Raw genomic sequence first — 72,089 nt, forward strand, 5'->3', positions numbered from 1 at the left:
TCTTAAAGGTTTTATCATAAACTTCTTTCATGTGTTTGGTTAATGTTATACCAAATCATTTTCTATTATCTGATTTGAGGCTATTGTAAAAAAAATGCTCTTTTCTTTAATTTCCTCCCCATTCCTGTTGTCTTTTGTATTTGGGCAGGCTCCATAAGTTGTAGTTATTGTTCCAGCTATTTTGCTGAAAGTTTCCATCAGGAACAGGAGTTTCCCAGTGGGATTTTTAGAGGCTCTTATGGATAGTATGATATCATATGTAAATCAAGATACTTCGACAGCTTCCTTTTCAATTTGTAGCCCTTTCACCCTTTAATTGTCTTACTGCTGTAGCTAAGACTGTGAGTACTGCATTGAAAAGGTAGAGCAGAAAAAGTAAAATTTATTCTCCATTTAAGTTGATATTGACTGTGGACATGCTATAAACTGCCTTTATATAGAGGCTTGCCCCTTGTATCCCTAATCTTTCCAGAACTTTGATCATTGAGGGTTATTGAATTTTACCAAAGGCCTTTCAGCATATGATGAGGCAAGCATGTGGGTTTTTCTGGTCTGCTTGTCTATATGTTTATATAGTGTTATGCATAAATAAAGTAATACATTTATTTTAGAGTTTGAAATTTAGCACAGTGCGGGTCTTCTAAGTGTGCCTTTATTATTCTCTGAAATTCCTCAGTTTCTCTTTCCTATGCCTCTCTTCTTTATTTTCAGTTTTGTTAGTGAGGATATTCCCTCTCTATCTTTTAGTTAATATGGACAACATTTTGTGAACTTTAATGGGTATGTCAAAGAACCAAGTTTTGTTTCTTTGGTTATTTGTTTTGTACTGGTTTTTGTTTGTTTATATTTTATTGATTTCTGCCCTGGTTTGATGATTTCTTGCCATCTATATCTTTTTTGTGTACTTTTTTTTATTCTAGATTTTTCAGGGTTGCTGTTAAGTTACTAATATGAGGTCTCTTCATTTTTTTAATGTAGGCATTTAGTTTTATTACATTGCCTCTTAGATCAACTTTCATAGTGTCCCATCGTTTGAGATGTATTGTATATTCATTTTTTTCAATTCCAGAAAGACTTTAATTTCTGTCCTGACCCATTTTTCATTCAATAAGGAGTTGTCCAGTGTCCATGAATGTGTAAGCTTTCTATTATTGATACACAGCTGTAATCCTTGATGGTCAGATGGGATGCAGGGAGTTATCTCAATTCTGTTTTGTTTGTTGAAATTTGCTTTGTGTCTGAGTATATACATAGTCAATTTTGGAGAAAGCTGTGTGAGGTGGTAAGAAAGATTTATATTCTTTTGGGTTTGGGTGAAATGCTCTATAAATATATCTCTGTTTAGTTTGTTTGAATGGCCTGTCTGTCAGTGAAAACAGTATACTGATGTCCTCCAGTAATACTGTATAAGTGTCGGTATGTGATTTAAACTGTAGTAGTGTTTCTTTTACAAACTTGAGTGCCTTTGTGTTTGGTTCATAGATGTTAATAATTGCAATGCTATTATAAAAATTTTTGCTATGATGAGTATGTAATGTCCTTCCCTATCTTTCCTGGTTAGCTTTGATTGAAGTCTAATTTTCTAGTTATTAAAATGGCTTCTTGGGTCCATTTGCTTGGAACTGGAACATCTTTTTACCCTCAGGCTATGTGTATCCTTGATTTTCAGGTGTGTTTCTTGGATGCCAAGAAAAACGGCTCCCATTTCTGCATCGTTTTGTTAGTCTGTGTCTTTTTATTGGGGAATGGAGACCATGGAAAGATATCTGTAACTTTAATTTTTTTCAAAGCTTATTTTTAATGATAGTTCTTAAATGCTTTAATCTCCCTTACAGCTCACGGTCCACCAGAGATAGTGGGAAAAAAAAAAGAATACAGGGAAAGTGGAACTGTTTGGACATGGTTCTTTGGAGCAAATCCCATGTGCGTTGTTAGGAGATCGGCAGCTCAGGTCACAGTCAACGGCAGCAGTTTCATCCAGTCACAAAACACTTCACAGATATACCATCAGTACCGTTCTGTAGTCTTGGGTTAGTAGCAGCACTGCCATGACCTAGCAGAAACAGCCAAGCCTGAGCTTAATTGGTACATGTCAGCGGGAGGGACCAGAGGAACACCAAGACCAGGTTTTGGCTGTGCCTCTCTTAGCAAAGAAAAAATTAGCAAAGGCATGAGACCAGCAAGCATTACACAGCTACTAGCAAGCCAAGCTCAGCCTCTGCCTTTGCAATTTGCGTCCTATTTATATCCCCCTCAAGGTCTTGTCTCAACACGTGAGTCTTAGCAAACTCCAGGTGAGCCTGTCTCAGAGGACATCATTCTGACACTGGAAGTGACAAGAAGCAGCAGCAAACCATCAGAAGGTTTTGGGTATGTTTCTCCCTATGGAGTCCCAATAAATGGTGTTCAACTATGCGGTGTGAGGCAGACCAGGACATTTGTGTCATTAGCAAAGAATCCTTAATCACGTGTCTTTTTATGTGCTTGTTTCAGAAGAACCCCCCCCCCTTCACCTATGTCTGCTTCAGGGAAATGTTCCTTCACGTGTTTGCCCCAGCAAAACACTATCCAACACAAGTGACTTTCCAAATAACCTTTAAGTTTCCACGTCAGTTATCAACAAGTAACGTTTTATTTAATCTTTTTTGCCATTCATTCAATGCTCAAAGTGTCCTGAATTTAAGAGGTGATATCCTCATTGTTTGACAGTAACACTGGAGAAATACAGTGCAGTAAGAAACAAAGTACAGTCGATAATTAGCTTGTTTATAATTAATTTATTTCTGAATCCCACAGATGTGTAATTCTATCATTAAAGTTTCACAGGCATGTACTTTATCTACTTCTTATTAACAGAAGACAGCATCCCAGAATTTTGGGCTATAGGCCCACCTTTGATAGAGAAATGATGTTTTATCATTCCTACAAGTCAGACAAATCTGTTAGATGATAGAAAAGCATCTGACTTTAGAATTCTGGAACAAATTGCTCAGCTCAGTTCATATCCAGTGATTTTAGCAAAGTACACAGGAACTCGGGTTTTTCCTTTCCTTTTTTAATTTAGTAAGTGAAAAGTCCTAAAGTTATAAGCTACCACCATGTTGCTATATTGAGGATCGCAAGTCTAAAGATGTAGTCTAAATGCTGTGGAAAGCCTAAGAATGTAGTCACATTAGAGAAAGTTTCCTTTGACCCGTGATAGCACACAGGCTAGTATTATGGTACCTACATAGTTTGTTATCTCCCATAAGTGACTGCTGTGAACCAGAGAGCTGAGTAATTTCATTGATCATTCCTTAGAAGACAAAAGACCACGCCCAAAGGATCAAAAGCACAAGGTAGGGCTGTCTCTGTTTTTCTAATCTCGATTTTGAAATTTATAAAGGTTTATTAAAGAGCCAGTATTACTGTTTGAAAAAGGAAACTAAAATGTTTGGTTAGGACAGTGTAGGCTGAATGATAATAATCTTTCTGTTGTGGATAATTTCATACTAGATCAATCACCCTCCTATAGTGGTATCTTTGTAAAGAAGTACATAGGTATACCTTGCAAATACTATCTTTTTTCAGGTCCTAAAAATTAATATTTATTTCAGCATAAAAAGCTCTTAATAAGACAAATGGCAGTCAATGCAACTATTGTAAAATTCTAAACATTAGTTCTTTGCAAGTTTCTTAGAGTATTCCTACACTGAACGTGGGGTAAAGTACTTACTTTTATTGGAGAAAATGCCTTAAGAAAGTTGATTTAAGTGTTTCCTGCTATAAACTACTTCTCTCATTTAAAAAAAAACAATAAATTATCTTTAATGCCTCTAAGAAGTAGCCATATATGTACTTTTAAAATTTATAGCTGTGACAGAGAAAATGGGCTTAATGGTACCCAAATGAATAATGCATCTAAGCGCTAAGCTCCTATGAATCTTTGGCTAAGTCTACCTTATATTCCCACCCCACTCCAACATCAAATCAAGAGAGCATTTCTCCAAAGTAGAGAGGCTGCAACATTCCCTTAAATAGATACTATTACTCTCTTACATTCAGTCCTTATGCACCAAGTAATGTGTATTTTCTTTTCTGTTGAATTTAATGTTTCTTTTCTGACTTATATAATTTTTTTTAAATGGAGTTTTAGTCTTTTGCCTCACTGAATATTTAAAAACAAAAATTTAAAGCTAGAACATATTTCATGGCAGTTATTCAGTTGCTTACACAAAGATAAAAGTAGCAATACCCTATTATCCAATGGATTTTTATAATAAGCCACATATAAATTTAACATCCTTACGGTTCTGGGAAAAGTTGGACAAAATAACTCTAAAAAGAATACAACAAACTATATGGACAAATAACATACCAAATGTACTTTTAAAACTATATTGATTTATTTTATGTATGTGAGTACACTGCTGTTGTCTTCAGACACACCAGAAGAGGGCATCAGATCCCATTACAGATGGTTTTGAACACCATGTGGTTGCTTGGAATATAACTCAGGATCTCAGGAAGCACAGCCAGTGCTCTTAACTACTGAGCCATCTCTTTAAATACCTCTGCTCCAATGGAATTTTAAGTATATTACAGAAATAAAAATTTCCAAAAACCAGCAAGTAAGTCTTTCTAATGGAAAAAAATCAAGCAAGCAAGCAAACAAACAATTAAATTATGTAAAAAGAAAATATAATTTTACTAATACCAAATTATATATATTATGGTAAGTGTACAAAATAATTGTACCACTTAAATTATATATAAAATAAGTATATTCAAAATAAAAGTATAAAAATTGTTATAGTGTAAACTAAACCAAATTTAAGATAATTTTCTCTAAATGGCAATTTAAAAACTATGACATTAAAGAGAAGCAAAAGATTACAATTCAATCCCAAGATGTTTATTCATTAAAATTTCTATAAAACAGATAAATTAGCTACCAGCAAAATCGAACAGCTTCATATCCTATTGGCAAAAGACTTAACTGTAATATTTTAAGGGAGATATTTGAAGGTGTGTTAGTCAGGGTTCCCTAGAGTCACAGAGCTTATGGAATAAATCTCTCTCCAATTAATCCAACAGTGGTCATTTATGGATGGAAGGTTCAAGAATCTAGTAGTTGTTCAATTCCACAAGGCTTGGTATCTCAGCTGACCTTCTGCACACGCTGGAATGGCAAAGAAATAAGCTCCTATACCAATAAAGTATTGGATGTGCTAGCAAAATGACTGAAACGGGCAAAGATCAAGACTTGTCTTCTTCCGTGTCCTTCTATAGGTTTCCAGCAGAAGGTGTGGCCCAGGTTAAGGATGTGTCTTCCTGCCTCAAGATCTGGATCAGAGATGTCTATGCCTACCTCAAATGTCTAGACTGGAAGTATATTAATCCAATTCAACCAAGCAGAAAACACTCTTAGATGTGTGCCTTCCCAATCCGGGTTGTAGTTCATTCCAGATATAGTCAAGTTGACAGCCAAGAATAGCTATCACAGATGATATTAATCAAAATTTAAAACTCACACATATTATTCAATAAGTATATTTCTCAGATTTACCCTGCAAATGTTTATAATGAGAAAATTTGAAATAATGTAGAAAGGACTAAATTATAAAAGACCCTTATAATGACGAATCTATAACCATTGAATAAATAAGCTAGCTTTACAAGGTCCTCATTAAAACCTGAGTGGACAAATTGGGGCAGAGGATGGAGCTATGCTGTTGTGGTTTTGCTGGTATAAGAAGCATACATACTTAACATATTTGTGTGAGCATCTGAACAAAAATACTTAGAACTTGTATTCTGCATCCTTCTTTCACTATGAAAGACAGCTTGAGATAAGCAAGGTATTATCTGAAAAAGCTTACTTTGGTTAATAGATCTATAGGTTCAGTCCATGATTGTTTGGCCCATTGCTTTGTAAACATGGCAACAGAAGATATATGGAAAGCATTAGTGGTCGAGGAGGTCTGCTCACTTCACAGCAGCCAGAAAACCAAGATAAAAGATGGATAAAAATAGGACCGCTAGGAAATACATGTAAATATTCAGCCAGAAAACAAGATAAAAGATGGATACAAAGAGGACCGCTAGGAAATACATGTAAATATTCAGCCAGAAAACAAGATAAAAGATGGATACAAAGAGGACCGCTAGGAAATACATGTAAATATTCAGAGTCCTAGTCCATTAAAGAAATACAACTTAAAACTTAATTGAGATTCCATTTCATCCCTGTCATCATGTCTATCATTTATAAAACAAGGAAGAACACATGATGCTGAGGATATGGGAAAAGGGACATCTTATGTACTACTAGAGAAAGTTCGTGTAGTTTAACTATGAAGAGTTTTCAACAAAATCAAAAGGTGTGTACATTCTTCTATAGGAAAAGGCATAACTGTCTGTCCCCACTACAAAACCAACCTCCAAGCAATAGCAACAAAATCAACAAAATTACCTGATAAGGTCCCTCAAGGTCTCTGATAAGCTCTCTGACAAGGACTTCAGCTCCCTGTCAAGGTCCCCAGCTCCCCGACAAAGACCCCAGTTTCCTGACAAGGACTGCAGTTCCCTAGCAAAACCCCCAGCTCCCTGACAAGGACCCCAGCTCCCTGGTAAGGTCCTCAGCAACCAAAGCCTGGAGTCAAACCCTCAACATGTGAACCTGTAAACCTTTGGCATTCCTGGGAGATTAAAGTACAATTAGATTTAGTTTTTATTGCATATATTTTGTATAATCAAAATTAGATGTTATAAATACATCCTGTTTAATCCGTTTATACTTTGACCTACAAGAATGATCTTACGTGGTTCACTCATCTAATATGCATGAGAAAAAAAACTCTGCTTCGAAAGCTTTCACTTCAACATTTAGAACTTATTGACATCAAGACCCTATAATGGGTCTGACAGCCCTTTGATTGATCCAAGTGGAACTCCCTAAACTGCTTAAATCATGTAGAGCAAGGGTCACTCAGTCCCTTGGGGCTAGAGATCTGGGTTGAAAAGCCAAGTGTACCAGGGAAGTAATGCTGGGTCACAGGGCCTGCACTGTTCTGTGACAGTATCTTAGGAGATGAGCTGCCAATAGCCATCCTGAGTGTGGTTTTGACAGAATGCTTCTGCTGGCAGGAGTGTGAGACGCAGCAAATTTTTGTGGCTTTTTCTTGCTCTGCCTGCAACATTAGCTTATCTTCATCTTTCTTTGGCCAAGTGCCTGAAGATGTCCTTAGAAAAGATGCAATTACCTCCTTTGCCCTTTCTCAAGATTCTCTCATGTCATTTTGCAGTCTGACTGCGGCAATGTCATAAGCCGAGACCGGTGTCTGATGTGAGCTCTAGCCAAGGATGTCATCACTTGCAGAGAGTACAGTGATGTAATCTTACACCATGATCTATAGTAGACTATCCTGTGAACACCACAACTCCAAAAGCTTTTACTGACTCTATGTGAAGTCAGACTGCTGGGGGAAGGGGAAGGGGATAGGGAAAAAAGGAGACTGTTTTCTTCAGGATTAGTTATTGGAGGCTGACTATTTCCATCAAAGGGGCCTGGTGTTCTCACACTACGTCTCTGAATACTGAGGTTTCTCCAGAAGTAATCCATCTGACCAGTATCTTTGCTTTCCTATGAGCTATTCTTCTTCACTTCTTTAGTTTCCTTCTAGAGTGATATTTGTCTATAGGTTAGATTTTAATATTTTCATTTTGTTGAAATCTTGTATTCTCTTCCTTTCTAAGATAACATGGATGAATTCTTTCACATTATTTAGGATTTTAAGACTGTCTAGTATTCTTCAACTCAGTAAGCATATGCAGAGTGGTTGACAAATATTATACCCCAAGGATGAAAGGGCTAATGACACAATTATTGGGGATTTGGTTTATGAATTAAAATTCTGGGAATTTGTCCTGGATTCACATCTTAGTTGACCTTACAATTTCATTTCTTGTCTTTCTGTACCCAAGATTTTGCTTCCATTCATGTAAAACCTACTTTGTAGAGTTGTTATAGAGTTGGAGAAAATCCTTATAAAGAAGATCTACACAGAGGCTGGACCATAGTAGGATTCTAATACATGTATATCTTATTAATAGAAATTTATGAAAAGCATTTATCTGGTCCTTTTGAACAACAGGTATAGATATACATTTGCGTGGAGGGGAAACCTTAAAAAAAGGCACTGTAATTTTAGCTTTTCTGGTAAAAATTTAGTTTTCTTTCCTATTTAACATCATGTAAGGCCATTTATAACACCAACAAAACCACCAAATATCAGGCATTTGTGAAGCACGTTTTCAGGTTTTACCACAAATATGCTGCCTTGTCTCTCTTGAAGAAAAATTGCTGTCAGGTATCCCACAAACAGATCTAGTCAAGTGCTTAGGGTGCTTCTGCAAAGCGTTTGACAGAAAGAGCCTCTTCAAGTCTTCATGTTGCAAAATTCCTTCTCCATTTCTAAGCAGGTCGGAATTAAAACCCACAGAGCCTGGAAGTCGTTCCCTGGTGTTCCACTCTCTCTAGTATTAGCACCAGAGGCCAATGTTGATAAAATGAGCATTATCTTCCTTAGCCATCAGGGATTACCTATGCTTCATGAAGGAAAACCTTACTGCAGTCTTTCTGTAGCATCCTTACTCTCCACGAACGCCCTTCCCTTGAACCCTCTTACATCTCTTCCTCTTCTTCCCTTTTTGCGTTTACCATCAACTGTAAGGAATTTTTAGGTGATTATTTTGTTCATACCTGCTTACCCACTTCATTAAAAATCCTGGAGTATCCTAAGCATTTGAGTTTGTCTTACTTTAATACTCTCCCAGGTTGAGAAATAATTAGATTATAAGTAAATCAATCAGTGTAAAGGCTGTATGAATATGTTTCTTATAAGCTGGGCCTTTGTTTTACACCATCATCTTTATATTTTATGTTTGCATTAGTTATGTTTATGTTATGATAGTCGAATGTCTGACACAACAAATTTACAAGAGAAAGCTCTAGGTGCTCCTCTAGTCTAAGATTAAGGAGGGTAGTTTTGAGTTCTGGTCCATATGATGGGTAGCAGTACTGCATAATTCCTCAGGGCCAAGAGACAGAGAAGAGCTTTGGGTATAGTTTGGGGGCAGAAAATTTGATAAAGTGTATAAATCCCTGAATTTGAGCCAAGAACCTCTCCCTGCCTCTTTTTCTGTGTGTGTGTATCTGCCTCTGTTTCTCTCACATACACACAAATAAATAATAAATGAATAATAATAAAATGAAGAAATGAAAAGAAATATAAAGACTGAGATGGCAAAATCTCCTTCCATTGCATGCCTCTCTTGTCCTAATTGTCACACTACATGCATCTTGGAAAAATTTCAGCACCTCCCTGTGTTCTCAGGATCCTTGGAAGTCTTTGATCATTTAAACTACAGCACTCAGCATTAGTTTACCCATAATTCTATGACACGAATTGTCCTAGGTACCTAGCATGATGCCAATAAAACCCTTCTTTTCTTGTTGACCACTCTAGGAAATAAATTTGTCTCTTCACTAGAAGTGCAAAGTACTTCCCTGAAACAGGTCTAATTACTTGCCAGCTTCTCTATTTCAATTAATAATGCCTGAACAAGCCTTTCTAAGCTGAAAAATAATAATGATCTCCAGGGTCATTCTTTGGGTAGGGAAAAGTCTACTGACCATTTTTCTAGCCTCAGAACAAATATTCTTGCTATAAAAATTCTGGACCCAGATTATTTACTTATCCTTTTATGTATACAGTTTAACATGTAAAAAAGTTTAAGCAAAGAATATTGGGGCAGAGAAACAACTGGTAAGACACAGATTTTTACTTGCTTTTTTTTTCCTTTTGCATTATCTTTGGAAGATGGAATCATCAAACTCCAGAAACTGCCTTTTCTTACACAAAGAAAGAGGGCAGCATTTCAGAGGGTATACATTTTCTCCCTCATCTCCTCTACACAACTAAGGAGACACAATGTCAAAATGAAGGTCAAGACTGAGTGACATAACACAGTCTGCTAATGGCCATACTTGGAAAACAAACGGTAATGTAACAGTGCAGGTGACATTTGTGAGCCTTAAAAATCCACCTTCAGAAATTTCAGTAGGCTTGACTTTTTTTTAAACAACAGATACTACTCTAGAGAAACAAGAGACTATACAAAAACCTGAGATACTTGGGTGTTAATAAAAATACCACTCCCCTCATAGACGAATAATCGGAAGGGAAAGGGTTAAAAGAAGGGCATAAAATACTGGACTGATTATGTTTCATACGTAGTAGAATGAGCAATGCATAAAACCTGGAAGGCCTAGATCCCATATGCATCCTTACCAAAACAGGGTCACTTTCAGAAGAGGACACTTTTTCATACTTTCCAAATTCATGACCATGCTCGTTTGAAGGGAAGACGCCATGATTCCTTGACATTATATTAAGTTCCACGCAGGACATTTCTTTATTAGATACTGCGTTAATTACAGCTGATAGAGGTCAAGTATTAATACCAAATAGAGGAAATATGAACTTGAACAAGTATTCAAATATTATCCTGTTGTTCAGGCAGGTCATTGCACTCCATCTCTGCTCCCAACACGATCCCTACTGAAGAAAAGACTGTCTAGTTTTTAAGTCATTATTCACTGTGCCAGGCACCTTTAAGAGTGAGATTCATTCTTGTTTGCAGTGATGAACTCCTGCTCTCTCGTGTTCTCCAGCTGCAGAAAATCTATAAAAAACACAATGAGGCTAAGTTTATCAGTCTCTGTTCATCTGCTGTATCATATTTTTAGGGCACCATGTCTAGGATTTCCAGCCTCTTCTACTTTGGTTTTCATCACAGCAAATCAATAAGATTACTATTTTGAATCAGGCAATCTCAACACATTCTGTGGTCCTTGATTTGCCTGTGTTAATGCTTAACTACAAGAGTTGAAGATGACATATCTTGGTTTGTGGTCCAAGGGCAGTCAATGGCCTTTACAGGCAACTCCACATCTGATCTGGTGATAGCTAATCCTGGGAATAAAGCTTCAGGACAGACAAGTCTGCTTTAGTTAGAGTCTTCCTCTTCAGATGTCAAGAATCCTGCAATTCTTAGTCAAGCTTTTCAGCAGCCTCAACTATAAACGGCTTCAAACAGCACTTCCAAATTTGCCAAGTGATAGGCGATTCAATATATATAAGGTCTTGAGAGTTTAGACTTATTATTATTGCTGCTATTGAAGACGACAACATGAAATAGAAACAGGAAACAGAGATAAAAGGGACTCAAAAGGGAAGGAATGGACCAACTTTTGGAAGCCAATTTCAACATATCTAAGATGTTAGAGTTCTTTTTTAGCCAGTTATACAATGAACATGTAAGATAAACATATAAACAGGCAAGACATACAATTTAATCTCATAATGAAGTTTGAATTTTAATTTGATATAGTATGTTCATAAATATGTTTAAAGTTCTAGATTAAATTTCACATTGATAATCTTACAAACACAAATATAGAATCTGTACAAGATTGCATGCATTAACTTGACAGCTCCGAGTACCATGCACAGCTACCTATGATATATGCCAGACAGGATTGTAGGTCCTCAGTTAACTGTGGTCTAATAGAAAATATCATTTATGAAAAATTGAAATAAAGGAGGATTTTTGTAAGCTAATTTTCATTAAGAATCATTAGTGTCAAAATAGAAAATATCTTATTAAATTCTCTTGCTATTGTAAGTCATAATATTTAGGGTCTAATAATACAGCCTCAGATCTGTTGCATATTTAACAATTCTTAGAGGGCAAGAGAGACTCTAAGTATATTTAACTTCCATGCTTGTATCCTATATTCCTGAAATTTATACATAATAATTATAAAGCAGTGTCACCACCTAAAACTTCATCTGAAGAATTCTGTTCAAAAGCTTTTAGGGTTGCTTTCTCTTTAAATACAGTAAAGGTTACGAGGATCAGCCTTTGTGTTCCACATCAGAGCATTAGGAAAAGCAGGAAGTAAAAGAGTGATCATTTTCAATAGCATTACCATCATTTAATTAACACTGAAAATACTTGCCTTTACTGGTATCCTCTAACTTCTAAATAGACAGCAATAGATGACCTCATCCAGCAAGATTCTAGAACACCAATTATTTGAAGGAACACAGTAAAAGAGGCAGTGCAAAATGATTTTAATATTATTTTATCATTTACTGGGCTATCCCATTTGTATTTTATATATCAATTACAATGTACTTTTTGTAAACATTAAAGAGTTTATTTTCTTTGGGCTAGAGGAGTAATTTACCAATATAAACCTTTAAGAATTTCAATTAATATATTATATTCCTTACTTTCATGGTTTGAAAATTCTCTAAGTGATTGAACATTGTCAAGGTTATTTTCCAATTCAGACACTTTAAAGTTTCTGGTGCTCCTATTCATGGAAATATACAAAGAGCTTCCATGTTGCCCCTCAAGAACCCTAACATTTTCAAAATGATACTTCTTGACATTTCCCCTGAAGCCTGGCAATAAAGAATTTAGGATTTCTTTCATTTACAAACAGTACATCAACATTCAAGGCATTCAGCAGTGAACTTGACCACAAAAGAGACACAGCAATCTTGCCATAGGTTGCTTGAAACATCTAAATATTAGAGAGTCAGGGATACATGTTAATAATAAGCTACAGTATATAGATGGTGTGTTCTCTTGCCACCAGCATTCATGGAGATTCTCATTTCTTACTGAAGGAGTGTTGCCTGGTAGAACTGGCTGGAAGATAGTCATGTGATAGAGGACTGATTAATCGATTGATTGATTGATTTAAAGTGCCTCCATGACTTATGCTTTAAAGAAGTGTTCTCACGTTGTGAACTGGTTTAGTTGACCTTACAGACTAAAGAGCAAGGATCAGGAATTTCCCTAATTTCCAGAATGAATAGCTAAATAAACTTCCTCCTTATGAAATTATTACTATGTCCCCACACAGCTTTTGTGTCATGTGTCAGACCAATCTCATTCCAGGATTCCATTCATTTCCACTGAAGGCTAAATATCCTCACTCAAAAGTCTTAAACAGCTGACTCTCCCACCAAAAGCAGGGTCTTTAGTAAGATTTTCCACCTCTAGTTAGTGACATGTTTCCTCAGCAACTGCTCTTATCAATCACCATTATTTGTTTGGTGTGATTGTGTACCTACTTCACTCTCATTTTCTTGGACTCCTATTTCATCTTAACTTCCACTATCTACCTTTGCAGCTGATTGCTTTGTACAACTTAATCCTAGCTTGAGCCATACTGATACAGATGAGGATGCTTGCAGCTAACCATTGGACTGAGCACGGAGACCCCAGTGAGTGAGCTAGAGAAAGGACTGAAGAAGCTGATATTGTTCTTCCATTGTAAGAACATCAATATCAACCAAGCAAACCCTCCAGAGCTCCCAGGGACTAAAACACTAACCAATGAGCACATATAGAGAGACCCATGGCCCCAGGTGCATATGTAGCAGAGGATGGCATTGTCTGGCATCAATGGGAGAAGAGGCCTTTGGTCCAGTGAAGGTTCATTTTTCCAGTGTAGGAGAATGCCAAGGTGCTGAGGTGGGACTAGGTAGTTGGGAGAGGGAGCACCTTCATGGAAGCATGGGGGAGGAGGGGGATGGGAGCAGAAAAAAAGGAATAACATTTGAAATGTAAATGCAGAGAATATCAAATACAATTGGAAAAAAATGAAGTTTCAATAGCTTTTGTGTCACCTAGAAAAAATGTCATTGATATCCCATTAACTTTCTGCTATGTCTTGATCTGTAAAGGAACAATGCTAAGTGGCCTGTCATCTTCATTCTCCTTCATTAACTTCTGCATAGTTCACTTGCTATGAGGCTATAAATGGCATGGCTAAGTTACACGAAAACGTTAAAGACATTACGGCGAATGTACATGGCAGTTTAGAAGAGGGATATTGTAATACGAAATGTGCGGCATCCTTGGTCTTCAAGTTCCTACAGTTGACTCTTTGACCGCAACATTTTATCTCTCCTTATTCTCTAGACACATCTTTTTTCTTATATGTGGGTTCTTTTCTGTCTTTGTTCTTCTGTTTTCTCCCAAGCTATTTGGTTTCACACCCCAGATTCCTGATTAGCATGGTTTTCCTTCTTGCTCACTGTCCCTCACCACAAACGAGGCTTTAGGTTTGTCATTATCTTTATTTTCAGCTAAGCAGAAGAACCATGTGCTCAAGAAGAGCATCCTTGTAGACTGTGTTCCTAGCCCATGCTTCTAATACCATTTTCCATTAATTGTATATTAAAAGCAAACACATACTTTCCTCATCTTTGGAGAACAAGTATATAGTCTAAGGACAACTGACTTGAAAGGTCTGGAGCAATTCTGACAGTTGTTAGACTTGACTATTACAAAAAGATAAGTAATGGCTACTGTTGACAAGCACATACACACACACACACACACACACACACACACACACACACACACATATATATTCACTCAGTGATGAAGTAGTAATATAAAGATAGCACACAGACATAGTGCAATATCACTCAGTACAGAAAAGGAAATCTTATAATTTACAAAGTCACAAATGAAGCTGTGTTAAATGAAATAAGCCGAGTATCCAATATGTAGCATCTGAAAATAGTTAAAATTTTCTTACTAAATGGCCAAGTTTGAAAGTAAAAGAGCAAATCATGGAGGTTACGGAGTAATAAAGAAGTAGATTAAAAACAAAATTATATTTCAATAAAAACTAAATTTAAGCAAATTGTAAAAGTAGTGACTATGGCTACTTACTTTTTTTAAATTGTTGAAAATATTTTTAATATCCTTATAAAAAGTTGATTGCTGTATTAAGGACTTCAATGAATTACCTGAGCTTAATGCTTTTTCCAAAATATGTGTTTCTAACTTTCATGATATTTATTTATAATTTTATAAACCAAAAGATTTGTCCAAACTCCATTTTAAGTTTTACAAATTTCCTTTCTTGTTCAACACAAGAGCAATGTGACTCAGCTTTGCAAGTAGCACTGTCTGTGTTAACTTTGACTTCTTTCCAGTGTCCTTTCTTAGCTTGGCACCACAGCTTCCCACAAATATGGCTCATGGAACCTTGCCACATCACGTTTTCGTTCTTTCACAGTCTGTAAGGTCAACATTTCACGTACAGCATTCTTCCGACTTGACTTATATTTTTATATATGCTCTGCCAGATATATTTCTATCTATCAAAAGGATCACAGGCAAATTTGGTGTATTTCCCAGATTATAGAGAGTAGGGAGAAAATGGTCATTCTGTGAAGAAAATCTTCAGTGGCCGACTATCACAAAATGGGAAAAGCCTTAATGCACAGTGAGGAGAAAAATTAAATTTTTCTGCCAGTTTTACTGCTGTAGCTGGGTAAAGGCCAACAATATTATTAATTTCTCAAGATAATTATATGCCTCTTGTCAGACTAGAGCTTTCCCATTCTTAAACAGCTGGCTCTTCTTGTTTTGATATATATTATGACACAAAACCCGAGGTTGTAAAAGCCCCAGGAAAGACAGGAAAAGTAAAATACCATTTAGAGTAGATAATGCCATCAGGTTCCAGCTAAATTATTCATGGCGGCTATTTATATGGTGTAATTCCTATACTTACCTGACAATGTGCTGACGTGCAGTTCTTCTTACATTTTACTCAGTTGTATTATTCAAGTCTGTGGAGGAAAGTAAGAGACGAATGGAGTCTTCTCACAGATTCTGTGTTTTCATTATTCTCAGTGGCAGCCAAAGCTAAGTATCAGGTTTATAGAAAGCAGTCTCTTCTATATGACTCCTTAAAGAATGAGCGTATAAATGTAATTAGAGGTCAGATTAGGTCCTCTAACTTCATGATTTTATGCTTTCATGAATCACTGACTTATAGGACTAGCAGAGAGATAGAGGAGAGAGAGAGAGAGAGAGAGAGAGAGAGAGAGAGAGAGAGAGAGAGAGAGAGAGAGACCGAGACCCTGGGAGTCCCATTCTCCTTCTGCATGAAGCCCAACTATGCAGCAAAGAGACAAGACCACAGTCAAATTCCTGTATCTGTCCTTAACTCCAACAATGGTACCATTCCTGGATGTCAGAATAGTGTTCTGATGGATAACTGATTCTCCATTAAAAAAAATTCCTTTTCATAAGCAACAGAAATCAAAATGATTGGGTTATTATTCATCATTTTTTTCATGACATTATTTTCCTTCCTAATTTCAAACACGTTTTCTAAGCATACTCTAGTGTAGTCAATGCATAAACTCATGCTTTTATGGATTACTCGCTATAGAGTCTTGGGGAAATATTTTAATCTTGCTGTGTATTCATTTTCATAATCAATACAATTGAGGTAACATTACGACTTATCTCACAGACTTCTCTTTTTATTGGATATTGTCTGTATTTGCATTTCAGATATTTTCCCCTTCCCCAATCCCATCCCATTGCCTCCATGAAGGTGCTCCCTCTCCTAACCACCCCACCTCAGCACCTTGGCATTTGCCTACACTGGGAAAATAAGCCTTTGCTTGACCAAGGGCCTCTCCTTCCATTGATGCCAGACAATGCTATCCTTTGCTACATGTGCACCTGGAGCCATGGGTCTCTCCATGTGTGCTCAGTGGTTGGTGTTTTAGTCCCTGGGAGCTGTGATGGGTTAGGTTGGTTGATAATGTTGTTCTTTCCATGGGGTTGCAGACCCTTCCAGCTCCTTTAGTCCTTTCTCTTCTCACAGACTTCTTAGAAGAATTCAATAAAACATGTCATCATATTTGTAAACTTTTTAAATTTATTTTGATATGTGTTAGGTGTAGCATGAATGTGTATTAAAAATTAAAGTACATTTAGAACAAAAAGAAATTGAAATACAAAACAAAAGAAGAATCAAAGTTTACTCTAAATTCAGAACTATTTCCATTTTATTGTCTATCTTTCAGTCTCATGCATACATCAATCATATATAGATTGTAATTAGAAGGATGCTGTCACCGATTTTGTCAAGTTACTTTATGAATGTTTCTTCATAACACTAAAAATCTTTAAAATTGTTTGAGAACTGTGTCACCTTAACAGTGTCCTTATTGTTCAATAATGAGTGTTTTCTGTTTTACTTTTTTTTAAACAGCTAATACATGAACAATTATCTTCATAAATAAAGCTTCATTCTTTTTTATTTTATTTTATTTGTAAAGGTCTTTGAATGAGGATGCTTGGGAAAATGGTTACTTTGTAGGTTTCAGCCATGTACTGCAGGAGAGCTGGCTATACTTTGCACTGGGTGATTAGCCTGAACAGTTGGAGAGCTCGTCTTGATGATATGAGTGTAAGAGAGCTTTCAGGCTGAACCAGACCTAAATCCAAGGCGTTCAGTTTTCCCACCCCAAGACCCACCCCATCTATGAACTTCTAGAACACATGAAGGATCTGGTCCTATAGAATCAAATCTGCAGGATCGATCTCCATGATACAGGGCATCCACAGGACTTCCAAGAATTGTGGAAGTGAAGGATCGTGTATTGGCTGTGTAGCAGAGGCCAGAGGCCTCACGACAGTCCAGTCACTCATTGCAATGAACGTTTTCAATTAAAGATGTCTGGAGAAGGTTTGTACTGTGCAACACTCGGTGACACACTACAGCTCATGTTCTTGACTGTTTGTTTGTTTTTTCCACTCTTATTTTCTTTTGTCAGGCGAAGTTGCAAGGACAGAAGACATTCGTGACGGACTTGGGAGATGAGTGAGATTGAGGTGCATGATGTGAAAATCAAAAAGAATCAATAAAAAGCGAAAACAAAGAACCAAAGAACAACTGGATCACTCGCATCATGACATAACCTTATATTTTGAAGTAAAGTGATCAGCTCTTCATTTGGGGCAGCTAATCAATTTTATTCTAGTCCATACCCCTAACTTCTGATTCCCTCTGCTTCAACGTGACAGCCTGGCTTTGTCTGAAAGCTCCACACTCAGTCCTGACTTTTTCTGTAAGATCAAATGTCATATACTCTTACTATATACCAAATACATATAATTATCTTTTCTAAAAACAGGAATTAAAGTAGAAATACTGAAGAAATAGTTAAGTAAAATGAAATACACTAACACTATGAGATGGATAAAAGTGTTCAGAAACAAGCAGAAACCGAGTGTAAAATTTTTAATATATTGTAGTGGATATTCCTGGTTGACAACTTGACTATATCTGGAATGAACCGCAACCCAGAATGTGAAGGTTCACCTGTGATCCTGATATTGAGGTTGGAAGACACAAGTTTCTAACCTGGATCTCGGCATTGGAGATCTTGAGGCATAGTGACTATGAATCCCAGGAGAGGAAGACAAAGAGATCTCTGAGTTAAAGGTCATCTAGGACAAAGCAATTCCCAGATCCAGGCCTTTAATTTGGGCCACACCTTCTGCTGAATAACTACATAAGGGCATTGGAAGAAGGAAGACCCTCTATTGTAGGCTGCTCAACTTGTGGGATTGAACAACTGCTAGATCCTTGGACTTCCATTCACAGCTGCTACTGACCATTGTTGGGGAGTTAGACTACGGACTATAAACCACCAACAAATTCCTTTACTATATAGAGACTACCCGTGAGTTTTGTGACTCTAGAGAACCCTGACTAATACAGAAGTTTGTACACAGTACTGGGTTATTGCTGTGACAGGCCTGACCATGCTTGTTTGGAAGAATGTGGATTTGGGGACTTTAGATTTGGAAAGCACTGGAGTGATTTAAATGGGTTATCCTAGTAGGAACATGGACGACTTTGTGGCTGGGAGTAAGTTGAACTGTGCTGACCTGGCGCAAGAGGTTGCAGAGGAGAATTTCAGAATATGGCATAAAGATTGTTTTGGCAGTATTTTGGTGAAAACTGTAGCTGCTTTTTGCTCTTATCTGAAGAGTCTACCTGAGGCAAAGGTAGAGGATTTTTATTAATTGCCTTGATAAAGTAAGTCTCAGAAGAGCCCAGCAGAGACTTCATTCTCTGGTTAAACCTCATGATGAGCATTTTGAACCATCACAGCAAGCTTAGGAAAGAAACCAGTAAAGTACCTGGTTTGAGTGTTAAAGGGACACCAAGAAGTGAAATGGAGCTGAACCCCATGTCCTAGAATATGTAGATCCCACCCAGCTAAATTCAGGTCCAGGCATGGTGGTACACGCTTTAATCCCAGGAGGCAAAGATAAACAGATCTCTGGGTTCAAGGCCAACCTAGAACTGAGCAAGTTCTAAGTGAAGAAAAACTTAAATCCAGGCCTGCTGGACCACACCTTTAATCCCAGTGCTTAGGAAACGGGCATGGAGATGTCTGAGTTCAAAGTCAGTCTATGGAGCAAGAACCAGGGCAGCGTAGCTTAAGCAGTGAAGGAGCTGGAAGAAGGAAACCAGTGGTAATATAGTGGAACAATGGGGCCAATGTTGCAGCCCCTGAAAACAGCAGAAATGGGCAGCTTCTGCCTTATGGCTCTAGCTTTATATTCAGGAAGAGGAGACTACTGGGACAATTGATGCTGGTCAGCTGGAACTAAGACATTAGCAGTGATTAAGAAGAAATTAGCACCACTGAGGTGAAATCTTCGATTAACTGAGAGCACAATAAAGCTGTGTTCTATAGGTAACCAAGGTTGTACCTCATCCTGAATCCATACGTGGTAATGTGTAAGAATCACCTAGGTGGTACTGGATTTAAAGGCATAAAGGCACCATGAAGAAAACAGCTGAGGCTTAGCACTGTGAGAGGCCATGAAAGGCCATGGGAGAAAGTGCAGCCTTGGTTGTAGTGGACAGCCTAGGGCTGGTGGGATCATGCAAAGGATTTGAGGCTCGGCACCATAAAGGGAGCCCATGAGTCTGTTGGTGAAGCCTAGTTGCATCAGAAGACCCCAGCATGTTGGAGATGCCAGTACCACAGGCTCATCACCAAGAATAGCAGTGGCAATGGAGTGGGTCAACCTGTGCTTAGGATGCTACAGAGGCAGAGCTGGAGAAGTGATGCCAGTTCCTTGGAGGAGCCCAGAAGATCATATGTGGATCCCAGACATTGAAACAAAAAATTATAATATTGAAGTTGCCTTGGAGGCCCCAAGATGTTTGAGATGCCAGAGCTGTGAGCTATCTGCTGAAGAAAGTTGCTAACAGGGAGTGGAACAAGTCCGGGAGAAAGAAGTTTGTTGCCATCCACACAGATGAAAAAGGAGGGAGATCTGAAGACCACTTTGACATCAGACATGGATATGCAGAGTTTGAAGTTTGCCCAGCAGGTTTCCTGTCTTGCCTTGGGGATTATAGTTAAGTGACAGGATGGTTCTCAGAAGAGACTTTGAACTTTAGACCTTTAACATTGTAGATAATGTTATAGACTATGGGGACTTTGGAAGTTGTACTAAATGTATTTTGCATTGTTATGTTTAGGTGTGGCATCCATAGACTCATGTTTAGACAAGAGTCTGGGATCCAGGGAGTTGGATGTGATGGTTTGTATATGCTCAGTCCATGGAGTGGAACAATTAGAAGGTATGGCTCTTTGGAGTAGCAGTGTCACTGTAGGCATAGGCTATAAGTCCCTCACCCTAGCTGCTTAGAAGTCAGTCTTCCATTAGCAACCTTCAGCTGAAGATGTAGAACTCTCAGCTTCTCCTACACCATGCCTGCCTGGATACTGCCAAGTCCCTTGCTTGATGATACTGGACTGAACCTCTGAACCTGTAAGCCATCTCCAATTAAATGTCGCCTTTTGTAAGACTTGCATTGGTCATGGTGTCTCTTTGCAGCAGTAAAACCCTAACTAAGACACATATATGTGAATCTTTTATAATATTACTCTTTTTTAACTTTATTTTAAAAAACAAAGATAAAAGAAAAAATTTTAAACATTTTTGCATAAATGTATACAAATACATTTTTGAATATTACTCTTTTTAAAATTTAGTCTCATTCCTATCATTTGAACTTTGCAAAGGATTAAAGCCAACCCCTTTAATAACTGGAACAACATAAAAAGATCAGTTCCTTACTTCTAAAATATGACCGTAAAACAATCTTTATACTTTCTTCCTTTCCAATTGGATTATTGTAGGTAGAGGAACTCAGCAGCCATGCCATAAAATCAATAAATCCAGTAAGAGGAGACATTGTAATGAAGCATGAGATTGAGATCCCAAGCACTGACTTGTCATCCACAAACCTCGAGCTCAGGAGGTGGCTTAATCTGAAATGTGCTTGCCAGCAAGTGTGATAACTCAAGTCCAAAACCCAGAGCACATGTAAAAGTGCTCTTTTTACATGGTGGTGCCAGACTGTACACCTAGTGTGGGTGCAGGTAGCCCAGTGTATGAAGTGACACACAAGTGCACTTGTCATAAATGAGGTGAAAGGCAAGAAGTCACACCCAATGAAATGCACAGGCTCATCATAACACACATGTGCCACATTCACACATACACAAGCAAATATACACATCTGAGTCATAGACACAGATAAAAGGAAACATAAAGTCACAGAACATCATGAGTCAACTTTGAGTCAACTTTGAGCTAGAACCACACAATCTAGTCGGTCACAAATGTATCACCAATAGGAACAGCATATCATGAAAGCTTAGTTATATTTTTAGCTACTAGGTTTTGGAATAACTTGTCACATAGCTACATACAAATTGTACACTGAACATAATATAAATTGAGATTTCAACATGTATGACCTAATGTAATCCACTTAAGATGAAAAAGGTCAAAGGGCTATTTTGGCAAGCAGAGATAAAGAATAATAATTAGGAATGTAGATATTTATCAAAAAAGATCACTGCTAGGAGGCCAAATGTTGTATTACAGACTAGGCGTTATCACAGAGACACACCCATATCTTTTTTTAATGGACATAATGCTGGACAAATATAGCCTCTCGTCTTGACAATATTGACAGCTGAGTAAATGAATGTGGAAATCTCCCACCAGATTCTACAAGCCTTCGTTTTCTGCCTGCTAGCTATTGACAGCTGGGGTGAACATGGGAACCACGAAATGACAGAGTAAACATCTCCTTAGCCGGAGCAAACAACATTTACATCTTTAGTGAAGTCTTGCAAGCCACAGGAAGTTCTTACCCAGTGACTATACTAAGGAGAAATGTGAACGATGACAGGTTTGTTTATAAACACATTAGCAGGGAATTGACACTCACATATCACTGTTAACGGTTAGTCATAGGACCTATTTGAGTGCAAGGAAGGTTGCCAAATATAGTCCTGGTTTATGAAGAAGCTTTCTTGCAACAACTCTACCAGAAGGAAGGGAGAAGTGTGTTTGTTGTGCACCTACTTAGGTCTATCCTTTTCTATATTTTGTGCTGTCTCAGCCCCCAAGTGAAAGTCCTATCTCTCTATCTCTAACAGTTCCTAAATGGATACTTCCAAATAGCACAATGTTCTTCATAGGGTTCAGATGTCCATTCATCCAATCTGTCAATCTGTAAATAAAATGACAGGTCACTGAATATAAAGTATAGGACAATGAAACAGACATAGTAAACGCCAGGAACCCTCTTCTAGTAGTTACAGGTTCACAAAAGTTCTGAGATTTTGCCAGAAAGGAATTCTGCAGCTCTGGCACAGAGGGTGCAGGCAAATCCCTTTGTCTGGCCCCTTTCTGCTTTCTCAATGTGCCTGGTTGTCTTCTGTTCTCCTAGATGCCTCGATTAAACCTGTAGAAGTTTCTTATTCTTAATACTCTAGGACAACATCTGAATGAGGTGTTTGGGAGCAGCTTTGTTTGAAGGCTGCATGTTTTTTTTCCAGCCTTCTTCCTACTAGAATAATATTGGTGACCAGTCGTTTCTCTGACAGTCAAGTGGATCAAGACCCACAGCTTTACAAGGAAGTTTCTTCAGAAGCATTTGTGTTGTACTACTTCTTTTCCATCATAATCAAATCTTTTCTCCAGGCCTGCATTACCTTTCCGACTGGAGACCTTCCCTTCCCCAGCTTAATGAGGCTCTTGTGAAATTGTCCTAAGCTGCTCTATCTCTAGAATGATTGCCAACGTAAGCTTTCAGGATCCATCGAGTTTTGAGCCTCAGTTTCTCAGCCTCATCTCTTAGGGTTTAGAATCTAGCCTCAGCCCTTCTCATTCTGTCTACTACCTGGAAATTGTCCTTTGAAATCCTCATTTGGAGAAGGTATTGTTGAAGGCCAGTGAGCACTGGCTTCTTTTTCTTTCTGCGCCGCTGCTCTGGTTTTCTTGCCGTAAATTCACTTAGCAGTGATGGCGCTGTAGAATATTTTATTTAATTATCCTGGAGAAAATGAGATCAACTTGTGGTAATTTTTTTTTTCGCTTCCTCTTTTTTTTTTTTTTTTTTTTTCCTTTTCTTCTTTGTCTGTGTTTATTTGCTTTGGAGCTAGGGTTTCTCTGTGCATCCCTGGCTGTCCTGGAGCTGCACATTTTCTTAATATCATTTGTATTCCAGAGTAGTTTTTGATAGTTTGACAAGGTTAAGTAAAAGTCAAAGACAAATTGAAGCACATGAACTCTGCCGTCTGAGTAAATGAAGAAAAGCCGTTGGCCAGAGTGATCACTCCACATAATCTTTTAGGTTTCAGCGGGGCAAATAAAAAGATGGAGAAGAAAGAAGGAGGATGGGAGTGGTATTTAAATTAAACAAAAGAATTTTGTTCCTTTTATGTATAGCAAAATTCTTCTATTCAAAAGACAACTGAATTTTCTGCCACTGAACATACAGACGGAGCTCTAACTATTCAAGGTCTGGGGAAATTGAGCATAAAGTATTCTATAATTATATTCTGCAAATAAGCAAAAGATGGTTTTCTTTATTAGGTTTTTTGAGGGATGGATCTGTTCTTATTGATAAGGATTGATAAATATTGATAAGGATGATGACCAGGGTCATTAGGGAGAAGTGGGAGAAAAGAAGAGAAGAGGGCAGTATAAGAGAATTGTGGAGAGAAGAGGAAGGTAGACATGAGAGACAGGAAGAACAGTCTATCATGGAAATAAAATTAAGTTTCATAAATGTCCCACAAAGCAAGTTTCATCATATTATAAACAAAACTTTGGCTCCAACCACTGGACAAGAAAGAGGAAAGGAACAGTCATTCAAACATCAAGATGTGTCTTCTTGATTCTAACATATGATCCTAATTATGCAACACACACAATATAAATACCAAACCACTCAGTGGACAGAAATCCTTCAAATATCTCTTTCTATCTCTTCCTGGAATTCACACTGCAAGACTATGATTAGCATAGTCTTAGGAAAAATGACTATATTTTAATTCTAGCAGTAAAGAAAAATTGCTTGTGTAGGTTTCCACAAACCATTTTAAAAATTATCATATAAAGCATAATTTTTTTTTTTTGCTAGGTGAGTTCTTGTAACTTTGAAAAAATGAATTTTCCAATAAAAAATTTCAAATTTTCATTTTCTACTGCCTAGTATTATACTTTGGGGCAATAGCTTAACATTTTTCAGCTTTTTCCTCAGAAAATTGGACATAGTCCAACCTGAAGACCCAGTTATTCCACTTCTGGGCATATACCCCAGAGATGCTCCAACATATAATAAGGACACATGCTCCACCATGTTCATAGCAGCCTTATTTATAATAGCCAGAAGCTGGAAAGAACCCAGATGTCCTTCAGTAGATGAATGGATACAAAAATTGTGGTACATTTACACAATGGAGTACAACTCAGCTATCAGAAACAATGACTTAACCAAATTCTTAAGAAAATGGTTGCATCTAGAGAATATCATCCTGAGTGAGATAACCCAGTCACAAAAGAACAGACATAATATGCAGTCACTGACAGTGGGATGCTAACTCCAGAGGCTCGGACTGCCCCAGAAACAACTCACAGACTGTGTGAAGTTCAAGAAAAAAAGAAAAAAAAACAAAACAAACAAACAAAAAAACATTATGCTCAATCCTTACACACCAAGAAAATGTAGACTAATTCCGGGTTACATCCTGTTTTACATGTACTTTTTGCTCATTGTAACTAGTAAGACCTTAATGCCGAGAATCAAACCTTAAAAAAAAAAAAAAAAAAAGAAAAAAAGCCAAGCACTGACAAAAATGTATTTGTATACATTTATGCAAAAATGTTTAAAAAATTTTTCTTTTATCTTTGTTTTTTAAAATAAAGTTTAAAAAAAAGACACTACCGTAAAAATTATTGCTTAATATCTAGACTGCTTTATAATAAAAAATCATACAGATAATCGGGTCAACTATGATAGCTTATATTTTTAAATATCTTAAGTAAAAACTACTGAATTGTGTCTTTTGTGGAGTCTTTAGAAAATTAATTGTGACTTCACTATCGAAATATCCAATGGAAGTTGCTATCACTTGAGAGCATACATACCTTTGTTTATTGATGTAATGTACTTGACAAAAACAGATGTTAGAAATGACAGCAGTCATCAGTGACTTTTGTTATACTCCTGTCTCACCAACTTTGAAGAGTATAATGAACCCATGATTATTGGCCTGCATGGGGCCGTACAACCAGCTAAGACTGTTAAGTTGTCCAATAATGTTGTGTCTGCTTCCTTTCAAAGTCCTCTTGACTCTCCAGTTTTGTAAACAGCAACATCCATGAAGGGTAACATCATGGTATGTTCCTAAAACTATCCTTCCTGTGATGTGCAAGGACCTTGTAAAGGAAGACTGTAGAATTTAATCTTTCTTTACTCCTTCTGGATGACCAGAGTTAGTTAACAAAACAAATGGTATAGTAGAAAGATATCTGTGGAAATAACCATAGATTTGTCTTCTTAATAAGATACATATGAATCCTCCCTTCTAATTCTCTTTTTAGATGTAATTGACCGTGACAACTCTTAGATATAATAAAGATACAATTCTATTTAATATTACAAAAGAAAATGGGCATCAAAATTTAGTTGAAAAGGTTGAGAGAGAAATATAACTCAATATTTCCTCCCAGAGGATGAACAAACTATAATTCAATATTTCCTCCCGCGAGAAGCTGAGGAGTCTTAATCGAACACAGAAGGAATGAATCAAGTCCTAAATGAATCTGTGTACTGACAGGGGCACAAATGTCACAGACCGAGGGCTTGGACCTATGGACTGGTAGACCTTTCCCCTGGTCAGGATCAGAAAGACAAAGCCTTGCTTTGGTCCAACTCATGGTGTTTACAAATGATAAATCCATGTGTGCATAAAACAGCAACTGTAGCTTCCACCTCCTGGATATTAACGGCCTTAGACTGCTCAACCATAGGTATCTTCTATACAAAATAGCTAATTCCTTTTCTTGTTCTGGACATAATAAACATGCTGAGGTTGTGGGTTGTTTGGTACTTGGTGCAACCGTGTCAAAGCCCACCTGACCCCAGCTTTTATGTATGTGTGTCCGTCTGTCCATCCCTTCTTCATTCCCTTGCCACCCCCACATAGATTTCCCTGGTAAAGGCATTAAGTCATGCTGGTCAAAGTATAAAACCTTAGATTTTCAGCTAATGTTCTTAAAATGCCTATTCACATCATGAAATTCAGACTTTAAGTTCAATGCCAAGTAATTCAGAGATATGTAAATACCTTTCAGTGTTTCCTATATTCAAAGCAAAATTAGTAAGACTGTTTAATAGGGTAACAAGAAGAATGTTACACTTGACTTGGGGGTAAATATTACTTTTATTTCTTTCTTGTACATGAATAATTTTAAGAGACAATTTAAAAGAGACCAAATATGCATTATATTAGACTTCGATAAAAGTTAGGCACACTGAAAACTTCCTCAAGAAACATTGATGTTTTAAAATGGCAGAATACACTATCAGCACACATGACATCCGTGCCTCAAGGGAAAAGCCCATCATGTTTTGAAACTGCCCTTTATCATGTCAGAAAATGCAAGTCAACATTTGATTTGGCAAGAAGAGTGGAATGAAAGACCAGAAGAGAATCACAGAGAGATTCACAGCAGAGGGGGAATCCATCTTTGCCTTCATACTCAAACTTGCTTGCATTCTGCATAGGAAGCAATTGGACAGAGATGAGAAATAGCACGAGCTGTTTCTGACCCACAGAGGAGTCAGTCAATGGTGGAGACAAGGACAGTGCTGTCCACATTTCTCAGTAAGAAAACTGTGACTTAAGGTAAAATCATTAATCAAATATTCTGCGTACTCATGAGCTTATAATTGCAAGGTTACAAGGAAATAAAAAAGCATTTGTGAGACTTATAGTATTCCATTCCGAGGCTGATTCCAAACTCTTTATAGTTCACAAAATCATCATTAAGGCATGGCAAATTCCAATAAGACATTAATCTAAAAGAAGCGTAGAAATATTAAAATTATATACTTACAAAACACACCATAACATATATGCAGGCTTGTGCACATCAATCTGCACACTTTCCAAAAGCAATGTGTCTGATTTTAAGTTAACTCATGGATGTTTCAAAAAGCAATTCTGTGTTTGCAGCAATATCTTGCAATTGTCCATGTTGATATCACTCAGGCAAATTAATTCCAAAGTTGTATGTCCATAAAAACCAAAAGAAAGATTTTATAGATTACGGTGTGGACTGTAAAGAGATACAGCTCAAAAGAGACCTTCAAAACTGTTAATTATCTGTCTTGTGAGTTCCCAGGTGCCAGGAGAAGCCTACTGGGACTTCCTTTTAATCTCCTCATCACGATCATTGTTTCTGTCTTATACATGCTAAAGCCATTCCAGAAAGCTGTAAGGGTGGGACTTATTCTTCGGTGCAGCCAGATCCAGCAGATGACATTATATCTAGCTGCCACCAGGAACCCATTAACAAGCACTGGAATCCCTTTTGAAGGGCCACATTTCTCTGGTAGTATGAGTTGCTGCCATAGAATTAAATGTTCAGACTGAGAAACTTCTAGTAGATACATAGATGCTTTCTCTTTTGCTCTGACCATTAATCATACATGTGCTCATCTGAGAGATGAGATCCAGCTGTTCAGATGGAACTGCTTAAGATGCTTTCTTATTGTAAAGAAATATAAAGGAAACCAGAAATATATACATGCTCATATCCTTCATTCTTGATATCCAATATCATGGTGCATTTTTAATAACTCGACTTCACTCTAGAGGCAAAGAAAAGGGAGGCACAAAAAAAATTGATGTGGCAGTTTGTATATTTCCATTTGTATCTAAAAGATATTTGCTATCCCTGGTCTAATGGGGCTTCAACCTGGATTTTTTTGAAAAGGAGAGGGGATGGGCTCAGATATTTAAATTTTTTGATCACGAGGTAAGTATCTGGGTTTTACTGAGGTAAGGGACTCAGCAGTCATAAGGGTGAAAATACCCCAGGTCAATGAGAATGTGGTGGTTCTTCACTTCTTCCAAGTCACCAATTAGATACCTAGCAAGATGCCCAAGAGGGATTCACACGAAAGGCCAGCACATCACATTTCATGGTTACATCAGGAATTCCAAATGGCGTCCCAGGAAATGATACTGCAAAGGGAACTGAGCAAACTCTGCAGCAGTTTCCAGTGTTCATGAAGGGGGCAGTTTATTAGGAATGTTAGACACTCACACTACTGGAGACAGTAGCGGGCATCTTACAGAAGACATATCCAGGAAGCTGCTGAAAGACCCAAGGTCAAAGCATAGCCTGAGTCTGTCCAGTGTCTGGTTTCTCACATGGTCAGGCCAAAGTAATTCTAGTATCCAAACCACTCCGCATTGTACTGAAATCAATGCAATGCAGAAAGTGAAGAAAGCTCAGAATTTTTCTTTGTTTTGCAGTGCTGAGGGCTCCGCTCAGGGCCTCCCCTACGCAAGGCAAGCGCTGTACCCGAGTCAGGCCCATATTACTTACCTTTACTTTAAATTCAAGCAACCATCTCAAAGTCAGGCACTAACAGAGTGGAAGAGGGCAATTCAAATAGAATACCTGGAGGAAAATCAACTAGGGCAATTACGAAAATTACATCAGCACAGCCTAAAGAAAGCATCTGAGTGATTTTTCTGAATTGATCCCCTTGGGGGTAAGCATCTTCTCTCGGATCAGCAGAACTTAAATGCCATTCTCTCTGGGTTTGAGCAGCTTTAGAGAAGGCAGAAATGAGCATTTACTAATGTTTCATTTAAAATATTCCTTTCTGAAGTGGGTTTTTTCTTTTAAGTGATACTTTCATTTTGGGCATATCTATACGATGGAGCAACATGGTGAGTTCATTAACGTTTCCTTTATGTTGAACTCTGACTTTTTTTTTCCTTTACCATCGGTTTTATAGGATTGAAATTACAGCCTACATGTTTGATGTTCAAAGTCACGAAGAACTGGAAATTGGGCCACAAATTGGTCCAGTCCTATCTGCTATGCTACCAACTAAATATGGTTTAAAAATAAATAAAAACAAAATTCAGAGATCTCATATAAATAATCATGAATATTTTATTATGATGCGTTGAAACATTTGTACTCTGTTCTGGAACTCCCTATGTAGTCCAAGTTGGCCTTTGCATATCATAGATCTTGATTCAGCCTCCCAAGTGTTGGGATCCAGGCATGGTCCACCAGGCCTGGATTTAAGTTGGTTTAAATTCTATTTTACATTTTTTGTTGCTGCAGTTTGAACCCAGCTCATATCTACACACCCATGGAAGCAGATTACTCCAGTGTTATGTCAATATCTCCAAAGTAATTCTTCAAGCAGACTCGTGATCAAACCTGAATACACCTCTAGAAGTTAAAGTTTAACCTTCTGGGAATGTGCCTTTAGCACAGATGGCAGGATAATCACACACACACACACACACACACACACACACACACACACACACACATGTTTCCAAACTTCTTTTTACTTAAGAATTCCGTGTCATGTTGTCCATCCTACCTCTCCCTTCCTAGCTCCATTTCCATTTAGCTCTTAATAATGGTAAGTCAACAAATGGCTCTGATGTTTACAAAACCCCATACATATACATATACATCATATACATATACACATATACATACACACACATACATATAAAAAATCATAGAGTTCACCCTTGCTCCTCAGTGACAACACAGATGACTACATTAAACTTCTTTTATTCTGAAAATTTTTATTAGATATTTTATGTATTGACATTTCAAATGTAATCCCCTTTCACATTTTCCTTCTGGAACCTTCTTATTCCATCCCCCTCCCCTTGCTTCTATGAAGATGTTTCTCCTCTCACTCACCCACTCCCACCTCACCTCCCTGGCATTCCCCTACACAGAACCAAGGGCCTTTCCTCTTATTGATGTCAGACAATGCCATTCTCTGCTACATATTCAAATGGAGCCATGGGTGGCTCCATGTATACACTTTGGTTGGTGGTTTAGTTCCTGGGAGCTCTGGAGTGCCTAGTTGGTTGATATTGTTGTTCTTCCTGTGAGGTTGCAAACCCTTCAGCTCCTTCAGTCCTTTCTCTCACTCCTCCATTGGGGTCCCCATGCTCAGTCCAATGATTGGTTGTCAGCATCCTCATCTGCATTGGTCAGGCTCTGGCAGAGACTCTCAGTAGACAGTTATATCTGGCTCCGGTCAGCAAACACCTCCTGCCATCCCCAATAGTGTCTGAATTTGGTGTTTATACACAGAATGGATCCCCAGGTAGGGCAGTCTCTGAATGGCCTTTCCTTCAGACTCTGCTCCACATTTTGTCCCCATATTTCCTTTAAATAGGAGCCATTCTGGGTTAAAAATCTGGAGATGAGTGTGTGGTCCCATCCCTCAACTGGGGGCCCTGACTAATCTCTGAATTTGGTCTCTACTGGTTCACCCTCCCCTTTCTTGGACATTTCAGCTAATCTCATTCCTGTTGTGTCCTGGGAGCCTCTTGCTTTCCTGTCATCTGGGCGTTGATAATGGCTACCTTCTGTTCCCCTTCCCCCATTGCTATACACCTCTGTTCAAATACCTGACTCTCTGTATATTCCCTCCTCCTGTACCTGACCCTGCTCCCTTTTTCTCTTCCCCCTTCTCTCTTCCTCCTAAGTCCCTCCCTCGCTCTATCTCCCATGAGTATTTTGTTTTCCTATCTAAGAAGGACTGAGACATCCCCATCTGATCTTCCTTCTTCTTGAGCTTCATATAGTCTGTGGATTGTATCTTGAGTGTTCTTAGCTTTGGGGCTAATATCTACTTATCAGTGAGTGCATAGCATGTGTGTTCTTTAGTGACTGGGTTGCCTCAGTCAGGATGATATTTTCTAGTTCCATCCATCTGGAATTTCATGAAGTCATTGCTTTAATAGCTGAGTAGTAAAGATACCAAATTATCTGTATTCATTCCTCCGTTGAAGGACATCTGAGTTCTTTCTAGCTTCTTGGATACATGGGCACAGGGAAAAATTTTCTCAACAGAACACCAATGGCTTATTCTCTAAGATTAACAATCAACAAATGGACCTTATATAATTGAAAAGCTCCTATAATGCAAACGACACTGTCAATAGAACAAAATGGCAACCAACAGATTGGGGAAAGATCTTTATCAATTCTACATATGATAGAGGAATAATATCCAATATATACAAAGAACTGAATAAGTTAAGACTCCAGAGAACCAAATAACCCTATCAAATAAAGAATTCTCAACTGAGGAATATTGAATTCTTGAGAAGCACCTAAAGAAATGTTCAGCATCTTTAGTCAGCAGGGAAATGCAAATCAAAACAGCCATGAGATTCCACCTCACACCAGCCAGAATGGCTAAGATCAGAAACTCAGGTGATAGCAGATGCTGGCGAGGATGTGCAAAAAGAGGAACACTTCTCCACTGTTGGTGGGATTGTAAACCAATACAACCACTCTGGAAATCAGTCTGGCGATTCCTCAGAAAATTGGACATAGTCCTACCTGAGGACCCAACTATACCACTCCTGGACATATTTCCAAATGATGCTCCAACACATAACAAGGACATATGTTCCACTATGTTCATAGCGGACTTAGGTGTTCTTAAGAATCTTCAGTGAAATTCACTAGCTCATCAATTTAGCCACACCCATTCCTGGCTCTAGTCCTCTTTACGAATGAACTCTCTAATCTTTGTAACATGCTAATAAAAATCGAAGTGGGAGTGTGGGGCCACTGCAAGGGACAACAGTTCAATTCGAGGCCTTTTTTAGGCTGCATTTCTGATTCTTTTCCTGAACACCTTGCCCACAGTACCTCCCATAAACTGGAAATTTTCACCTTATGAAGCAAGTGCATAGTCCTTAAGGAACCAAAGTAGAAGGTTCTTGGGATGATATTTAGGGATTGCAAAATGAGTCAGCAAAAGTAGTGAACACCACTATCACTAAATTAGTGGGCTTGTTTATTCTCTCTTCAGTGTAAGATTTGGCTATACGCTTAAGGACTCTTTAAGTAGTGGCTTATGCTAGGAACAGTTTTCAAGAGTCTAGCTGCAACTATCCTGGACTTTCTTTTTTTTTTTTTTTCCAAACCATCACCACAAATGTCACCTAGGAGAATGATAGGCTGACTCATGGTTCGGACCTGTCTGGATGTGTGGCTGCCAGAAGGTATGTTTTAAAAGTCTAACACTTTGCCACATATATATGAGAAGTGGTAAAGATTTCAAAGGCCATCAAGCTGAGTGCAAATCCAAAAGCAGGAAACAAACTATGTATCCGCAAATACTTCTACTTCATTGGGAAAGAAAGCATAAGGAAAATACCTTGTAAAAACAGTTTGTTCACCTCACATGGGTCTGAGGAAGATTTGTATCATTATCTTTATTAGATTGTACATATTAATGACATAGTGGTCGATTATAAATATAGAAATAATTTAAAATATAATATCTTCTAGCTTTAAAAAATAACCAACATCCTTAGATTTCAAAATCTCCACACTGCCAAAGTCTACATTTTAGAGTTCAGCCAAATTTCAGGAAGAACATTAGCAAAACATGGAAAAGCACCTTTGGGAAATGAATGTAGCCTTATTGTTTAATTAGTGCTTTTGTCTCACAGAATAGACTTCCAAATCATTGCTTTATGCAGGAGCCCTTCTAGTCCCTAGTAATAATACCCATATTTATGTATAAGACAACAGCTAAATATAAGGTCAGTGGAAGTATTTTGCTTTAGATGTAGAAATTCGTGGTAATTTTAGGTGAACTAGTTTTCTCTTTGCAACAAGTAGGGGTTAGCTGGCCATAGTTTCTTTGACAACTAACATAGGCGTTCTTACACAAGATTCATAGAAACAAAATACTCACTGGATTTTAGTTTGTGGGGGAAAAACCACTCTTCTTGTCAAACAAATAAAGGGCACGCTTGACTTTTCTTTTTCATATGAAATGCATGGCTGTCTCTCAAGGAGTTTAGACCTAACTCTGGACAACAATGGCATCTTCCTCTACCAAGGACAGCTCCAGAGTGTCTTCATTAGCACTGGTTTTCATCCTGAAGTTGAAAGAACCATAGAGTTTTGCAGACTCTTTGGAAGAGGCAAATCTATTTCGACGATAAAGCTCTCCTTTCCACATAGACATCATCAGCAAGCAGGAGAGAACCACTCCCCCGAGGGTGAGGAGGCAGAGCCCAGCTATCACACAACGGTCCAGGTGTGCACCTAACCTTGCACTTTCCTTTTCTAGGCGTTCCATCTCCCGGGCTGCCACAGTGTTTGGGTCCGCTGTCACCTCCCGAGGGACAATATAAGAAATGATCACTAGCAAGATACCCGTGACCAAGAACAAGATAGCGCTGATGAAACCATAGTCTACAGACTTCCCTGAAGATGTGGCTTCTGAATTTGTGTCCTCATCATCTTCAGACATCAAAGACATGCCAGCCTCATGAGACCATTCGTTTGGGTTTCCCCATCCAAAATCTCCAGGGTGACTAGTGTCTTTTGCTGATGGTGACCTCTGACTTCTCTGTTCCAAGTTGACATTTTCATCCACGTAAGTAAAAGAAGTTTCTAGTTCCTGGCTGCAACAATTACAGACTTTACGGTCAGCCAGTACTTGGTTGCTCCTTGAGTCGGGGAAGAAGCTTGTTTGAATAGCATTGTCTTGGAGCAAGGAGGTTGGAGATGCTAGAGAACTGCTAAGTCTACACGCTTCCACCACAGCTGCCCTTGGTGCCAATGTCAAGTTCTTCTCATAGCAAAGAGAAGCTTTGAGGCTTGACTCTTCTGCATGGTCATTGGAAGTCTCTCCCGAACTCCAGTGCACAGAATTGCATGGGTCCACTGGGCTGTTCCTCTTAGGCAGGGCGTGGAGCTCCATGGGAGCTGGTTAAATGTCTCCCCAAAATTTCCAGAAATTTTCCTAGCAGCAACACAAAATTAGGTAAGAAGAACCTGGCAGGATCTAATTCTGTATCGTAGGGAGGCCTGTTCCTCTGGTCCTCAGTCTCTTTACAGCCATGGCTGGTTAAGGACGCCTTGGCCTCAGTTTCTCATCAGGGTGACAAAAACGGGAAAGGCAACCTGGGGGTAGGCAATCATGGAAGGGACAAATCTTCTGACTTGTCACAGGGGTTCGCAGTGAGGTCAGGGCAGAAAAGGAGCAAAGAGGAGGATGTGGCAGAGTCTCTGGGGACAGCACACTGCCGTCACCAAGCCAAATTTATCCAGAGACTCACACATTGCTCTTACAGAGTCCCTCAAATGAGAAGGCACATTTCCTGTAGAAAGACACAAATAAGAAGACAGGCAGAGACCTCTTTTAGCAGAGCTGTTGACTTCTGCAGGTCTTGAGCAAGACCAGACTTCTTAATCAATTTAATTAGTCCCTATGTTTCGACTCCGGTTCAGAACAGATTCTCATACAAATTAGCTTTAATGAATGCCTGTTCCCATCTTCTGGGGGCAGTTACATCAGCATCCCGACTTAGCAGCTATGAATGAAAAGGATGACTTAATCAGCCATTGACCAACAGAGGGACCAGAACTAGTGATTCACTTATTGGAATTACTAGTTGCCCACTACAAACAGCTCCGGGCGCCATGTTAAATACCCACATGCACTAATCCTCTGCTGAATCCACTCCCTGTTCCACGGGGATATCTGGCACACATCAGCTGTTTCTATGAGACACAATGAACCTGTCCACTTCACACATATATACGCTCGCTCCCACGAAGTGTCTGCTGTTCCCACTCACAAAAGCCTCACTGAGCCAGAGTTACCTCTCCCTACAACTTGCCAACAACCAATCAAGAGAAAGCAGCCATCTGGAAGTGCTTACAAACTCGGTGCACAAGTCGGCTGAGGGGGTGAAATATGAAACCTATAGCATTGCATTAATGCAAACAGGTAAGAAGCAATTTCCAAGGCTAGCCCTAAAATGTTATCCACAGCACGTTCTCTCCTCCACGGCACCAAGAGCCTTGATAGGATAGAACTCTGTGTTGAACAGTGAGCCATCTGCCCATCTTTTCGTGCCTCTGCTAGCTTCCTGGGGAATACAAATTCACCCTCATTCTCACCAAATACAAGGGGGTGGGGTGGTCAAGAACTCCCTTTGCTTTTATTTCAGTCCAGAGTGCTTTAACCCATGGCTGGAGGGGCAAGAGTCAAAATCCCCAATTTGGTGACAGAGGTTCAAGCAAGCCTCGCCTAAGACAAGCAGGCAACTCACAGAATGGAAAAGAACATTGGCATGACCAGGCTTCCTGCTGCACATCAAACTCGCCCCACCCCATCCTTTTCACTAAAAATATAAAAAGAGCAACTATGAAAAGGCGAAAAACACAGTGCCAAGAGTAAGGAAACCGTAACAGAATCAGAGTTTTCCTTCACCCTGTGGACAAACCCCTACTGAAGGATCCTTGAATGAAGGAAGCCATGGGAACCGGTCTCATCAATTACTGAAAAGAAATCATCATCACAGATGAATCCCTGAGGCACGCGTCGCTCTAATTAACCTTTGGCACAATTAGCGGATCATATTAGACTCCTTTAGATAAAATTGGCAAGGTCCCTCATGAAACTTCCAATTTATAACAAAGCGGGATTTCTCTCTCTCTCTCTCTCTCTCTCTCTCTCTCTCTCTCTCTCTCTCTCTCTCTCTCTCTCTCTCTCTCTCTCTGTATGTGTGTGTGTGTGTGTATCTCTCCTTTTCCTCCTCCTCCTCCTCTCCTCTTTTCTCTCTCTCTACTTTCTCCTCTCTCTCCCTGTCAGAAGATCTATCAGAGATTCCCTAACTGTACTGTCGATTTGCGGATCTGTAAGCCAGCATCAGTTTAGAATGGATAATCCCAGGAGACCAGCTAAAGGTATCTTCTTCCCTCCCCCAGCCCTCCCTCTGATCTGTTTAAAAGCCCAGTTAATGAGACTGCACCTCCAAGGCAGGAGTGCCTTTTCCCCTAGTCTGCCGCTTCTCTGTTAAAGGCAGTAAAATATAAACAGAACAGACAGGGGACCAGGCTGGTCTGCAGAAGACCGCGTACGGACGGAAGTGGGGTACAGGATGCAAGATGAGAGCGCTGGGTTTACAGGACCCTCTGCTAGTACTGGACATGGGGTGCCCACAACAGGATCAATCAATTCTCCCGGCCGACTCTTGGCTCATCAAGGCACCTGCAGTCTGGCTGCATCCGCTGAGGTCCTGCAGGCACCTCAGACGGAACTGGGGATGCTTGCCCCCGGCTCCTTTAGCTCCAAGCTCCGGTTCTCTCTCCACTCCGCGCCCTTCATCCCCACCCCACTCTCTGCTACTCACCTTCTGCTTCGGCCACTCAGTAAAGCTGAAGCCGGGCGCGCTCGGTTCCGCGTGGCGCCGGGAGAAAGTCCGTTATCCCTGGGCAGAGCACTTGTAGCCTGTGCTCGCCGCTGGGTTCGGCTGGGTGGGCGGTTCCCGCGGACTCGGGCAGGGCGGGGCAGGGCGGGGCGGGGTGCTCTCTTCTGCTGAGCATCCCGGGAGATGTAGTTCCGGAGAAGTCCTTGCATCCCTTCGTTCGGGCCATCCCGCACCTCCAGGATTTTGCTCCTCTGGGAAACAGGTTCCTCAGTCCAAGCATTGACCTGCCTGAGCTTCGAGCTCTGGCCTCTCTAAGGTGAGTGTGTCTCCCTTGTGTCCCCAGCCCAGCATCCTCTCATCCACGTGCCTCAAGTGCAGCCACAGGATTCTAGAGGACTGGGGAACCAAGGATTGCATTTAGTCTCAACTGTGTGCCAAGCAATTTGCATACTTTGTCACATTGAATAGTCGAAACACATTTTCAAAGTAGAAAATGTTTGTTTTTTTAAAATCACTTTTCTTTTTAAAATGAGAAAGAACGCTCACGGAGATTCATTGTTCCCTGCACACAAAGGTTAGGCGCTCAATAGTTAGCATCTGAAATCTTATCCAGGAATATGAGTCCAAACTCGTTCCCTTTTAAAGAGGCAGAATGTGTACACCTTAGGTGACAGTGTCAGTTTTCCCTGTACTTACTGTTACATCTTATATCTGTTGAATGTATTACATGAAGGACCTAGAGAAAGGACTGAAGAAGCTGAAAGGGTCTGCAACCCCACAGGAAGAGCAAAATTATCAACTAACAAAACTTACCACAGCTCCCAGGGACTAAACCACCAACCAATGAGTTCCCATGGATAGACCCATGGCTCCAGTTGCATATGCAGCAGAGGATAGCATTGTCTGGCATCATCAATAGGAGGAGAGGCCTTTGATCCAGAGAAGGCTAATGCCAAGGCTCTGAGGTGGGAGAAGGTGGTTGGGAGAGGGAGCACCTTCTGGGAGGCGAAGGGAGGGGAGGGGGGATGGGACTGGGGAAAGGGGGATCACATTTGAAATGCAAACACAGAGAATATCCAATTAAAAAAAGAAAGCGGGGGGGGGGGGGGGGGGGGGGAGAAAATCGGAATTCTTTACTGATAGGGCCTTTCCTACACAGTTCATTTAATTCTTTCAATTTTAGAGGAACTGTAAAAGTTCTCAATTTTACAGAACGTCTGAATTACAAAATGCCCAAACTTATGCTATTGTTATTTAGTAAATCCTAAGCATTATATGGGCCACCCAGCCTTAAAGGCACACTTACCAACCTTATTGATGTGGGACCCTCTCGGAGCTATACATTGGAAATATAACCCACATCTAGTGTAAGTGTCCAAATAGGAACAACTAAGATGTTAAACTATCCTGGGTTGATGTTAGATAAGGAGGTACAGAAGGAACTTTCGGTATATTATTAAGTGGGGAAGATTTTGGCAATACAAAAACCACCTTTAGATAAATTAAAGTTCGTAAAACACGGGTTTTAAAGTGAAAAGCCTAACTATTAACTATCAGTGATGATATATTACCACTGTAGATGTTTACACTATCTATAAGGAATACAATGTTGCTAAACTCCTTTTGCAGTGTAGAAATCAAACCTTGAAAAAAAAACATAATCTTGCTCTACCAAAATCTGAGACTAGTAACCAAGATTCTAATTTGCTTGTGTCTGATTCCATCCTGGGCATCTTTGCCACCATTCTATGCCCAACCGTGTTTTGCTACTGTTTTATTTTTTCATGGCAGGCACGTGTAAGAGGTAAAACATAGTGTGAACATTGGTGGTTTCTCATGCCTTCATCCCAGGGCTGTGATGTTTGCAGAGCCTACAGGACAACTTGGTGGAGTGATGGAGTAGTTAAGCCACCACGCAGTAACATGCTGGTGCAGCTCAAATGTTAGGTCAAACTGGGAAGTTCTATCAGATTTAATTATGGGGATGACTTGGCATTTTATATACACAAGGTCATTCTAACAGTTTTGCATGGAGTGGCTCAGAGAAGTGAATTCTATGCTACTAGAGGGGCTTCATAAAAAAAGACAGCCATTTATTAGCAGTGTTAAGACAGGGATTTGTCTAGTTGGATTATGCAGTTCATGGTCTCCCTGAGGACTAATTCTGATTCACATCTTTCACATGAGGTACTTTTCATCTAGGCCAGTTCCAGAGGAATGTACCTCCTATGAATTTGTCAACAGTAGAATTTTAAATATTTATGATGCACTACTGTGTGACATCTCTTGAATGGCTAGATAATACTAAATGCTGTTTAACTTGTGGCTTAGGCACCTGAACATCTAATGGGGACTGTAAACATCTTATGGTCATGACTGACATGTTGAACATCTTACATGATGCAGAAAGTTCAGTCTTTTGCTTTCATTCAGTGACAGAATCAACTGAGACGTGTGATGATTATCAGTTACTCTATCATTCCATATTCTTATCTTATGCAGACAAAAATACAACAAAACATTAGCACCTTTGATGCTAAAAATGAAATGCGTGCTGGAGAGAAGCCTCACTGGTTAAGCATACTTGTTCTTGTAGGGAACCTAAGTTCCAGGCTCAGGAAATCTAACTCCCTTTTTTGGTATCAGGTATGTATATGGTTCATAGACGTACATGTAAGCACAGCACCTATACATGTAAACTAAGTAAGTAAATCTCAACAAAACTGAAGATAGTTCTATGTCAACATACTACAAAAACCTTCACAATATTGCAGAGAAAATGATGGTAAAGGAATATTGGCCGAATTCTTCAAAGACAAAATTTGCTTTTCTTTTGCTGGTTCATTGCTGAAAAAGAAAAGGAAAGAACAGAAGAGAAAAAAAAAAAGGAAAACTCCATTCCCAGACTTTATCATCCACTGCTGTCTCTAAAATGTTTCCAAAAGCCTAACTCTGAAACTTTTTTTTCTGAGAGTTTTTCTTGGTCAGCTTCCTAAACTTCCTCTTACTTGGCAGTCGGCTGGCATAATTCCCTTCCCTTTAAGTTAATTTTACATATGCAGAAGCATTCCATATATACTTTACACTGCTTTCTATATGTTTCTCCTTCCAAAATGAAATTTAGCTTCCTTGAAAAGCAGCCTCTCCTATTACAGTCTCTGAGCGTGACATAATGAAGCATATATCCAGTAGCAAGTAGTTTCTGTTAACAAAGCTATTCGCCTCAGCAAGATGATAGCATTAAGAACCTACATAATGATTTTTATTTACCTAAATTTTAATATGCCCCAATTTACTCTGCTATTGGAGGAGCAACCATTATTCGGCTAAATTAACGAGTAATAAAATAGATTCCGAGGAAATTGACCATTTAAGTTAAGTAGTACTGGGGTGTTTAACATCCAGCCCCTTATAAAGAATGTCATCAAATTTCTCCCCTCAGCCAAAATAAGAACTAATTGCAAATAAACTTCCTCAGAGGACTTAATGTCTTTATGAGAGGCTGAGCAGTAGGAAAATTTAAAAAGATGCTCTTCGGATACTTTGGTTAAAGTTTGGAAACAGTCCAAGTTGATGATTCTAGGTTATAGAAAGCTGGCACTATCTATAATTTAAAGTAAAAAAGGCCTCATTTATTAGGAAATCTTTATATGAAAAAATTATAAAATATAAATTTAATACGTGTGCACACTATAGCGGTACAGGTTTGTTAAATAAGGCCCGAACCCAAACAGTGATGAGAGAAGAGGGCGAGAGTCAGTGGTTTCCAACAAAGCGAGTTCTGCAATGATAGAACAATATTTTTTCTTTCTTTCCTTCTTTCCTCCTTCCTTCCTTTCTTCCTTCCTCTCTTCTTTCTTTCTTCCTTTCTTTACCCTGAGTGAGCATGTGTGTGTGTTTGTGTGTGTATGTGTCAATAAAAGTAAAGTCTCTTGATTTGTATTTAGTAATTCAAATCCACTTTACAGAGGATGAATTGAAGAAAATTAAAACTGTGAGAAACATTTGAGTATTAGAAAATTAAGAAATTTATACCCATGTTCTGTCTAGGGTAACTAGGAAATTTGGAAACAAATGTAAAACATTCCTTGAACGCGTACAAAATTACTAGAGTTATGTTATTAATCCAGAGGACACACACACACACACACACACACACACACACACACACACAGGGTTCTTTCCCACTTTTTGGTCTATTAGTTTCAAGGTACTTTGTTTTAGGTGGAGGTCGTTGATCCACTTGGACTTGAGCTTTGTACAAGGAGATAAGAAAGGATTGATGTGCAGTCGTCTACATGCTGACTACCAGGTCAACCAGCACCATTTGTTGAAGAGGCTGCCCTTTTCCCATTGAAAGCTTTTAGCTCTTTAATCAAAGATCAAGTGACCATATGTGTATGGGTTCATTTCTGGGTCTTCAGTTCTAATCCATTGATCTAACTGCCTGTCTGTGTACTAATACCATGCAGTTTTTATCAGAATTGATCTGTAATACAGCTTGGGGTCAGGGATGGTGAGTCCCCTGAAATTTTTTGTTTATTGTTGAGAATAGTTTGTTCTATCATGGGTTTTTAATTATTCCAAATGAATTTGCAAATTTCTCTTTCTAACTCTATGAAGAATTGAGTTGAAATTTTGATGGGGATTGCATTGAATCTGTAGATTGCCTTAGGCAAGATGGCCATTTTTACTATGTTGATCATTCCAATCCATGAGCATGAGAGATCTTTCTATCTTCAGAGATCTGCAATTTCCTTCTTCAGAGACTTGAAGTTCTTGTCATACAGATCCTTCACTTTCTTTTTATGGTCATACCAAGGTATTTTATATTCTACTGTGAAGGGTGTTGATTCAATAATTTTTTTCTCAGCCTGTTTATTCTTTGAGTAGAGGAAAGCTACTGATTTGTTTGAATTAATTTTATATCCAGCCACTTTGCTGAAGTTATTTATCAGCTGTAGAAGTTCTCTGGTGGAATTTTTGGTGTCACTTAAGTATAATATCATATCATCTGCAAATAGTGATATTTTGACTTATTCCTTTCCAATTTGTATCTCTTTGACCTCTTTTTTCTGTCTGATTGCTCTGTATAGTACTTCAGGTGCTATACTGAATAAATAGGGAGAGAGTAGACAGCCTTGTCTAGTCCCTGAATTTAGTGAGATTGCTTCAAGTTTATCACCATTTAGCTTGTTGGCTACTCATTTGCTGTATATTGTTTTTACTATGTTTAAGTATGGGCATTGAATTCTTGTTCTTTTCAAGACTTAACATGAAGGGGTGTTGAATTTTGTCAAATGCTTTTTCAGTATCTAAAGAGATGATGTCATTTTTTTCCTTTGAGTTTTTTATATAGTGGATTACACTGATAGATTTCTGTGTATTGAATTATCCTTGCTACCTGAGGCCTACTTGATCATAGTAAATGATGTCTCCCCCTTTTTCCCCCAGCCTTTTACTCTGAGATAGTGTCTGTCTTTGTCTCTGAGATGAGTTTCCTGTATGCAGAAAATTGCTGGCTCCTGTTTATGTATCCAGTCTGATAGTCTATGTCTTTTTATTGAAGAACTGAGTCCCTAATAAAACAGATATTAAAAAATGGTGATTGTTGTTTCCTGCTATTTTTGTTGTTAGAGGTAGAAATATGTCTGTGTGTCTTTCTTCTTTTGGTTTCTTCCTTAGTTATTTTCTTGCTTTTTCTAGAGTGTAGTTTCCTTCCTTGCGTTGGGTTTTTAATCTATTATCCTTTGTAGGGCTGGATTTGTGTTCAGATATTCTCTAAAGTTAGTTTTGTCCTGGAATATGTTTGTCTCTCCATTAATGATGATTGAGAGTTTTGCTGGATATAGTAACCTGGGATGGTATTTGTGTTCTCTTAGAGTCTGTATGATGTCTTTTTTAGTCTCTGTTGAGAAGACTTTTGTAATTCTGATTGGTCTACCTTTATATGTTACTTTACTTCCCCTTAGTGCTTTTAATCTTTTTTCTTTGTTTTGTTGTTTAATATTTTGACTGTTATTTGTTGGAATGTGTTTCTTTTCTGGTCCCTTCTATTTGTAGGTTTCCTGTAAGTTCATGATCATCTCATTCTTAAGGGTAGGGAAGTTTTATTCTATGATTTTTGTTGAAGATATTTTCTGTGCCTTTTAGTTTGGAGTCTTCGCCCTCTTCTATAATTATTATCATTAGATTTGGACTTCTTGTTGTTCCTGGATCTCCTGGATGTTTTGGGTTAGAAGCTTTTGGGGTTTGGCATTTTCTCTGACTATTGTGTCAATGTTTTTTATGTCGTCTTTTGCCTCGAGATCCTCTCTTCCATCTCTTGAAGTCTGTTGGTGATGATTGCATCTGTGACTTCTGATTTCTTTCTACGTTTTCTTTCTCCAGGGTTTTCACTTTTTGTGATTTCTTTGTTATTTTTATTTCTGTTTTATATTCTTTCACCTGTTTTCTTGTGCTTTCCTGTAGTTCTTTGAGTGATTTTTGTGCTTTCTCTTTAAGGACTTCTATTTGTTTACATATGTTCTCCTGATTCTCCTGTAATTGTTTAAAGGAGGTATTTATGTGCTTCTCAAAAATCTCCATCATCATCATGAAATATAATGTTAAGTCTAAATCTTGTTTTTCTGGTGTGTTGGGAAATCCACTTCTTGCTGTGGTGGGATAGCTTGATTCTGATGTTGCTAGTTTGTCTTGTTTTCCATTGCTTAGGTTCTTGCCATCTTGTTATCTGTGATTATAGGTGATCTTGTTGTCTCTGACTGGAGCCTGTCTCTCATGTGGGTCTGAGGACCTGTGGGCTCAGGAAGGAAATATCTCCTGGGTTTTTGGCTCTTTGTGAGCAGCAGTGAGTTCGGATGGCAGTACTTGGTTCTGTCTCCATAGGCTCAGGTAGGAGAGCGCTTGTGAGGCTATTCTGAGAGCTCAGCTGTCTGCGTGCAAGTCCTGATTCCTGATGGTGGTCACCTGGCCCTCTTTTTGGGCCGGTAAGAACCAGATCTCAGAGTACCCCATGTTTTCTGTAATCTGAGAGATCCTGGAGTTCCCTCCTGGGTTAGCCAGCCAGTGGGAATGCTCGGCTGACTCACTGTATGCTCAGGTCTGAGAACTCCTGTGAGGCTGCTAGACATTATTTTGAGGCAAAAGTTTGGAAAAATATGTTCCAAACAAATGGACCTAAGAAGCAAGATAGTGCAGCCATTTTAATATCTAACAAAATAGACTTTAGCTCAAAACTACTTAGAAGAGATAAAGAAGGACACTGGATACAAACCAAAGGAAAAATCCAGCAGGAGGACACCGTGATTCTTAACATCTCTGCACCAAATACTACGGCACCCAAGTTCATAAAGGAAGTGCTGATACAACTTAAATCACATACTGACCCTCAAATACTGGAAGTGGTTGACATCAATCCCTGATTCTTACCTTACTCTCAGCTCACAGACTATGTAGGCAAAACTAAGTAGACAAATGTTGGGGCTGACCTCATAAATTAAATTGACACAACATATATTCACAGTATATTTCACCTAAAGATTTATGGGATTCCTAATTATACAAATAAGTGGCTATCTACCTATATCTGTTAATGTGCCATTTCTTGGGCTCTTTTTTTTTTCTGTTTGGTTTTTTTTTCTATTATGTATTTTTTTAAGTTATATGTTGTTTTATTATAATCCTTAGACTCCTATTTTTTGCTTTTTTTTTTTCTAATGAGATACAGGAGGTGGTGAATCAGATGGGAGAGGAGGTGGGAAGTAGTGGGATTGGTAGAGAAAGAGAAACTGTAATCAGGCTACAATACATTAAAAAAGTATTTTCCATAAAAGAAAGAATGCATGTGTGTCTACTCTCAGTGCATTTTAGTGTTGTTTCCTTGCTTTGTGTTTCTGAAAGGCTTAGCATACCTTTTGAGAGATTCTTCTCTGTGTTTATGTGTGGTTCTAAGAAACTCATGCTTCATTTTATTTATTTTTCTAAATTAGGGGAACTTTCTGCTATGATTTCATTACTACTTTCTTATATATATTTTAGTATTTATTTCCGTTCCGTCTGCTGCCCTGTGGATTCCTAAGTTTGTCATGCTTATCTATTTATGCATTGATCTCATTATCCTTCCTTGATATCTGTCCTTCTTTATCAGGTTTTTTTAATGTGATTTATTTTCTTTCTCATTTCCAACATATTAAACTTTTTTCATAAATGTGATTTCTTGACCATATTTTTTTTAATTGCTGGCTTTTTTTTTTTATTAGCTTTGCTGACTTTCCTTGTTCTTCTATTGCTGTCCTTTCTGTCTAGGTAATAGATTGAATTAATCTGCAGGTTTGCATCTTATAAAGGTCTTAGATAATACTTTATCCCAGAAAAGTTTCGAAACCTTTCCTTTTTACCAGCTACACCATCTTGAGCACAGTTATTGTGGAGTTATGTTCTTTGGGTAGAATGAGTCTTGCTTTCTCTGTCTCTGTCTCTGTCTCTGTCTCTGTCTCTCTCTCTCTCTCTCTCTCTCTCTCTCTCTCTCTCTCTTACAACTTTACTTTTTTAAAATAAGGGATACATATACAGATATTTAAAGGCATTTTGGCATAACGTCTTACGAATATTTTTGTCAGTACTGAATTCTTTTAGAGGTTTGAGAGCATGCACTGAAATCCCACTAGTTACCATAAACATAAAGTACATGTAGGATCGAAGGTAGCATGGAAACAGTTTTCTTGGTGAGTGTAAATTAAGTATAATGATCTTTGAATACCAAAAATTGCCACAAGGCTATATTCTTAGCTCTTGGATTATTAATGACTTAAGGTCCAGGTGTACTGTACTCTGAGAGGGTGCTATATATTTATTTTTTCCTAAGAAGGACTGAGGCTTTCATTTTTTGGCCTTTGTTTTTCTTGAGTTTCATATGGCCTGTTAGTTGTTTCTGGGGTGTTCAGAGCTTTCTGGGGATAGTATCCAATTATCAGTGACTGCATATTATGTCTGTTCTTTTGTGACTGGGTTACCTCACTCAGGATGATATTCTCTAGATACACCCATTTTCCTAGGAATTTCATAAACTCATTGTTTCTAACAGCTGAGAAGTACTCCATTATGTAAATATACCACGATTTTTGTATCCATTCATCTACTGAAGAATATCTGGGTTTTTTCCAGCTTCTGGCTATTATAAATAGGACTGCTATGAACATTGTGGTGCATGTGTCCGTATTGTATGTTGAAGCTTCTCTGGGGTATATGCCCAGAAGTGGAATAACTGGGTCTTCAGGTTGGACTATGTCCAATTTTCTGAGGAACCACCAGAGTCGTGCTTTCTAATGCTTGTTTTACTTTGTGTTGTGATTCACACTTCTGTGGGCTTTTATATATTAGTTATCTTATATTCTGTTTAAGTGTGTGTGCATTTAAAAATTCTCTATGTTTATTTGTGGTTCTAAATAACTCTAAATAAATAAATAAATAAACAGCAGAAATTTCCCCAAATTTAGAAAACGATATATAAAATTAAACATGGTTATTCAAAGATACAGATAAACACAGAGCACTTCTGAAAAAAATATATGTATATACATGCTTATATACACATACATACAACTTTTGGTTTTCTCAATGGATGGCTTATTAAACACCTACATTAGAAGCTCAAACTCCAGTATCTTTGAGGAAGGAGTAAACAAATTGCAATTGTATGTGTCCTCAACCCAGGCCCCCCTCTTAGGAACTATATTGGCTAAAGCTATATTAAGCTTAGTGTTTTTGCTCTGATCTTTAGTTTTCACCGTTGTCATCATCATCATCTTCATCATCATCACCACCACTATTTAAAGTGATTCAGCACTTTATCTATCTCTATAACTTTCTATGTCATTGTTTTGACAGTAGGTCTCACTATGTAGCTTTTACAGGCCTAGATCTCTCTGTGTAGACCAAGCTGGTCACAAACTTAAAGAGATCCTCCTGCCTCTGTCTCCTATGTGCTGGAATTAAAGGTATATGCTACTGCTCCCAGTGTTTGAGCAGGTATAACATACTTTTCTGGAAGTATAAGACAGATGATGGGACAATTGTTGCCCAGATTTCCTGGTAAACTCATGAAGAACATTCAATACATTTCTCAGTCAATCCACAGATATTGTCAACAGTTTCTGTGCTGAGTTCTTGATGAAAAAGTAGTGAACTGTGCTGATTGACAACCTTGCCTCCCAACCACCAACTCTCAACCACTTTACAGTCAGACAAAGAACTCACAAACTGAACAGGAATCAAAATATATTACTTTATAAATGTTATACCAAGTGAACTGTATAATGAAAGGGAAACAAATAGACAACAACTATCTTACAGTCAGAAAAATAAGGCAGACTCCTTCATAATGTAGCATTTAAATGAGATACTTAAAGAAAGAAACAGGCCATTAAATATTTGTGCATATATCAACTGCAGACGCGTCATCTTTGAACTTCTAAAATAAGGTGTAATTTTGAAGAGTTTGTCCAGGAGAAAAAATAATAAAGACGATATAGTCCAACAGCATCATGTAGCCTATACACATTCAAGTTCAAAATGATGGCCATGGAGCTTAAATATAAAGATACAGATGAGTTGCAGGAAAAAGATACAACTTGTAAACCCTCAGCAGGATGAAACAATTAAGGCCATGTGAAAATGGAGTCTGGAACAAAGTGGAAGTAAAGTAGGGTTGGTGGCGTAGCTCAGTGATTGATCACCTATCTAACAAGGCACTGGGTGTAGTCTTCAACACTGTAAATGAAGACAAAAAGTTCAAGATATCAGGATGGTACATAGATATGCAGTAACACTGACTATATTTGCTCCATATTTTTCGTCTATTCAGGTTTGTGGTTCTCTTTAATAGAATAGGTGTAGGAATAATTTGTGTTAATTTCAAGGCTGAGAATCTCAAGTGTCTGAAGACTCTACCTCCTAAACTATTCTTTTTCTTTTTTCTCTACGTGATTCTGAAATGGCCTTGAGATCACAATTTGAACATAGCCTGGGTCACTAAGTCAAAACTTAGGAGAGTAGCTAGTTGATCTACAGGACACAGATATGATACTACGAAGATCCTCAGAGAAAGAATTGGGGTTTGGTGCAACTGAGTGTCTTGGCTCTGGAGTTTCAGTAGGTCATAAAGAAACTCAGAACGTCAGCCTTATTGGTTCATTGGTTCAGTGAATAAAGTAGCTTGTACAATTTTCATATAGTTTAACTTATTTTAATAGTAAAGTGATACATACTTTATTTTTTCATGATATTTCATAATTAGTAATCTATTGGGTGCTATTAACCATACTTAAACTATAACCATACTTAAATTAAGCTATCTGAGCATTTTTCTCTCATACCCTTTTTTTTTCTATAAAATAGTCATATATGAAAGGCATAACATTCTATGGTTTTATTTCATAGTTTTTAATGGATGTTCACTGAATGAGTATTTAAGGTGAAGTCTCATAAATATATAACCATACATCTGTATAATTTTGTGTATATTGATGGGTGTATTTTTTATGTAATGTTTCAAGGGGGCATACAAAAATACTTGAGGAAATTACCCCAGATTTTAAAATTTCAGTGCTATTTCTTAAACAATGTTTCTGGATGCTCGGATTTAATAATGTATAATTTTATGTCCTAAAAGCAAGATATGTGTTTAGTCATCCCCAAGCTTATAAGATTGTGACTTTCACACTTTGCAGAGCATCTTGTAGAACTGGTGTTATATAAAATAAACTTTGGAATATGCTGTTGCAAAATAACAACACCTTTCAAACTTGAGTCAGAGTAGCACATTTGGTATTTAGGTTTATGTGTTTAAAGCCCCCATGATTTACTCTGTATTGCTATGCCACTCTTTTCTCTGTGTGTAATCCATTATGTTACATGAAACCTTCCATCAGAAGGTGCATCAGTACTGTTTACTTAAAATACCATTACACATATAGACTTAAGCATTTCTCTACTAGGGTATGGCCTATATCCGGTGACACCTTTTGAATCATTTTCTTATTTATCTTTGTGTAGTATACATTCTTTTTATTTTCTTTCTTTATATATATATATTTATTTCGAATACATTTTTAAGGTTGTAATTAAGTATTTGTGGGTACATATACATACACATATGCATTTATGTAACAATAATATAGGAAAAGAGGCTATTAATTTGAGGGGATAGGAGAGAGACTAGGAGGGGCTGTAGGGAGGAAAGGGGGATGTGATACAGTTCTATTTTAATTAAAATATATTCTTTTTTTGTTGAACTTCACACAGTCTGTGAGTTGTTTCTGGGGTGTAGTATACAGTCTAATCATCTCACTTATATAAGTGCAATGATCTGTTAATTACTACTTGCTTTTGATTCTGACTATTTAGTTTATGTCTTTTAATTGGGGAATTGAGTTCATTGACATTAAGAAATATTAAGAAATAGTTACTCTTACTTTCTGTTATTTTTGTTGTTAGGGATGGAATTATGTTTGTGTGGGTATCTTCTTTTGGGTTTGTTGGAAGAAGATTACTTTCTTGCTTTTTCTAGGGTTTAGTTCCCCTCCTTGACTTTTCCATTTATTATTCTTTGTAGGGCTGGGCTTGTTTAAAGATATTATATAAATTTGGTTTTGTCATGGAACATCTTGGTTTCTCCATCTATGGTAATTGAGAGTTTTGCTGGGTATAGTTGCGTGGGCTGGCATTTGAGTACTTTTTGTGTATGTATGACATCTGCCTAAGATAGTTTAGAGTCTCTGTTGAAAAGTCTGGTATAATTCTGATAGTTTTGCCTTCATATGTTACTTGACCTTTTTTCTTTACTACTTTTAATATTCTTTCTTTGTTTTGTGCATTTGGTGTTTTTATTATTATGTGCCTGAAGAAGTTTCTTTTCTGTTCCAGTTTATTTGGAGTTCTGTAGGTTTCTCATATGTTCATGGGCATCTCTTTTTTTTGGTCGGGGAAGTTTTCTTCTATAATTTTGTTGAAGATTTTTACTGGACCTTTAGGTTGGGAATCTTCGTCTCTTGTAGACCTATTATCCTCAAATTTGGTTTTTCATTGTATCCTAAATTTTCTGGATGTTTTTTTTTTTTTTTTTTTTTTTGGTTGTTGTTGGTTCTTTTTTTGTTTGGTTTTTTTTTTTTTTTTTTGTTTTGAATTTGGATTTTCTTCTATTATTGTGTAAATGTTTTCGATGGTATCTTCTGCTCCTGAGAATCTCTCTTCTATGTCCTGTATTCTGTTGGTGATGCTTGCATCTATGAATCCTGTTCTCTTTCCTAGGATTTCTATCTCCAGGGTTGTCTCCCTTTGTGATTTCTTTATTGTTTCTATTTCCATTTTTTAGATCCTGGATGGTTTTGTTCAATTTCTTCACCTGTTTGGTTGTGTTTTCCTATAATTCTTTAAGAGAATTTTTTTGTGTTTCCTTTTCAAGAGCTTCTACCTGTTTACCTCTGTTCTATTACATTTCTATAAGTGAGTAATTTATGTCCTTAAAGTCTTGTATCATCATCATGAGATGTGATTTTAAATCCAAATCTTGCTTTTTTGGGGGGGGGTGATAGGGTATCCAGGACTTGCTATAGTGGGAGAACTGGCTTCGTTTCTGTTGCTTAGGTTCTTGTACTTATCTCTTACCATTTGATTATCTCTCATGCTCAATGCCCCTTGCTGTCTCTGACTGGAGCCTATTCCTCCTGTGATCCTGCTTGTGTCAAAACTTCTTGGAGTTCAGCTGTCGCTGTGGTCCTGTGATTCTGTGATCCTGAGATCCTGGGTGTGTAAGAGCTCCTGGGAGTCAAACTACCTCTGGGATCTTGAAATCCTGGTGTGACCAAGTTCCTGAGATCATGTTGTGTCAGAGCTCCTGGACATCAAGCTTTGGGGGGTGGGGAGTTGCAGGAGTGGGAAGCCAGAATCCTTGGTTGCTCCAGGCACTAGTGAAAGCTAGAAGGAACCTGTACCTCTGGCTGGGTGGGAGAATCTTATTCCCTGGTTTTTCTGGCAGTCCCAATTATACTGGTTGTTGGAAAAAGTCTTGTGGCCTCAAATGTGATCTTAAGCGTGTCAGAGCTCCAGTAATCTGGGTGTGTCTGATTTCCTGGGAGTCAAAATCTCTCTGTGATCCTGGGCATTTCAGAGCACCCAAGATTCAACGTGTTAGAGCATCTGGGAATAGAGCTTCCTGTGGGTGTTGTGGGACTGGGTGCGGAGCCAGCGTCCGAGGTCTGCTCAGGGTATAGGTTCAAACCAGAAGGATTCTGTGCCACTGGCCAGCCGAGATTTGGATCTTGGGGGATCCATTTACTCCAGGTGTTGGGGAAAATGTTGTGGCCCCCTCATCTGTGATCCTGGGCATGTTAAAGATTGTCCTAAGTATTTAATACTTCCCTTTGATAATGGTTGATTTTTATGAAAATAAAATCCAATCATGACAACATCTTTCTTAAAATTTCACACTAGTTTGCATTGCTAAATTTTGACTTGCTTAGCATTAGTAATGTCTTCAAGTTCTTATGAAAAATTCTTTGTCCTAACCTGAGAAACTCTTAATTATTAATCATTCAATATTGCTTTCTTTTTACTGTTGTTACACCCCAAACATATTTTGTGGGTTCTAGAATTCCAGGGTCTATTGTTTCCATCCTCAATTCTTACTTCTTTCTACATGTCTGTCAGTTTATTCATACATCAAAGGGGAGTGCTGTATTCATTCTTCTGTTTGTAGCTCAGTGGGTAAGTGAAAGTACCTTAGAATTGGCTTCCACATTAAGGTTGGTGTTTGTCACTTAGAGCTGTGACTCTGAATAGCTTTTATGAAAAGTTCCAGAGCTTAATTTTCGTATTGTAATAGAAAATGACTCAGTAGAATAAGGTAAAAAAAAAAATCAAAGAACTTTCAATAGTGTCTAACACTCATTTAACAATCAAATATGTCGTTTATTTCCTAATGTTTAGTTTTAATTGCATTTAAATTGTTTTCCTCTAGCCAATCGATGATTTTTAATAATTGCATTATCTGTCTTTACTTTTGTCTCCTATTTATCATCATCTATACCTGTTCTTATAAACATGTTGTCCTCTCCTAACCATCCATGGGTTTAGCTGCATAGTTGCTCAGCTTTATAAACAATACCGATTTTTATTGTTCTGTTAACTATACGTTGTGTGCAAGCTTTTAGTTACTCTTTCTTCCATGGGGTGTCTTTTTGTCTTTTCTCAGAGAGTTGGTTATTTTTTGTTGTGCTCATCCTCAAAGTAAGACTTTTCCTTGGACTAGATGCATCGTATGTTTTGGAAAGGTTCATTGAGATGAGTGTATTATTTCTCTCACCATACATCTGCTTTGCTTCCCTTTGACATTGTTTCTGATGTTGACATCTTTTCCTGTCTCAGAAATGAGTCGCTTTTCATTTCTGAGAAAGTTTTGCTTGCTCCACCCAGTGCTTGTCTCTTCTTTTTCTACCAATATGGTCTCCAGTCTCCTGAGCTACATGAAATTCAACACAAATTTCCACTTGTTCACTGATCAATCTCTTTTCTCCACTTACACAAATAGGTTCTAAAATTTACCCCTCAAAGCTGTCATTCCAGAGACTCTGCATCCCTCTGCCTTGGCTAGGTTGTAGCTTAGTACATAAAGTCTTTGCAACTTTTCTCCATTTAGAACTGATCACTACTTTATTTCTCTTCATAACTTGATTAATTAACTCATATCAAAGTACAATCACCATATTGCTTTCCTCATTAGCCTTTGGGAAAGGAGAGAACCTCATTCATAAGATAACCCTTGATCTCTCACCTTTGGTTAAAGGATATTTTTTAATTTGCTGAGATTGGTAACACATAAAATTACAGAATGAAAACCCAAGAAAAGTTTAAATTGTGCTATATTAAAAAAAAATTTGAGGAAAGCAATCCTAGTGAGGCAAGGATGTTTGAAGAGAATTTTGAGTAAGAAGTAAAGAAGGAGAAAGGGGAGAAGAAGAGAAGTTGCAAAAAAACAATAGTGAGAGGAAATTAGAAAAGATTCTTTCTGAATGGGAAGGGAAGATGTAAAGAACAGCAACAAAAACAGATTAAGATGTTTTCATGCAGGCAGAGTTTTAGATCTCCAACTTCTGAAGATTCAAATAAAGAGTCAATAAAATAATTTGGCCACCTGGGTTCTATCACTAGAACTCACATCATGGAAAAAGAACCAATTCCCAAATGCTGTGTTTTTACATACCATGGCACACCATGCCCACTTTTCCTTTTCCAAAACAAATAAGTATAATAATAAAGAGTAAAATGGGATTAAAATTTTATTTTTATGATTAATTGCCACAGTGATTGTGCATGTAGTATAAGCATAATGCTTGATAAATATGCTTCTTATACATACAAAAAATATAAAATGTATTAAATTGAGACAATTAGTACACTAATTTTTCTAGAATTTATCACTTCTTTGTAGTGAGAATATTGAATATCTTCTTTCAAATTTGAAAGATATGACTCATTATTAACTTTCCTCTGCAATGGAACACTATAATTCAGAATTCATTTTTATAACTATTTTACACTCAATAAAACATCTTCATATTCTTGCATCTCAAGCTTCAAGAACCCACATTCTACTCTGTTTTTTCCACTTTCAACCTTTTTTTAAAAAATAGAGAGTTACATGTACAGATTTTTAAAGGCATTTTGGCATAACACTATATGAATATATTTTTGTCAGTACTTAATTATTTTAGAAGTTCAATAGCATGTATTAAAATCTACTTGTTACCATAAGCATAAAGTACATGTTAAACAGAATGTAATATGGAAAGAGAGTTTTCTTGGTGTGTATAGATTAAACATAATGATTTTTGAATACCAAAAATTGCCACAAAGCTATATTATTAGGTTTTAGATTAATAATGATTTAAAGTCCAGGAGTAAGGTTCTATACACTTATTTTTTTTCCTCAGAAGGACTTAGACTTTTACTATTTGGCCTTTGTTTTTCTTGAGCGTCATATGGCCTGTGAGTTGTTCTACTCTTCAATGTGAGGTCTATTTTTCCAGATGTCAGATATACTTTCATTGGCTTGTAATAGTATTCCATTGTGTGTACATGTTTTTCATTTTCCTTTCATCTAATATTGAACACCTGGCCTTTTGTTTGCTTTTGTTTTAATTTTAAGAGGTCTTCCTTTTGTGTCATTTGAAAAGCTAAAGCATTATAAAAGATAAACTCTTATAAAATCTTCAATGCTATCCATGGCAACACTCTTGATTTCAAACACCTCAATATCTTCTTCTGCAAAATGAATATCTAGATTCTCAAATTAGTTGCCATAAACAATGTCATCAGCTTTACAGGGGCCTAAATTTTTTTTCCTAACAAGATTGGTATAAATATTGCTTTTGGTTTCTTTAAGAGTCTATTGTTTAAAGGCTGATAATATAGCAGTGGCCCTAGATAACCCTGGCTTTTGCCCTACATAACCCTTGCTTTTGCCCTAGGTAACCCTGGCTTTTGCCCTATGTAACCCTTGCATTCAACTCCTTATTAGACTTCAAATGGGCTAATTTATACTTGTAGTCAAATCCCGGGGCACTCGTCAATGTGTCAATAAGAAGGTTTGTCTTTCTTCTACATGGTCTTTGATGACACAGCTGACTAGCCTTGGGCTTTATAAAGAATAGCAGCAGAGGTTTAAAACAGTGACCCAAAACCTGTTGAAGGATGGGTTCAGATCGGGCACACCTTATTTTGTCAAATGATACCCAAGAGATCCAAGGGAGAGAAGAATAGCTCTTCACAAATAGATTGCAGTTTTTGATGGGATGAATTATATACGAAGTCATATTACTATGACCATTTTTCAATCCACCATGAAAATGCTGAGTTTGGACCTAAAACAGGAAATAGTATGGTAAATGAACTCCAATCACATATGCATATATTGCCTTACCAAAAATCAATTTCTTGCTATTGCCTTTTCTAGCCATACTTGGATTTCCCTTGAGGTAGCCAGCTTCTATTTTTGTGTTGCAACCTTGTGGTTTGGAGGAGATTGACTGGACCTCTGCTCAAAGGCACAAATCAATAATTCTAATTACATTATATATGATACAGTTACAGGTGCAGAAAAGGAATGGAAACTCATCAGCCAAATCAAAGGAACTTCCTTAGCAACAATTATCTCATAAATAGCTCAGTCAAGGTAAAGTTCAATGAGACCAATGGGAAAGAAGAAAAATGTGTATAATCTATGTCATGGGAATAAAGTTAGCACACAGCAGGATAGGACATTTTGAAGAATCACCAAGAAATGAAGTGAATGTCATGCTGTCTTGAGGTTTCTCTTGCAGTTGCGTTTCTTGGAAACTCAAGGAATTAGTCCACAGCTTGAGTTAGGTTTTCTGGCACTCATGAAAACATTTAAATCTCAACAGACTCTTTAGGTAAGTACTAGGTAAATTTTATCCAACTTGTAGGTATAAAATACATATTGAAGAACCTTTAACCCTGAAGCCTACTATAATCTAGTAGCCGTATATGGTCCAGTAGATGAAATGTCTGCAAGAAAACAGGTGGCAATAAGTAGATTCAAGTTAATAGGGCTCAGGTAATGTCTATGGGATAAAGTACTAATCGATTGATACATGATACATGAAGGAGGAGATAGGGCAGAAGAAGAGCTTAAACAACTGAAACCAATTATTCCATATGCTTCTCCCATTTCACTACAATCCTAGCATAAAAGAGTTGTAAATTTATGGTTTGTGTTTAACCATTGTTGGACATCAGAAATTTAACAAAATGATCCATCAAAAAGTATAGTCCAACAACAGTTTCAGAATAAGAGCAAGAGAAGAGATAAGTAACCCTCAGGAGAAACGAGGGACATATTTTCAATGAGTGTCATGAAAATGGCAGATTCACACACCACATTCACAGTTACTTATGTAAACTGAGAAGTAAGGTAAGGATAACTCACTAAGCTCTTATCAGCATTCTGGCCTCAGTATTCTCAGAAAGGGTTACTTGGGTACCTGGTAATGGCTGTTATAAATACTAACTAGAATGGACCAATTCTTTGCTAAAAGGAGAGCCAAACAGCAACGTGAAATCTTAGATACATGGGACAGAACCAATGCTCTTACATGGTAAACATCCTACCTGTCTTTGTTATTGTTGAGAATTATAATGTACTGAACACTTTCACCTACCACAGTAAATCATTCCGTTAAAATATTGAGTCAGTATTGTTAAGCAGCAATAGAAATGAATTCCAAACATTGGGGGGAAATCACTGTAATGAACTGTAAAATATGTGATGACAGAATCTTACACTGTGAAAAATCAATGTCACTGTCACATCTGCTGGTCTGTGTTATCTATCACACATCTACCAAAAAGACTTTGAAATTAAGTGAATCATTAAAGCACTACTGGAACTCTTCCCGTTGTGGGGGTAGACTATGGAATTCATTCCAAAGCAGGTCTCTCATTAGTCTATTCATCTTCTGACATCACACATATATCCTTATGGTCATACTATATGTTGCACGCCTTTCTTCAAGACTTAAAATGTTAACCATCACATTTAGATATTTTTGAACAAATGGCAAAAGGGAATGAAATCTAAATTTCAAGGAAAAATAAAACATTGTTTGCTCACTCACTGCATAACTATAGCTGATGAACATTTTATTATGGGATGCGGTCATCTACACATTGATAGCTTCATACATTAAGTGTAATTCATTGATTGGATACTCGGACCAGATGCTGTGCTAGATGCTGGGAATTCAAAGACATAAGAACGTGGAATTGATATTTCTATTTTCCAAGTGTTACTTCATAATATATACCTTCCATAGGGTATTTGTGTAAGACACATTTCCCTTACCTTTTGTCTTCCCATAAGTGCCACCAATGCTCCTGCCTTTCAGCCTACAATCAATTCTTCTTGGGTCTTAAACTTAACTCAGTGTTTCTTCTGAACCACTCAAATGCTTGCTGTCACTGCATAGAATCTGCTGATGTTTTGCATGAAGTGGAAAGTTCTCTTTCCTTTGCCTTCTCTCATTAGCGAACATCTAACTTCTTTTAGAATGAGAAGTAAAGAAACTATGCAAGATGGTCAAAGGCATTCATTTGACTCAAAAGCTCACCCTGATCGGAAATAATTGGCACATTTTGAAATAGAAATTGTGAGTAAATCAAAAGAGTCCATAACCCTCTGATTCCATTTAGTCGTGAATTAAGAGAGGACACTTTCAAAGGCTTATGTCCTTATGAATATTTTAAATATCATGACCAGATGTGCTTATGATTCCTTGTTTAATTGAACTGTGAGAATCCAATCACTGGTGTGGGTTGGCAAGTCCCATTATCTCCAGGGGTCTCGTGTACTCCTCCTTGGAAAAAAAGAAAAACAAAAAACAAAAAAACAAAAACAAACAAAAAAAGCATACATTCATGGTTTTCACAGTGTAAGAAATACATTGATTCAAACTAATATGTATGGTCAGATATTTGTGCAATTGTAGATAATAGTAATTTTAAAGAACTTTATTCTCATAAAATCATTTTTATTTGGCAGTTCACAATCTAGACATGTGTGGGTGTCATAGCCATGTGTCTCTGACAGAATTTCTTGTCCTAAAAATAAAATAAGATAAAATAAATTATACATAGATTTTTTTTAACTGCTCCCCTTTAAACAGGTTAGATGTCAAGAAAGTCTTTGGTACTCTCACAGTCTTTGCACACATCGATGGTCACATTACCAGACTCTTTGTCAACCTTGCTCCACCTCTCCCTGATATAAATATGACCTCTTATGGAGCAAGAGATGAGTTTTATTTATCCCAATATTACTGAAGTGAGAGAGTATTTAGGTAAAAAAGAAATGAAACCCATAGTAGACAAGAGAGACAGAAATGTAATAAGACTTTGTACAAAACTCTATTCATAAATGTGGGTGGAGATGGCTAAAAAAAAATCTCCATTATTTATGACCAAAATGGTCATGGGGGTCAAAGTATTAACATGCCAAAGAGGAGTGAACATGCTTCAGAAGAAGACACCTTCAAGTGCAGAGTAGTAAGCTCTTACAAATGCAGTTTGAAGGCAAATTTATTAGGAAGCCTTGAACTACTACAGAACAGAAGATGTCTGTAATTCCAGGAAACAAATGGAGGAAAATCATGAGTTCAAGACCAGTCTGAACCAATAGTGAAATAGTGGCCCTCTTAGCCAAATACTTTAAAATAAGAATTTGGGCTGGCTAGTTATTTTTTTTTATCAACATGACACAAGCTAGAGTCATTGGATAGGAAGGAGCCTCAATTCAGAAATTGCCTCAGTAAGATAGGGCTACAGACAGACTATAGATAGGGCATTTTCTGATTTAATTGGGAATTAACCAACCAATTGTGAGTGGTTCCATCCCTAGAATTGTGGTCCTGGGTTTTATAAGATAGCAGGTTGAACAAGCTATGATAGCAAACTGGTAACCACCACTCCTTCATGGTCTGTCCATTAGTTCCTGCCTCCATGTTCTTGCCATTTGAGTTCCTGTCCTTACTTCCTTGGTTAGTAACCTGTGAGGTGGAAGTCTAAGCAAACAAATTCTTTCCCCCCACCCAGGTTGGTTTTGGTTCTAGTGTTTCTCCGCAGCAAAAGTAACACAAACAAAAAGAGGACTAAAACAGGTGTGCAAAGATAGCAAGGGAGAGAGCAAAGTAATAGTACCGCAGAGAGAGGATACACAGACTGGAAACAGGACATGCAGATGGAAATAGTCAAGGGCTGTGATTATTGTTTACGGATTCCTTTTATGAGGAACAACAGAAGGAAGAGTTTGTTACTAAGAAATGCAATTTTGTTGGTATTCTAATATATTAGGATATGTAATTGTTTTTGCTATACATCTTTTTTTCTATAATGCAGCTGTTTTGAACCATATGCATATTCAGTTATGCATAGGCACAGGATGCTAGACTTTTAACTATATGTTTTAACTAGACTTTTAACTAATGTTCCTAGGGGACATAGTATTGCTTTACTGCAAACACATTAAAAATCTAGTTCAGGCTGGACCTACCATTCTGTTTTCCATATCTAGATGTGTTGGGAATATATTAGAATAGAGACTGTCTGAACTTGATTGTTATTACGGGCAAGTAAACTCATACTTACTATTCAAGGGGATATATGTTTCTAAAATGTTAGTGGGGTCAAAGAGTTCTAAGGTTGTGAGGTGCATCACTGTGAAAAGTACATCTTAATAATTTATTTGGGTTTCCAAAACATTATACATATTTTGGGGTACATAACCCAAATTAAATAGGAATCAATGAGTTTTAAACTACTTCCTATTCTTGCCCAGGTCAACAGTAAGTGACTAAAGGCAGGAGGTAAAATCACAATACAGTTCCCATATTGTGTGTTGGTAACTTTGCAGCTCCAAGTCTCTGGAGAGAAGTCTGACTTTAGCAAGCTTATTATATTGTATAAGTCACAGGGGGGGTTTTCAGTGAACTCCACCTGGTTATCAGGAAATAGCTTACATTCACTGCTAGCTAGGGGATTAGACATGCAACATTAGATCTCAATGAATCTGTGTGTGCAATCACAACTTAGTCATGGATCTGAATGTAATCTACTGTATGAGAGATTCTAAAAAATTATCCCGTAAAACTCACATTTAATTATGATCACAAGATATTAAGCAAAACTACACATCCATTTTAATGTTTGCTTGATTTTTAAAATTTTATTTAACTTCTATTTTATTCTCAAATATAAGTTTTTATTGTATAGTTAATGTCTTTACATTTCAAATGTTATCCCCTTTCCCAGCTCCCCCTCTGCCATTTCCCCTCTCCCCATTTTATGAAGATACTTCTCCTTCCACCCACCCACTCCCACTTCAACACCCTGCCATTCCCCTACACTGGGGAAATGTCCCTTCAGGATGTCCTTCACAGGACCAAGAGCATCTCCTCCCACTGATGCCAGACAATGCCACCATCCTCTGCTACATATGTGGCTGGAGACATGGGTCTCCCTTGTGTATACCAGTTAGTTGGTGTTCCAGTACCTGGGAGCTCTAGGGTTTCTGGTTGGTTGATATTATTGTTCTTCCTATGAGGTTGTAACCCCTTCATCTCCTTCAATCCTTTCTCTGACTCCTCCATTTGGGTCCCTGTGCTCAGTATGGTGGTTAGCTTCAACCATCTTAATCTGTATTAGTAAGGATCTGCCAGAACCTCTTAGGAGACAGCCATAGAAGGCTCCTGTCAGCAAGCACTGCTCGGCATCAGCGATAGTGACAGGGTTTGGTGGCTGCACATGGGATGCTTCCCCAGGTTGGGCAGTCTCTAGATGGCCTTTCGTTCGGCCTCTGCTCCACTCTCTGTCCCTGTATTTCCTCCCATGAGTATTTTGTTTCCCCTTCTCAGGAGAACTGAAGTATCCACATTTGAGCTTCATATGGTCTTGGAATTATATCTTCGGTGTTCTGAACTTTGGGACTAATATCCAGTTATCACTGAGTACATACCATGTGTCTTCTTTTATGACTGGGTTACCTCACTCAGGATGATATTCTCTAGTTCCATCTATTTGCCTAAAAATTTATTGATTATCTATTTTTAATTGAGATATAAGTATAGTATATAAGGGATGGAAAGATGACTTAGGGTTAAGGAACACTTGCTAATCTTACGGAGACTCCAATTCTCATGTAGATATTTTATATCTTATAATATCAACATTGAGACCATTTTGATAGTGGAATTTTTTACATTAAAAGTAAACACTATGTTAGATAAAACTTAATAAAACTGATAGTCCATTCATCTTGCAGGGATTACATAAACATCACAAAATTAGGGATGGTTTTATTTTCCTGGAGTAATTGTTGAGATCATATATGAATTTGTTAATTTTAAAAAGGTCACACATGGTCTGGGAAGGAAAGAAAAAGGCAATCATTACAAGAGCAAATAGATTGATTTATCCCTACAAATTCTCAAAAAATGGTTGTGCCTTCAATTTTTTAAATTATTATATAGCAGTTTAATGTGCAGTCTGGTAATCAGAAGCTATTTAAAACCTTTCCCTTGGCAATCCTAATTTTAAATGTCTTTTGAAATTTCAAGCAGATCTCAATATGGCAAAGTCTAGAAACGAAAGCATCAGAGATATTTCCTTTCCTTCTGGGAAGAACATTTATTCAGAGAATGAAAGTTCAAGACATTTAGCTTATGTGAATTGGCAGAAAGCTAATGTTCTCTAAAGAACTTCTGAGACGTGAGCAGTGATACTTCCTGTGGCTTAGATTATGAGCACATCAAGCAATTCCACAAAGACATTTACAGTGGTGGTTCTCGGTCACACGGGGTTTTGCTTCAATCTTTCTTGCAAATATTTTCCCTTGTCTTTTGGACATTTCTCGGGACCCTTTTTATTTTTTTTGTTTTTAATTACTGAAAGCAAAATATTATTTTCATCAAAGTGCTATGTGTTCAAAGACATAGTTGTAAAAAATTAATAGTGAATAGATTAGGATATGTGAAAACTATCCTTTTCTAGCTTACATATCAGCAGCCAGTGTTTTTAATTCATTCAGTTCATTACTATGATTTGAAAAGAGTAAATAGTACATTATCTCTCACATCAATAAAACATTTTGATTATTGTTATCAGAGAAAAATAATACAGATATCCAACAGCCTGGTTGGTTCTGGACTCAAGAGTTCCTATATCAGCATTCCAGAAACTAACTGAAAAATATTTCCTGAAATTTCCTTTTAAATCTATAAAATGAAACTTGGGAAATGACAACCAACTGTCTGACTATTTACACAACTGAACTTCTGTTTTAGATCATATCCAAATGCGAATAAGAAAGATGTTTCCACCCAAATAGGTCAAGCACATACTGATGCAAGCTATAACTTCCCTATGGAGATTTCATGTTTCCCTGCTCATTCTGATGATGATGTGTCTTGTGTTATACTGTGGTTCTCAACACAGGAATGCTCTTTGCTCCAATAAATAGCTTAAAATGTAATTCATATAAAGCTTACATTTTAACATTGCATATAAAACGAATTAAGCCTATATTATTCTTTTATTTTGTTCACACCTCCAAATGTGTCAATATTCGTTAAAGCAATACTCAAAATGAACTTTACTCAAATTGACTGAACCAGAAAAAAAAAAGTTTTGTTATGAAATTTAGTTTTTCAGCTCTGAATGTACTTATTTTATTTAAACCTTTTCTGAGAACATCTGATTTTTTTTCTAGTAGCTCCTTAAATATTTCAGATAGAATTTTAGTGGACATTAAGTACGTCAGATATATTACAATTCTATAATATTTTGTAGAAATTGTTCTGATATTCTGATCTGGTAAGGTTACACTCTAGCTTGCATAAATATTTGCCCCCTTGAACTGATTCTTTTAATTTAAGAATTTATAATTTCTGGTGCATTTTTTGTTTATTTTTTCCTTAATCCTTATTTAACTATGGGAAATGTCAATGCCCCTGAAGTGCTAAAATACAATATAATTTTGTATACACACACAAACACACATAAATAATCTGGTAGTATATACCTTGCACAAGACAATGTATTTGGAAATATTTTACACCCAGTCTCTGCCTTTCTCATCTGCCAGATTTTCTATGTAACATCATGGCCCAAACTCTAGGCATGGTCCAAACTCATATATTCATTTCAACCATTAAAAATCTCCTATAGCAAGTTCTTTCTTTGGCTAAAACATAATGCTTTGGCTATATTAGCCTGTAAGTGAACTCAAGCTGCAGTATTCCCACCTAACTAAAGCTTTAAAGCTTTTCAGTGCAGTACTATTACACACACACACACACACACACACACACACACACACACACACACACACACACACATATATATATATATATATATATATATATTTGATCATATATATATATGAAATTTTATAATATATGAAAATTTTGGAGACAAGTTCCACTTCTGTTATGATCAAACTTATTTGGAAGTAATGACAGACAAAAAAGACAATGTAGAAGTTATGCTAGGTAACAAAAATAGCTAACTATACCAGAGATGTTGTCCTTGTTATCTAAACAGTTGAGCCTTTATATTCCTTAAATGCCATTCATTATAAGGCCCTATAAGGATCAGATGATTTAGAGTAAAGTAGTTAAGCCTTGATAGAAGTCAGACTAAGAAAAATATGGTGGCTGTTCACCCTGTTCCTCTCTTCTGGGACAGACTGTTAGCTAGTCTGCTCCTTGGAAGAGGCTATATCCTGAGGTCTACCAAAGGTCCTCTACATTTGCAGCATTTGACCCCTAGCTCTTCTGCTCCCCAGAATATACCATATCCTGAGGCATGCAAATAGGGAAACAGAAACCATAGTCCATAGCCACCCTCACCCGGGAGAACAACTTCACATAGAACAACAGTTTGAGTCATCCTCTGAAGACCCAAGTGTCCTTCCAGGAGATCTACTACAGTCAGGGCAACAAATCACCAGCTTCTCTGCCCCTCTAAAGACCCTCCAGTTGGAAGACCTACAGTTCATTAGGCCTACCAGGAGACCTGTAACAACCATGGGGCAAAAGAGGCAGACTCCATAAAGAGTCTTCCAGACCAGTAAAGACCAGAAATAACTGGATGTTTAAAGGCAAGCACAAGACCATAAGCAACAGAAACCAATATATGAGGCCACCATCAGAACCCAGTTCTCCCTCCACAGCCAGACCTGAATACAGAAACACACTTGAAAATCAGGAAGCTGAACTAAAATCCTACCTCATGAAGATAATAGAGTCCTTCAAGGAGGATATAAATAACTCACTGAAAGAAACACAGAAAAATATAGGTAAACAGGCGAAAGCCCTTAAAGAAAAAACAAAGAAATTCCTTAAAGAAATACAAGAAAACACAATTAAATAGGTGAGGGAATTGAATAAAGCAGTCCATTACCTAAAAGTGGAAGTAGAAACAATAAAGAAAACACAAATGGAGGCAAATCTGGAAATTGAAAACCTAAGAAAGAGGTCAGGAATTTATGATAAAAGTATCACCGACAGAATACAAGAAATTGAAGAGAGAATCTCAGGTGTAGAGGATACCTTAGAAGAGATTGACACAACTGTCAAAGAATATTCCAAACACACACACACACAAAAAAAAACCCTAACCTAAAACATCCAGGAAATTCACGACAAAATAAAAAGACCAAATCTAAGAAAAATTGGAATAGAGGAGAACAAAGCATCCCAGCTCAAAGGACCTAAAAATGTCTTCAACAAAGTTATAGATGAAAATCCAACAAGCAGTTAAAAGGGTCAGATGCAGATATATTCAGCAAACCAATGAATAGAAGCTCCTGACCACTGTGGTTGAAAAAGGGAAAAGCTGGAGGAAGCTGAAGAGGAGGGCAACCCTGTAAGAAGACCAGCAGTGTCAATTAACCTGGACCACTGAGATCTCTCAGACACTGGACCACCAACCAGGCAGCATATACCAGCTGATATGAGGCCCCCAACACATATACAGCAGAGGATTACCAGGTCTGAGTTCAGTCAGAGAAGATGCATCTAACCCTCAAGAGACTGGAGGCACCAGGGAGTTTAGAGGTCTAGTGGGGTGGGTGGGATGGGAACTTCCTCCTGGAAACTGAGGAGGGGGCAGGGAGGAGGTATGGGACATGAAACAGTAAGAAGGTGGACTGAGAAGGGAATAAAATCTTGAGTGTAAAATAAAATAAAAAGTACAGAGAAAGGAAAATTTAGTATAATATTTTGTATCAAACCAATAAAAATATTTTTATTTTTATATATCCCAAATAATAAAATAAAAATCAGCACCAAAATAATTAAAAGAAAAAAATATGCTGAGTTACTTTATCAATAACATTAGAATAATTTTTTTAAATAGTGTGTTTTAGTTGACTTCTTTATTGGTGAAACTTTTTGGAAAGGTGAGGCATTGTTGGAGATGATGCTGTGTTACTTGAGATGGGCTTTGAGTTTTCAAAAGCCCACATCAAAAAGTTAATTTTCTCTGTCTCATGATTATGTCTCAGAATATAAGATCTCAGCTACAGCTTCAGTACCATGTCTACCTACCTGCTGCTGTGGCCCCAGCCATAATGATGACGGACTCGACTCTCTGAAATCGTAAGACCCAATAAACATTTTTTTTTTTGAACTGCACTAGTCATGGTATCTTATCATAGCACATGGAAAGTAAGCAAGACAGTAAGTTCCCTAAGCTAAAAGAAAATGGGGTAGAGGTGTGGGCACAAATTTAAAATATTATTGTGTTGATACAATGTAAATCTGACTGAGTCATATGCCTAAAATGGTAGAATATTATAGAAGATGGGAGGTCTTGGTTCACAGGTTCTCAGAACATTTAGGAAAGTGTTTCCAATACTGTAACTTAGAAATTACCCCATGTATTGAAAGCTAGAGGTCCCTTTCTCAGACCTTTATGCCACATTTTACTCTGTTTTAACATATTGTCCAGGTCAGTGGCTATATTTCCAACCAAGGCAGAGCCTTCTGCACTACCTTTGTTTTGCAGAACCATTGATGTTGTAACCTGAATATACATAAAATGGACTGAGTGCTTTTATGTTTTCACTCTTGTGTCAGTCTTTGCATAATCCAAATCTTTCACACAGTCTTCTGATACTTCTAAGTCTCAGTGTCCCAAACCAGCAATCACTCTAATGGGCAATTGGATTATTCTTGCTCTGTGACTTTCTACTTTATATAGTCTTATTTTTTTAGTCTGACATTGTTTAAATGCCTATATGATTTTCATTTATATATTTTTTCCTCTTTTTCTCCTCCCCCTTCTTTTTGAGAAGGAGTCTCATTCTGTTGTCTAGTATTTACTATCTAGACCAGGCTGGCATTGAACACACAGTGATCCTCCTGCCTCTGCCTCATGAATTCTGGGATAAAAGATGTGCATTACCATGCCCAGCTAATTTTCATTTCTTAAAAAAAATATAAAATGTATTGATTGATAAAAGAAAATAATTTACAAGAATTGATAATTTTTCCCCCATGATGCTATGATTTAATTCAGGGATTTATGTATGGTTGGAAGTGCTCTACCAATGAACCATATGTCCAGCCCTATTTATTCATTTATTTAATTATAAGAAAGGGTCTTTATGATTTACCCTCTCTAGTATTGAATTCACTCTATCAGACAGATTTGAAACTGTGATTCTTCTACCTCAGCCTCACAAGGAACTGAAATTGGAGTATTGGGCCATCAGACCCAGATGAAATATTTATAACTCTTAATTACCTCTCAGTCTCCGTTGATTGAGTGCTACAGGAAATCCTCTGGATTACTGATAATGACAATAAATGGAGAGACAAATAGGAATTTGAATGAACAGCGAGGGCACAACAGTGGCTTTTTGTCTCTGTCATTCTTACTCCAAATGAGTTTCCCAATTTACAAATGTAAAGATGGTGGGCATTGTCCTAGAGAAGTTTATGATCACTCAAAGGCATGTCTTCTAAATAACATTCTTCCATTTGTGGCACTGACTTATAGGCAAGAGGGAAACAAATGTGCATAAGGATAATACTTCTTCTTCCAAAGCCCCAGCTCTATGACAAAGGATGGAGATAAATCTCACTATTGCTATATATAAAACAGTGCTGTGAAATAGAATTTCCCTTGATGGAGGAAGATATGAACCTCTGACCTGAACTGTGCCTGACCTTTAAGTGTTGAAGACAAGGACTGCACAGAGACCAGGGGGCCAGGGGACCAAAACTTAAGATCCACTATTGTCCACTTACTGTAGGCACTACCTTGGAAAGAAATGTATCCAATTCTGTCCTTATGGTAAAAAAAAAAAAAATGGAAGCACTGTTGGCAAAATGTTGAGCCTTCAATATCAAAGTGATCAGACTCCTAAACTGTCTTGTGTTCAGTGTTGGAAAACAGAATTGACTCTTTTGAAACAAAGCCTGTGTATTCTTAACTAAAATATGGGACAGACAGTAGCCTCTAAACAGAGATTTCTGATATTACTGCATTTGTAACTACACGTGGATTTAATTAAGTAACTTAAAGCTAAAATCCATTTGACCTTTAGGATCTGGCCTGAAAGCTTACACACCCAAAAATTATTAGACAAAATGATCTAGAATCTTTATTTTCCATTGGGAATTCTAAAGAAACCTTTTAATGTTAATGAGTATCACAGTCTTGAAAGAGTCCTGTTCTTAAAAGAAAAAAAAGAAAAAAAACACCAAATGGCAGTAGCATTTTTGCAGTCTGTCTCTGCAAAATGTGTACCTTTGTAAGCCCCACAAGAAACACAACTGTTTAGAACCTTAGTTTTAGACTTTTAGTCTGCAGAGCTACAAAAATATTAATTTCTGCTGCTGTAGCCACACAGTGTTTATGGTTTTTTGTTTGCTTTAGCAACAGAAGAAGACTAATAAAAAGATCATATTTGTACTTCAGGGTAATTAAAACGCTTAAAATTTTCACATCAAAAATGGTGAACTTTCTTTTCTTGACTGGAGCTACTGATAGGACAACAATGTATCATCGATCCCAATCCTGAAACCAGAAAGCTATTCATAACTTTCCCGGATACTCATATGGAAGCCAAACTAGAAGGAAAAAATTCTGATTCCTGGGCATCTTAAGAGTTAAATTGAGCTTAGTTGTGTGTACAATTGGCCATCTATTATCTTTGTTTGGCTACCTATGGTTGTGTGTGTGTGTGTGTGTGTGTGTGTGTGTGTGAATGCCATAGTATTCATGGAGGTTAGATAAGAACTAACAGTAGCTGAGTTGGTTTTCTTCTTTTACTTTGAAGATTCCGGGGATTCAAACTAGGGTAAACCTTTACCATGTCACTGATCTTTAATCAGAATATTTGAAAGGCAGGTGGTTGCAAGACATTTTCTCTGCAAAGTTCTGCTGCACAATTTTTAGAATCTACAAGGATGTATGGTGATACTACAGTCTGAAAAGTTGCTCAATGACTTTGTACTGTTAGAATTCATTTGGAAATAATGATCTTGAATTCAGTTCTGGGTTGATCAAAAAACTGAAGTACATTAGCTTTGACTTTTTAAGATAATATGGTCGGTCCTTTTTCTTTAAGAGGACATGAATAATATAAGATTACATTCAATGTTTCTTTTTTCCTTGCAAATTAACAGAGGCTTCCATTGTCCATACTGGTTCAAAGTTACTTCTAATGTTCAAGCTATGGTAAGAGAAATGATCCAGAATCAGTGGAAAAGTTCACTAATATCCGAGGGATATTGCCCATGAATTATGTAGTAAATAGAATTATGTAGTAATTGTTTTATCATTGCTAAAATAATTACTAAGATAAGGCTAAAGGTAATTTATTATTTGTTTCTATTTAACATTGAAAGAAAGCAATTTTGATTTTTCTCTAATTTTTGGTCAAGCTTTTAGAAAGTTAAAGCACTAATTGTAGTTTATAAGGGAGGCTTTGCATAAGAAATGCACTAATAATGTTGTGCCTGGATGAATGGTGACTTTCTTTATTATGGTATCTCATAGGTTTTTAAATCAAATAGATAAGCGTTTGATCTGATCTCCATGGCTCCCTTCTTATTATACCCCCTTCTCTCTTATCTTCATAGCATCATAATGTGCTAATGTTAAGTGAGATGAGACACAGGGAGTGATTAAAATTACATAAAACACGTTACCCTATGAAAAATCATAGATTATGTGTCATATTGTATCTTTTCTGGAGTGTGAGGATCATTGCAGCCAGAGCAGAAGGAGGCAGCTTATTCTGTTACCGTCACTCAATGTAGAAGAATGAAAAAGGGAACGAAGTTTCAACAAGAGATAAAGAATGATCTCTCGGCCGCTATAATGCTGAACTCAGAGAAACAGAAGAGATACTACACAAATAACCATACAAGGGTCCCTCAGGAGGAGACACTCAGATATGAGGGTTGTTGAGTAAAGAAGAAGTGGGTGCACATGGAGGAACAGCGATGATTAATGATAGATAGAACGTGAGGAAGAAAGGACAGATGGGGCTCGATGACATTTGCTGTTTGATGTGGTTATTTTTCTTCCAGAATGGAATTGTTATTTGAATAGCTGTTAGGGGGAGAGTAAAGGTTTTTTTATTGTTGTTTTGTTTTATTTTTACATTGACTATGCTTCCACGGAAGACTCCACACCCTAGAATCTCTGGACCCAACAAATTGGTCTTGATGGATTTCAAAGCAAAAGAGAATGAAGTTGGGTAAATAAAAAAAAAAAGTTTGGGTAGATCTCAAAGGTACTGAGCAAGTGGATGTGATCAAAATCTATTGCAAAAAATTCTCAGAAGAACGAATAAAAAACATTTTAAAAGTTACTTGAACGAAAAAGTGACATAATCTAATTTACATGTGCAAAGACAACCTCTTTGTGGATAATAGGGTAACAAGGACTAGTTAAAAGCATCATGGTATTTCACCATGGACACAATTGTTCTTCAGGAAAGCCTTGTGGCAGTAGAGAGGGAGGTGAATAAACATTGTCTCCCTGTGTGTGCGTGTGTGTGTGTGTGTGTGTGTGTGTGTGTGTGTGTGTGTGTGTTAGAAAATATATATGTAGATATATAGATAGATATAGATATAGACATAGACATAGAGATAGATACAGATATAGATAGAGATATATATGATGATGTTTTATTTACCATCCTGATATTAGATTGATAAAAGATAAGGAGAAACTAAACTACTTGCTAAGATCTTCCAGGGAGAAAGTTCTGTCTGATTTGGGCTTGAAACCTTTAACCCTGAGCATGGCTTCCTCCTTCGCTGGCTATTTCATGAGCAATTAGTACAGACCCCATTCCTCTTTCAGGTCAATGACTACTGGTGATTCATTTCAGTTTTGAGAGCCATTGGAGTGACCGAGTCAGCAGAGGTTTGTTTCCAGACCCTGAGAGACCACTTCAGTTGGTTTCCCAGCTGCCTTAATACAAGCATGGCCAGAGTCTCTGGGAGCCTCCTCAGCGTGTTCTAGTGCTTCAGAAAAGTACCATTTACAGACAAGGACTAATGGAGCACTATCCATGTCCATTAGGAAAAGGAAAGGGAGAATTGCTTTGTGTGCATGCTGTTGCATATTAGGGAGAGGATCAGAGTAAATGCTTTGCCAGAAAAGTGGAAGATCACCAAAGCAGACGGTTCTTCATGTGATGGTCAATAATGTCATGTGAACTATTGAGGGAATATTTTATTTTGGAGAGGAAGAGTAACACGCAATCATTATATAGCACAAAGGTTTTGATATGATTTAAAAGAAGGAAAATGGAGAGCATGTTAGATACTGAAATGGGGGAAACACAGCAGTAGTGGATACCACAATAGAAAAAGACGTTACAAGTAACTAAAAGCATCATTTCATTTACATCACTATCATAGCTACATCCCTTTACTGAGGTTCAGAGATACCAAGCAACTAGCCTTATGCCACATATCTAATAAGTGACAGAGACAAGATAGTAAGCCTCCTGGTCTCCTTAGCTCTATTTTACTATTGAGAGAAAGACAAGAGTCTGGATTTTACATGAATTCTGCCAATGATTCTCATCTCTATTCATAAGTGAGAAAGGAGCTTACAAAGGAAAGCACAGAAGAGAGGGAATGCCACATGCACAGCCTTGGGAATGCCCTCTGTGGAAGACAAGCGCTCTGGCTGCAGCATCAAAGGGAAGCTGCCTAGCCTGACAGCAAAGCCCAGCCCAGCTTTCACGGGCCATACGTCTGGTGACAGAATGAGGTTTCCTGGGAGCTACTGCAGTGCCAGGCGAATGGCAGTCCATTCCGAATCGTGTTGGAGAATAGAAAGCATGATGAGGTTTGTCCCCACTGTTCCCCTGCTTCAGTTTGACACATTGTTCAGAAAGTGCGCCAGGGGTGGGAAAGAATTCAGTTCTAGAGCTTGAAGATATTAGGACATTTGAGATGCCCACACATTTTAGCTGCTTTCCATTTGGCCAGGGAGTATTTGTGTCTAAGGAGACTGTATTATCAGAGACGGAAGGGATTCATGGACCATAAGCCAAGAGAGAGCTCCTCATGGAGTCTGTGCATTGCACTGGCCTCGGAAATGATTAATAGATACAGTGACAATGACCATTATCAAGTACTTTCTACACCACAGATTTTAGGATCATATGATTTGGTTGCCATGAATTCTGCTGTATTGCACAGCATCATTCTAATATTCTCTACAGTAAGGAAAACTGGAACAAAAGAGGCTAAAAGGTTTGTTCAGGATTAACCAGTTTAAGGTGTGGATACTGAGGTTTGGACCTAAGAATTTTCTCTCTGCATCCTAAGTGTCTAATCCTTTGGTGTAACTGGACTCCGACATCTGTCTTTCTACCCTTCTGGGTATGTAGATTAGATTCTATGGGTTACGTTATTATCAAGACTTACTTTAAGCGGTATTGAAAATCCATTGACTTCTAAGAAGCTTTACTGCACAAAATCCTATAAAGGCCTCACTGTCATATACAGTCATGAATCATCTATTACCTTGGATATGGTGTGAATAAAACAAGTGCTAAGGGTCCTGTCTGTGTCAACAGCATTGGATGTCAACAGCATAGCATAGAAACCACAAAGAGGTATCTGTGATGTCACTAGCCAGTGAAATCTTATGACACAACTATTCTGTTTGTGGTATTTCACTATGCCACATACCATTATATATTATATGAATCTATAGTAAGAAATTTGGAGATTAGAACAATTAACATAGAATTAAATATACCACAATAGATAAAATTTTGATGGATAAAGGCACATTGGAATTACGAGACCTACATGTCTTTAAACACATATATTTCTTTGTTTTCTGTTTTAAAGTAAAGGGTAAATTCTGCTCCTTGGTTGAGTATTGTAGATGATGACTTGGCTGTGAGTGTCTGAACAGAACCAGACTTTGAGAATGCAGGTTGCTCAGGAACATGGTCGGAGACAGAGAGTTCAGTCCGCTAAGTCAGAGGACAGAGTCTCAATAGGCTGCCAGTGTACAGGTCAAAACCTGGCATCAAACATGAGGATGGTTATTAGCAATCAGTTGCACTCAAGATGGAGAGGACTTACCTGAACCATTCAGTTCCTTGTGCTGATGGGGAAATTCTGTGAGTTATTTTGGGGAGCTGACTATTTCAAGGGTGTGGCGCCACAATGGCAGCAAGAC

At 37.7% G+C, this 72,089-nt stretch overlaps 1 protein-coding gene across 1 annotated transcript; it reads right to left on the reverse strand.

The window, feature by feature from the left end:
* Positions 1-33,415: 33,415 nt before the first annotated feature.
* TMEM74 (transmembrane protein 74) lies at positions 33,416-34,321 on the reverse strand (the record flags this gene model as incomplete). The annotated part of the gene is made up of 1 exon (XM_080909367.1): positions 33,416-34,321. The coding sequence occupies one exon, from the start codon at positions 34,319-34,321 to the stop codon at positions 33,416-33,418; it is 906 nt and encodes a 301-aa protein (XP_080765493.1).
* Positions 34,322-72,089: the final 37,768 nt, after the last annotated feature.

This window comes from Micromys minutus (assembly GCF_963924665.1).
Source record: "Micromys minutus genome assembly, chromosome: 33".
Taxonomy (NCBI): domain Eukaryota; kingdom Metazoa; phylum Chordata; class Mammalia; order Rodentia; family Muridae; genus Micromys; species Micromys minutus.